The sequence below is a fragment of the Nicotiana tabacum genome, chromosome 9, assembly GCF_000715075.1.
Source record: "Nicotiana tabacum cultivar K326 chromosome 9, ASM71507v2, whole genome shotgun sequence".
Lineage (NCBI taxonomy): Eukaryota > Viridiplantae > Streptophyta > Magnoliopsida > Solanales > Solanaceae > Nicotiana > Nicotiana tabacum.
Window position 1 is genome coordinate 22,374,422 of NC_134088.1, and position 72,089 is coordinate 22,446,510.

At 35.0% G+C, this 72,089-nt stretch overlaps 2 protein-coding genes and 1 long non-coding RNA gene across 10 annotated transcripts; 1 reads left to right on the forward strand and 2 right to left on the reverse strand.

Moving 5' to 3' along the window:
* Positions 1 to 12,763: 12,763 nt before the first annotated feature.
* LOC107831746 (nucleotide pyrophosphatase/phosphodiesterase) lies at positions 12,764 to 23,689 on the reverse strand. Its single transcript, XM_016659542.2, has 12 exons — positions 23,354 to 23,689; positions 21,551 to 21,642; positions 18,997 to 19,072; positions 18,795 to 18,917; positions 17,518 to 17,610; positions 17,007 to 17,136; positions 16,713 to 16,794; positions 16,486 to 16,618; positions 15,765 to 15,970; positions 15,521 to 15,646; positions 14,037 to 14,346; positions 12,764 to 13,249 (listed from the first exon to the last, which is right to left on the reverse strand). Exons 1-12 carry the CDS (start codon positions 23,573 to 23,575, stop codon positions 12,944 to 12,946), a joined length of 1,899 nt encoding a protein of 632 aa, XP_016515028.1. The 5' UTR covers positions 23,576 to 23,689; the 3' UTR covers positions 12,764 to 12,943.
* A 6,317-nt stretch (positions 23,690 to 30,006) lies between these two features.
* Positions 30,007 to 35,079, forward strand: LOC107831745 (uncharacterized). Of its 7 annotated transcripts, none has more exons than XR_001658442.2 (5): positions 30,007 to 30,491; positions 30,571 to 30,701; positions 32,650 to 33,675; positions 33,785 to 33,832; positions 34,798 to 35,079. It is a non-coding gene; the product is annotated as an uncharacterized LOC107831745 (long non-coding RNA). The 7 variants fall into 7 exon arrangements; XR_001658440.2 differs by having other exon boundaries at positions 30,011 to 30,491; positions 30,571 to 32,517; XR_001658438.2 differs by having other exon boundaries at positions 30,020 to 30,491; positions 30,571 to 32,803; positions 33,601 to 33,675.
* Positions 35,080 to 40,408: 5,329 nt separating this feature from the next.
* LOC107831744 (putative inactive purple acid phosphatase 27) lies at positions 40,409 to 56,772 on the reverse strand. 2 transcript variants are annotated; one of them, XM_016659540.2, is made up of 12 exons: positions 56,418 to 56,767; positions 55,314 to 55,405; positions 49,765 to 49,840; positions 49,228 to 49,350; positions 48,415 to 48,507; positions 48,044 to 48,173; positions 47,280 to 47,361; positions 47,055 to 47,187; positions 43,960 to 44,165; positions 43,698 to 43,823; positions 41,869 to 42,178; positions 40,409 to 40,957 (listed from the first exon to the last, which is right to left on the reverse strand). In XM_016659540.2, exons 1-12 carry the CDS (start codon positions 56,637 to 56,639, stop codon positions 40,652 to 40,654), a joined length of 1,899 nt encoding a protein of 632 aa, XP_016515026.1. In that variant the 5' UTR covers positions 56,640 to 56,767; the 3' UTR covers positions 40,409 to 40,651. The 2 variants fall into 2 exon arrangements, with proteins under 2 accessions (XP_016515026.1, XP_016515027.1); XM_016659541.2 differs by lacking the exon at positions 55,314 to 55,405 and having other exon boundaries at positions 56,418 to 56,772.
* Between the last annotated feature and the right edge of the window lie 15,317 nt (positions 56,773 to 72,089).

Sequence of the window (72,089 nt, forward strand, 5' to 3'; positions counted from 1 at the left end):
GTTTAGGCTCATGCATCAAGGAGCGTTGCAACTTCAAGGATAAGACTTCTTCAAAAACTTGCCATTGATAGGGCCGATTCTCATGCCATCTGCATCAACCAGCTTGTAAGCCCCATTTGAGTAAGCTTTTTGTACGACATATGGCCCATCCCATTTTGAAGTGAACTTCCCTACAGTTTTATGGGAAGTAATTATGGGTCTTCGTACGGCAAAGACTTGATCTCCTACTTGAAAGGATCTTGGGCGAACTCTTTTATTGAAGGCATGAGACAATCGAGCTTGATAACATTCAAGACTCTATTGAGCTTCCAACCTCTTCTCATCAAAAGCCTCCAACTCTGCTAATCGAAGTCGAGCATTTTCTTCATCAGTGATCCCTTCTTGGATAGCTAATTGTAATGAAGGTATTTGATGCTCGAGTGGTAAGACGACTTCGACTCCATAAATGAGTACATAAGGGGTCGCTTGTGTTGGCGTGCAGTGAGTTGTCATATATGCCCACAGAGCCTCTTCCATATGGTCATGCCAATCTCGTTTGGATTTAGAGACGACTTTCTTTAACAAGTTGCATAGAGTCTTGTTGAATGCCTCAGCTAGACCATTGGCGGCAATATTGTACATAGAAGAGTTACGTCGCTTGAAGCCAAAGAGATCACAAATCTTGTTCATCAACTTATTGTCGAATGGCTTGCCATTATCCATTATTATGTAACGAGGAATGCCAAAGTGATAAATTATGTTTACTCGAATGAAACTTGTAATATTTTCCTTTTTTACTTCCTTAAGCGCAATAGCTTCGGCCCATTTTGAGAAGTAGTCAGTTGCAGCCAAGATGTATAAGTGTCCACCAGAGGATTTTGGCAATGGTACAACAACATCTAGTCCCCAAGCATTAAATGTCCATGCTGCAACAGTCGGATGTAACACTTTAGGAGCATGATGAATAAAATTTGCATGGAATTGACAAGCCTTGCATCTTCGAGAGTAGACCAAGCAATCTTTTACCATCGTTGGCCAATAATATCCTATCCTTTTTATATGAAAGTGGAGCTTTGGTCCAAACTGGTATGACCCACATACACCAGAATGTGCTTCTTGCAAAGCTTGGAGTGCTTCATCTTCCACTCAGCATCACAAGAGTACTCCCTCAAAGGATCTTATGTATAGAGTATCTTTGTAGTAAAGGAAACGAGGTGTGACGACGGATTTCAGTCCTTCTCCTTGGATTTTCTAGAAGTATCCCATAGCTTAAGTAGTCGATAATGGGTTGTCGCCATTCTTCCTTCTCAGCTTCAGAAACCGCGACTAGATGCTCGAGTTCTTTTTCTCCACTTTCCCCCTCATTTGGTGGTGGTACTACCCATTTTTGGCAGATAGTAACTTGCACTTGATCAGGTAGGATTAACGATGAAGGTGGGGCAGCTAAAGCATCAGCCTTCTTGTTTACTTTCCTATGCACATGTTGAATAGTTGCGTCACCGACCCACCCCATTAATTTTTAGCATAATCATGATATGGGCGTAGTTCAGGTTTCTTGACCTTGTAACTACCTAAAAGCTGGTTGATCACCAACTGGGAGTCACCAAAGACTTGCCACTGCAAATGCTTCATATCAACAACCATTTCAAGCCCAAGTATTAATGCTTGAAACTCAGCAACATTGTTGGAACAAAGTTGTGTCAAGGTGAAGGAGTAGGGTAAGACTTCACCTTGGGAAGTGACAAATACTACGCCAGCAACAGCTCATCCGCGATGCGCAACACCATCAAAGTACATCTTACAAGGAGGTTGAACTTCAACGACAATTACATCCTCATCAGGTAGTTCGTCAGTTAGCTCCCAGTCATCAGGTATCGGATGATCTGCTAAGAAGTCTGCCAATGCTTGTCCTTTTATAGCCTTTTGAGGGATGTACAAAATCTCAAATTGTTGAAATTGGAGATACCATCTAGCTAGTCGATCACTAAGAACATGTTTTGACATCACGAACTTGATGAGATTTGTTTTAGAAACAAGACGAACAACATGAGCTTGAAAGTAGTGCTTCAACTTTTGAATTGAGAAGACTAGCGCCAAACACAACTTTTCAATTGGCGAATAATTTAGCTCATTTGGTTTAATCATCCTGCTCAAGTAGTAAAGAGAGTTTTCTTTCCCCTCACTATTTTCTTGGGCCAACAACGCTCCAACAGACCTTTCTTGTGCTGAAATATATAGTATCAGTGGCTTTTCAGGTATAGGGGCTGCCAAAACTGGAGGCTTCATTAAGTAAGTTTTAATACTTTCAAAGGCATTACTACAAGCTTGGTCCCACTTGAAAGGAACACCTTTTTTCATGAGGCGACTGAATGGTTGGCACCTCCCAGCTAGGTTTGAGATGAATCTCCTAAGGTATGCTAGCTTTCCTTGCAAACTTTTCAATTCATGAATATCGCGAGGCTCAAGCATCTTCAAAATGGCATCCACTTTGTCTTGATCAATTTTGATCCCTCGATATCGGACAATGAAACCAAGGAACTTTCCAGAAGTAACTCCAAAGGCACATTTCAATGGATTCATCCTAAGTTGGTACCTACAGAGCAACTCAAACACCATTCTGAAGTCTTTCAAGTGGTCGCTCTTCTCTCTTGATTTTACCACCAAGTCGTCAACATAGCATTCAACATTCTTGTGGAGAAGATCATCAAAAATATTCTGCATAGCCCTTTGGTAAGTAGAACCAACGTTCTTCAAGCCAAAAGGCATTACATTGTAGCAATAAATACCCTTGGGGGTACAGAATACAGTAAGCTCTTCATCTTTTGGCGCCATGCGAATTTGGTTATAGACCGATGAACCGCCCATAAATGACATTACCTCGTACCTAATAGTAACATCGATCATCAGCTTTGGAATAGGAAGCGGAAATTCATCTTTCGGACATGCATTGTTGAGATCCCTGAAGTCAACGCACACTCGAATCTGGACATTTTTCTTCCTTACAGGGACAATACTTGAAACCCATGTTGGGTATTTTACTTCACGAATAAAGCCAACTTCGATTAGTTTGTTAACTTCGGTTTCAATCAAGGGAACCAAGCCCGGCCTAAAGCGCCTTTGAGCTTGTTTAACAGGACGAGAACCATTCTTGACTGCAAGGTGATGGACTGCTACTTTCGGGTCCAAGCCAAACATCACTTTGTAACTCTAAGCAAAGACATCCTGAACTCCTTGAGTAACTCAATATAAGTGCCTTCTTCATCAACTTCTAGTAAAGCACTTAGGTAGGTTGGTCTTGGTTTTTCATCGGTGCCAAGGTTAACTTCTTTTAAGGTATCAACTATTGTCTTCACCCCTTCTTCAAGTTCAGGTGGAGCATCTTTCGCATCTTCATCATATTGAGGGTCCCCATTGTTGAAGGATATGTGGTAACATGGTGAAACATCCTCCAATTTCTCATCATTCTCCATTAGAGATGAAACACCATTCTCGCCTAGTGCATTAATGTGATACGACGAACCCACACTTTCTCCATCTTCATCACGTTCCTTAGTGTAGACCACAGTATATGGCTTTACCTTCAGTACTTCTTTACATGAAACCACAAGTTTTGTTTGTCGCCTCATTCTAGAAGGAACCAAACTTTGGAAATCCTTAGAGATCTTCTGGATTCTGGGTGAACCGGGTGTTCTTATGCTTTGATAATTTCTCTGGAACTTGTTCCCCTTCTTTAATGGACCCAATCTCTCAAATACAAAAGTCCTCACAGTTGATTTTCCAAGTCAATCAAATACAGAAGGCCTGTTAGAAGCGGTAGATTCATCTTCTACAGTGATATAATTATTGCTTGCCCTTCTTATGGAGATGCGCACTAGTGAGGGTTGTTTATATCTCAAACCTTCACGTGGTTGCCTCGTAGTAGCTTCTGATGAGAGCTTCCCTAACTTTGATGGCTCATTGGGATTGTATCCAGCTTTTGCAAATAGCCTGTAAGCGTTAGGATCAAAACCTTCATCTGTCTGCTTTGTAGGGAGTGCCACATTCTGCAAACGATTTTGGGCCACAAACCCTGTAAGTGGTTTTGAGGACAACTTTACTGCCTCAATTCGTTTTACCGGAAGAGTTAACTCCTTTAGCATGTTAGTTTCGAGATTAGATGATTCACCTTCATCTTTCTTCCTTCTAGGGACATATTAGAGCGCATGAGTTACTTTCTTGCCATAAGACGCAATATCCCCTCTATAAGATTTATTCGAGTTAGGTTGTACCTCCTCAGTAATAGCTTTGGCTCTACCAGTAGTCACCTCAACTCTTTTAGTTGTGGGCTTGTCATTCTTGTTTTTTATGCCATCATCAGCTTTTAGCTCCTTCACAATGCGGTTCTTCAAGTAGAACTTTGCATCGGTGAAGTATGACTCAGCCTCGGTGAATGACTCATCATCAATAACTGTCTTCTTCTCGACTTCACCCTCGTAGTATTTTAAACATTGATGGTAGGTAGATGGAACTACTTTATTCTCATGTATCCAAGGCCTTCCAAGCAAGACATTGTATGAAGTCTTTGCATCGATCATATGAATCCATGCACTTGATTGCATATCTTCAATGGTGATTCCCAGCCTGATCACGTCTATGGCTCTTTGCCCCCTTGGTTGAATCCTTAGATCATCACACGACTTTCTGAGAGTTCATTCATGGGAATACCAAGTTCTTTTACAGTGCGAATTGGCAAGATGTTCACTGAGGATCCTCCATCAACTAAAATTCGATTTACCCTTTCATCACGCATATAGCCAACCAGGTACAATGGGCGGTTATGAAGAGTGTCACCTAGCAGAAGATCGTCATTTGTGAACGTGACTTTTTCCTCACACGCGTTAACTTCTTGAGGAATAGACTCGATGAGATTTTCTGAAGATGGTGCCAACGGTAGGTCATCACTCTTTTCTTCCCCTTTATCAGAATTGCAACAAGAGGCCTCAATACCATCACAAAACATCTTCATGCGGAACCAACATGACAAGAAGTCTTCCAAGGTCACTGGATGTCGTAGATTTTGAGGATGGTGCACCTCAACTTTTACTTTCTTCAAATGCTTAACTGGATTCCATCTCCTTGGTCTTTTCACCATTATTTTTCTTTTTGGTTGTTCTATTGATTCTTTTCGTGGGCTCATTTTGTGGCGCCTACGATGAGTCACCAACGTCCAACCTTCATCACCATCAGGTTGATCGTGTTCAACTTTGTTGTTCTCCAGTAATTCTTCATCTTTTCTTTCTTTAAAACTACATAATTCATCTGGCCTGAATGAGCCAAATGTGATAGAGACTTGGTTTGCGCTTGCTTTTTCATCTTCAAGCACAATCTTCTTTTCACGAGCCAAGTCCATAACTTTGTCCTTGAAGACAAAGAACTTCTCCAAAGGGTGGCTCACAAGTCGATGATATTTGTAGTAATTTAGGTCATCAGTTTTCCCAGCTTCATTTGGCCGCTTCATCTTCGGAAGTTCAATGAGATTTAACTCGAGGAGTTCTTCAAAAATGGCTGGCATATCAGAATCCATAAATGGGTACTCTTTCTCTTGCATTTCTTTTAGAGTCAACTTTCCACTTGGCTTATCTTGAAAAGAAGTGGATTTCATACTCTGCTTCTTGCTCACCTTTGTCGTGAACTTCACAGGTAATGTGTTGACATTCATAGCTTCTTTGCTTTCAGACTTGGGTACGAACTTGCCCCACTTCCTGACTTTTTGCTTATTGTTCCCTTTGTGAGGTTCATAGATGGGCAACCTTTCATTTCCAGCCGAGGCCATGCTCAATTCCATGTCATGGGCACGAGTTGCAAGTTCTTCAAATGTTCTAGGCTTGATACCTTGCAGATGTAGCGCAATCCCCAATGCATGCCTTGGATGCACATCTTTATGCCAGAAGCTTCACTAAACCTGTCTTTACAGTTGAGGCTTGCATTCCTCCAATGATTGATAAAGTCGATAACTGGTTCACCCTTCCGTTGACGAGTATTTGTGAATTCCACCATGCTCACAGTGCGTCTTGTGCTATAAAAGCGATTGAGGAACTCTTGCTCTAATTGATCCCATCTATTAATAGATCCCTCCTCGAGGTCTGTATACCAATCAAAAGCATTTCCTTTTAGCGAGCGGACAAACTGTTTGACGAGGTAATCTCCATAAGCGAGCAGACAAAGTGCGCCATATGTTGCTTTAGATTGCCTTTACCATCAAACTGTTGAAACTTTGGAGGTTGATAGCCAGCAGACATCTTCAATGTATCGATCCTTACAGTGTACGGCTTTGCGTATGTAAGGGAGGACTTGGCAGCAACTTCATATTTATTCTTAATAGTTCCTTCAATGAACTCTTTCAGTTGATCGATGGGAATCATCCCTTCAGATGAGACAGGGATAGCCTTAGTGGATGCTACTCGTCTTGGGGGAGAATCAATCTCTGGAACTTCTGGGAGCTTGCCAGGTGCATGGGTGGATTCTTCTTCCATCAAGATTCCCAGGCTGTATGTTAGCTTGTCAATTCTAGCATCTTAATTTTGCATACACTTGGTCAAGATAGCGATTGCTTCCGTCAAGTTTGCCAACAGCTCTTCCACAGATGAAGTGTTTGTCACTATGGCTTGCATGATTGTTGTAGATGATGGGGAGTAGCATGGATTGTCATACAGATTGATTCTCGAATGGCTCACGCTATGCGGTGTAAGTGGTGAGGGTCCATCACTTGAAACATCATCATCTTCCTTCACAACAGAGTACTTAGATCCGGAGAGGTCAAGCAGAGAAAGAGTTTTCTTGGTCTTTTCAGCAACATCGCTTCCTCCTTCGGGTGCGTTTGTGAAAGATCTTGCTCTTTTTAAGGATGAAGATCCGAAAATAGGGGTTGATGCGGACAACACTTGGGGTGCTTGTTATCCTAAAGAGCTTGCTTTGCTCCTCGTAACTGGTCCGAAGCTTCCAAAGGTAACATCGAGGATGCTTTCCACATCAACATAGAACCTGGAGTTAACAGCCTTGGTGGAAGTTGATCCGGGGCTGATTTTCTTTGAAACCATTTTGATGTTCTTAAACTTTGGCGATTAAAAAGTTGAGATGAGAGGTAGAGATTGTCCCACTGGGCGTGCTAGATTTTGTAGACAAATAAATTGTGTCGAGAAAATAAAATCAAGACCAAAAAATATTGCAACAATCATAGTATTTTATTTCAAATATTTGAGTGTTACAATCTCTATGAATCCTCTAATTCTACTTTTCAACAGTTAATAAAAGAGCCTTCGAGCTTAATCTTGAATTTTATTTTATTTTAATCCAAGTGCTTGAGGCCTGATCTCGATCTTGGCGTATATTTAATCCAAGGGCTTGCAGCTTATTTTTGAATCTTCGCCTTGATCTTTTAATTCTTAGAACACTTGAATGCTTGTAGCTTTTAGAGAAATCTTCGGCGTTTGATCCACGAGCTCTCTCTTGCTTCTTGTTATAACTTCTGGTGTCTTCTCGGAGTTATGAAAACCCCTATTTATAATTGTGGGAGGGAAGAGATATGATAAGAACAAACTCTTTCCGACCAATTAAATTGAAGTGTGACAAGACCGCATTTGATTGGCCAGAACATGTCACTTGCACACGTGACGCGGTTTTATTGGCCCTTTAATTTGACTTGGCATGGCCTTGTCATTTTGACGCATGGCACGATTTCATTGGTCCTTTAATTTGACTTGGGATGGCCTTGTCATTTTGACACGTGGCATGATCCTATTGGCTCTTCCGCTTGACTTGGCGTGCCACATCATTTCACGTGTGACACCAAACTGGGCCTCTAGGAAGATGATATCTTGGGCCTAAAGAAATGGGGTCATCATTTGTAACCCAACTAAATGGGCTAGCCCAATGAATTTGGACCTATTTATTTAATCCATATATATTGAATTATGTAATTAATCCAATTATATTAGCCCATAATACTTATTTGGACTAGCATATTTAAAATATAATCCAAATTATTTATTGAACTTGAATCCAATAAATTTTACATGCCTACAATTATTATTGTCATTTCAGAGATAAAAGTTTAAGGCAATAGTAGTATTTATGACAACATACAATATTTATTTTGGTTTGCCTTTCGGCGAAATAATAAAAATCATTAAGTACTTTACGTCTATATCAATAGATAAAAACATTGTAAAATTTTTATCTGCGAAACAGCCGTTTTTGAACGTAAATCTTATTTTATATCTTGGTAAGATCAATTGGAGTATCAATATATAAATGTGAAATATTACCAAAGTATAAAGTGAACGAGATAGGAAAGTAAAATTGTAGCAACTACGTACAGAGGACTACGCTATAGAGTATTATTATTATTGGTCTTACGATTCACGCTTATTCTTTGTACTTGTATTTATTGGGTGTATACTTGGCGCCTTCACCATTTATATCCATTTTCCAACAAGGAATTGGGTTAAAAAAGTCACCTATACGGAAAATAATTCGATAAAGATGATAACCAAAAAATGCAAATAAATTCAGTCATAAAGCACACACATGCATTATTTAGTTAATGAATTTGATCATATATATTCACGCATAATAATACTCTAATTACTACAACAACAACTCAGTATAATCCCACTAGTGGGGTCTGGGGAGGGTAGTTTGTACGCAAACCTTACCCTTACCCTAGGATAGAGAGGCTGTTTCCGATAGATCTTCGGCTCCCTCCCGCCAAAAACTTTTCACCTTGCTCTTGGGGTGACTCGAACTCACAACCTCCTGGTTGGAAGTGAAGGGTGAAAAAAAAGATCACAGCTAGCTAGTCAAAGATTGTCTAACCTGAGACTCAATATAAAAAAACTATGAAGTAGAATTTTACCATTGATTCTTAAATAACCCGGATAATAAAAAAATATTTAGATGAAAGTGTATACAAAAAGGATAAATTTATTGTATTGGGAGGACACATGTCAGGCAGTAGGTATGTTTTGTGTCTATCGTCCTAATTACTCTACAATTTTTTTGTTGAAGCATTTGATATGAGAATATAAAATTGATAGTCTTCGTCAATATTTTCAAATTACGCTAAAAGATAATAACCAAATCGTGCAAAAATGCATTGTTTAGTTAAGGAAAACGATCTTTGATCATATTGGCAAGAGAGGGTCCAATTCCAACTAGCCCTGAATAGAGAATAACCCAACAAAAAATACATTTGCATTCTTTCACTCTTTTCATTCATGTTTCCTTCTCTCCTCTTTCCCTTCTCTTTCTCTTTCCTTCTTCTCCATCCTCCTCCTTCTGCTCCCTTTTCTTCTGTTATCAATGGAGTTTGATTTTTAATTATAGTTTATTTTTTTAATTTAATATCTTTTGCAGTTTAGTTTCTTTTTAGATCCTATTCTAACCAGGTCAAAAAAAATATACTATCATTGCGCTTCTTTAATGACTGCCATATTATTCAAGGCCGAAATTCCAAGTCAAAAGAATATGTGTGATACCGTGTGGATAGCACGGAGGAGCTTCACGTCGTCATCGAGATGGAGTTGGAAAGGCAAGGAGGGTGGGCCATGATTGGTGATGAAATTTACTAGGCGGGGGAATTGTCAACGAGACCAATGACCTTTCTAGGTCATTGTATAAGTGTAACATCAAAAACCCTAACTAAAGATGGGCTCAAATTTCTTGCTCCAAGAAAATATCCCGATTCGACCCCTTCATGGCTGCGATTGACTGAAAGCTGTTTGTTCTCAGCGGCAATCGAAAACCAACTTTTGAGGAGAGTTCCGAAGATCCATACAGAGACATTGGGGGAAATCAATGATGCTTAGAATTTTCCGGAGGATGATTTTAATGGTTTTAAGGTTGTTGTAGCTACGGTAAAAAGAAAGTAACACTATCATCTTTTATTCATCGAATACAACTTCAATATTGTATTATAACAACGTAATGCGTGAGGAACACAAGGACATAATTTTCAGTGGAAGTAAATCATCAGAAGTGGCATTAGAGTCTCTCAATAATCTTTTTAAAGATATTTAATTTAAATCCAAGAGGTTAACAAAGGATATTGGTGAGCCGTATTCTATATGTTAGGGGTATTTCTTATCTTTTTTGTATGTAAAATTTGACATGTTTGTAAATAAACCTCTTCATATATGATCACCTTACTGTTATCATTTCTATCACTTTCCTAAGAATGAAATATACATCAAAACATTTGATTTAGTTGATTAGAAGAAAACACATTTTCTTAATTTAAAAATGTGAAAAACTTACTTATTAGTCATGTATTTTAATACACTACCTTAGATCTTGTTGTCAAAAGTTCTATTACTAATTTAAAACTTTGATTAGTGTAATTCAAAGTTTTAAAATATTAGGCAAACTTTTATTAATAACTAAGAAAATTGAAATAAAAAATTAAAAATGTGAAAAGTAGATTTATTGCACTGTCAATGTCACCACACAAGAAATAATAAATATAAGGAAATAATAAAGTTTGCAACTATTAATTGTTTTCAATTGCTATCTATCGTTAAGCAGTCCTGACTATGGTACTTCTCTTTCCCCATAAAAAATTTCTTGCAAAGATGCAGTGCTACTATGTAAAAGTTTAGAACTTGAAGATCCTTATTTAATTTATTGATACAGACTTTTTTGGGTAGAATATTACAAACTTGATCACTCATCACATCAACAATTAATGTTTTTTTTTCTTGGAAAGAGTTTTAAGTTTTATGTATTGATGATGTAAAAATTATTTAAATAATTAGGTTACTTAAAAAATAATTATAAATTATTTGATTTAATATCATTAATTTATAACCTAAATAAATGGTTAGTAACCTAGACACTTACGTAGAAGTTTAATAAAAAGAAGTTATATTCCCTAGCCTATATCTTTTTTTAAAGTAAGTGAACGTTATTTGACAATGAAAAAAGAACAGCGGAAATTCAAATTGTAACTATGGAAGTTAGATTAAACTTTGGTAAACAACATGTTGCTTTTTCAATCATATTTGAACCATTGTGTACATGATGTTGTACTGAAAGTGAGCTAATACTTAACATAGATGGGATATTCAAAGCTAAGAAGTTGCGTTGTGGTCTAGGTGGGGTAATTCGCAACAGCTTGGGAGATTGGGTTGTTGGTTTCTATAATTACACGCATGCAGCAACACCTCTTCCGGCAGAACTAATGACTCTGAAACATGGCCTTCCACTCGCATGGGATCTCCAATTGAAACCCTTGGAAATTGAAACAGACTCACGTGCTCAAATACCTTGATCATGGTTATCCAACGTATAATACCATTATTTGTGATTGCAGGTGGTTGATGCTCCGACCAGAGAAGGTGATAGTCAGGCATAACTTCAGGGAAGCAAACCAAGTGTCTCACCTTTTAGCAAAGGAAGCTTCCAAGCAGTCCAACCTAAACCAAGTCAAGAATTTTGCTCTCCAAACTCAGTTTTTGGCGGACAGAGGTAAAATTTCATTTGTCAGACTACTTTCGTATAATATATGTAATAAGCAATGTTTTAAAAGGTGTGGGTGTGGCGTTTTACATATGCCTTGAAGAGGCGTAAGGCACGACGCGTAAGCCCCATAGGTATTTAATTTTTAATATTTTATAAAATAATATAATTACAATAAATATTTATAAACAGGTAAAATTGCATAAAAATTGAAGAAAACTATAAATATGTGAAATATATATATATATATATATATATATATAGATGTACTTCATCCCCACAAAAGACTAGTCAAAAGAATCTATTATATGCTACTTATAAGCAAAAGTAACTTGAGCCGAAAAGAATAAAGTTTTCTACATGGAGGAACAGAAAGAATGACTAACCTGCAATTTGAACTTTGAACTTGCTGCTATGAAGAAAAATGGAGTTCTCTTTGTATTTGTAAAAAAGAAATTGAATATTCGTTGTTTTTGGGAGATATTAGTAGACTAACGGACAAGATAAAAAATTGAAAAAGACCATGAATTAGGGCTTTAATCAATAAAAAAGTTCTTGACTTTTAAATTTAATACATTTTAATTACTTTTTAAAACCTTTGAGTAATTACCAAGCTGAATTTTGAGAATTTGAGTATTATATAAATGACTTATTCAACAAATTTTGTTTTAATTTGAAAAAGTCTCTGGGGCTTACGCCTCATTAAAAAAAAGCGCCTCGAAAGTCCAAGCGTACGCCCCGAACTCCCGAACGTACGCCCTGAATTGCTGGGCGTACGCCTCTTGAGACTTTCGCTCCACACTATCGCCTCGAGATATTTTTGGTATACCTCGCCCCAGGGCTCACTCCGAAAACGCCTTTTAAAACACTGGTACTAAGTAACTTGGCAATCATAATGCCCTAAGTGGCATCTCTATGGCATGTAATGTGACTAGTTCTTAGTATTAATAATATGTATTCCAATTTCTCAAAAAAAGAAAAGTGAGTTAAAACTGTTTAATTGGTTGGTAAATGGAAAATGTATTCCCAAAGATATTAACGAAAGATGGATAACAATGTCTGCAAATTGAATAGTGTTCTAATAAAAAAAATTAAATATTAAAAGTGATGATAATATTTAAGTATTGGCTTAAATAAGTCAGACAGAGTTAGAGTTAAGATATTTGTAAAAGAAATGACTTCCTTCCATAAGGTAGATATATATATATATATTTTTTCGAAATTAAGAAAAAATGGTTGTTTACATAATTACGTCCACTTAACAGGAGGCAATATGAAAGACAAGGAAACATAAGGCAAGATATAGATAGTAATATCTCTAGAACCAACTTAAAGGTACTCATTCCCCCTTTAGTGGACTTACGCAACGGGAATTCGAATTAGCCAGGTTACATACTAGATGGTTAAACAAAAAAGAAAGAAAACTTAAAGGTACTTATTCCTTGCTACATAAACTCTAGACACGACGAGTTTAACTAGCCAAAGTAGTTGGTTCACAGCCATCATGGACACAAGCTAAGACATCCTTATAGTCTCTTGAGATTGTAAAAGAATCATACACTTTACCATCTCTGCTCTTCTTGTACTCAAAGAGAAGGGAAGATTGGTTAAATGCTGTAAGTTTGACAAATCCATAGTCATAATCTTTGAATACACTCCATGTGGTGTTAATAGTGGTGAATTTATTCAAATGGCTTCCTCCTCCGCCAACAACAACATGGATTGTTCCGTTCACTACGCCCGAGTAGTGTGACGTCTCCTTGTTCACACATTGATTCTGTTCATACAACAATTTGACAGCAATAAAATGAGTGATTTTTCAAACATCTAAGTGAAATAACAGTGTCATTTCAAAATTTGCTGCAAATTCTTGTTCTTTTACTTTCAAAGGGTTGAATGGGTTGTGCAATGTTTAGTAGGAAAAGGTTTATGGTTTCAACAAAAAATCCAAGAAAATATTTAACTAGAGGTGCCTATCCAAACTTGTTATTCAGATATCATTAACGTTAAAACTAGCTTATGAAGAAATAATGATGCGTTCTACACATAAAATACTAAAATCATGAAAACAAGTACAAGTACATGAACTGCAGCATCGACAGGTACAATACAACTGCATAGAAATGCAACAAGGAGAGAAGGAGAATGATCAAATTCTAGTATATATAGTATGAAGAGGGGACCAAAAGGAGTAGTGAATTGTCACTAATTGAATTATGTTAAAAATAAGAAAAATGTGTAAGATCAAGTAGAGTCGAAATCAATAAATAAAAGGGCAGCCCGGTGTACAGAGCATTTCACGTTCACGCTAGTTTCGGAGAAGGGCCGGACCCCAAGGGGGTGTGATGTAAGCAGCCTACTGATGCTGATTCCACAGCTTGAACCCCTGACCTATAGGTCACATGGAGACAACTTAATCGTTGCTCCAAGGCTCCCCTTCGGTCAAAATCAGTAAATATTGCGAAAAAGAGCAAAAATTAGGCAAGTTCTACATGTAAGACATTTTCCTGAATAAATCATAGTTCTATAATACCCACTTTATGTGTAGAAATATAATTGAATACCTGGTAAATTGGGCAAACTCTTTCATAGTTATGGACATGTCCAAAGAATGCCATATCAACCTTATATTTCTGCCAGAGTTTTTGTAAGTGCTCCCTTCCCATAGGCTCTTCAAATGAGCCTTCCTTAGCATACCAATCATTGGAAGAATAACCAAGAACACGATGAGCGGAGAAAATCAACCATGGTTGTTTGTGTCTATTCGCTGATGCAAAGCATTCCTCAATGAACTTGTATTGTTCAGATCCCTCTCTCCAGTCATGTTCAGTGTCTCCTATGCAGAAGTGGAACATGCCATAATCGGCTGCATACCTGTCAACGAGATACACACTCCATGTGAAAATCGACACGTTGATTAAATTAAACTGCAACAATAACAACAACAAACCCAGTGTGGTCCCACAGGTGGGGTCTGAGGAGAGTATTGTGTATCCAGGTCTTACCCCTACCTTGTGAAGGAAAAGCATGTAAAGAGAAGAAAAACACAAGGAAAGCAACATGACACACTAGTTAAATGAAGGCAGCCACCTTCTGAAGGACTATACTCTAAGGATCTTAACTTGTTAACAAAATAAGTCAATTCAGCGATGAATCTATAGAATACCCAAAGTGAAACTAAAGTAGTAATGTGCTGGTAAGGTCAGTCCATCTGATATCCTGTTGACCTGTTCTAGTGCTAGCTGATACAATACTGAATCTTCCATTGCAAATATTTATCATTCTCCTCTACCTTCCAATGATGGCATATCGGATTTAATATAGAAGCGAAATCTCTGATAAATAGAGAAGACAATGATGTTTCTTAATTATGCAAAGGATATGTTTCAGACTTCTTAGCAGTGTTGTCAAAGGCGACAAGCATAGGAAAGCACCAAGGTCTATCCGAGCTTTAAGCACAAAATGTAAAAAGTGAGTATTTTATTAAAGAAAGGATTATATCAAGAATATGAATATAGTGAAATTGAACATAACTACAATTAAGTGAAATCACGTCAATCAAGTACAAAAATCATTTAATTTCTAATCCACATGCAAATGATGAGGTTTGAAATTTCTAATTCAAATTTAGAGACTACTTTTCTTATACTCCTATTAATTTTTATTGTCCAATTCTTGATCACTAAAAATTCATCAAATACTTCTTCAACAATTAGTATATAAGTTTGCCAGTCCTATAATCAGTGCAAACCTTTTCAAGACAGAAACCAGGAAATGGATGCCTTGTCGCCTTGGTGACTGCACTAAAGCACCAGTTTTAAGGAAGGCGGAGCGCGCAGCCATACTTAACTTCAGGGACTTAAGGTACCTCAAGCAAAATTTGACAACACTAACATCTAGTTATCTTGAATTATGCACCCTTTAAGACTGTACTAGTATCAATTTATGTTTAAAGTTTCTTTTTTTTCCCCTACTCAATGCCCTTATAATCTTTCCACATATTATCACCACTAGCAATAAGAATGTGTGTTTTACATGAATCGCATACCAGAACTTAGCTCTGTTTTCTGCTGGAACGTAGTATAATGTTTCGGCTGGTACACCACATTCTCCACCTGAGTCCAGACCAGTGTATAATGATCCGCTGTTCTCCCAAGTTCTTTCATGATTACCACTGCAAAACAAATTTTCGTCGTAGACACTTAGAAGAACAAGAACTATATGAAATACAATATCAAATAATTAAAAGCAGACTATCCACGATCACAAAGGAATCTTGATGATGAACACACCTTGCAATCATGAAGGGTACTTTCGATGTTATTGGTTCCACCTGAGCTGTAAATTGGTCCCATTGTGAGATATAGCCATTTGCATAGGGGAGATCTCCAATAAGGAAAACTATATCAATGTTATCAAGGTCCTTAATAAGGGTGTCCGTTGTCATAAGTGAACCGGGCTGATAATTAGCATATTCATTCGAACCATCGCGCTCTTGCTGAAACGACAAAAAGAATTAAAAGAATTGTTATCAATCTAATGTACACGAAGTATTTTTAAAGGTTTAAAGTTGAATGATCATAAGCCAAGTACAAGGAGGCTTGGTAATTTAGACTTGGATGCTAATGCAAGAAGTGAAATAATTAGATGCTAGTGCAAGAATCCTCTCTAAGTAAATGCAAGTCTTTTCAGTTACAATGCTCCGGTCAGTCTTTTCTCTTTTGTTTGATAGGATCAACTTATTTTTCATAGTAAACAAACATTTGAATTTTGGATGGCATATTAATATTAATTGTATGTTTGACGCACACGTCTCATCCTCCCATAAAATCAGACATAGTACAGCTATATGATTTCATTTTCCTTCTTTTTCGTTGATCTGGAAACTGACCATGATGATTTTATGCGTGTATGCTGTTTCATATATCGGAAAACCACATTCTTCAAGATTTGGAAAAGAAGATAAAATAGATTTGCATTGTATTAGAAGAACAGGTAATAATAGTAGATTACCTTCCCCATATCTCCAAATATCACAACACGTTGCAGTGACTCTTGTCCCGGAAATGGAGGAGATTTAAATGAATATTGCTTGCTCCAAACAATCGAACCATTGTTTAACAAGTGAGCCAACTTGTATGTGTACCTGAAATTTCACAAATTAAGAGCTCAAAAAGGGATGTATATCTCAACGATGAAGTAACTTTTCGCTAGAGAAATCGGCCACTAGAAAAACTTACACCATGTTTGGCCACAAATCTTTCAGGAAACTAGTATGTATGAATCCAGGATCACGCCATCCCACACTTCTAGCAGGCGTTCCTACAAACGCGTTCATAACATTATTCAGTATGAAAATGCAAAATGAATGCATCATACTAAATCAATTTCGAATTTCACCCTCTCCTACTCTATCTTCAACTTCAGTCAGAATACATGAATAAGAGAAGGAGAGTAAAATACACATGAAAAGTGAACATCAGGCATGCCTTTTTCAACTGATCAAAACAGTTGTTAAATAAAAGTCCTCATACCACACATGCTGTTCCGATGAAATGTCAGTGTCCCTGCTGGGGAGCGTTGTTGAGCTTGGCCCTTCCAACCCCATTCGACGAATGGAACAGCCTCGTCTATGCTGTAACCACTTGTCCACGTAACGGTCATCTAAAAGGAAAAAAAAAAGGCACAAGTTAATCTCAAGATTTGATGCGACCACTGGATAGGATGCTTAACAACTTAACATGAATCTCCAATTTGCAGGCTGCAGTGAAAAAAAAGGGCAGCCCGGTGCATTAAGTTCCTGCTATACGCAGGGTCCGGGAAAGAGCCAGACCAGTGGCAAAGCAGACATTCTAACAAGGGGATTCAAAATAATGAATCAATTTAACATGTTCTCCAATTTAAGGAGTTGATACATCAATTACCTTGACACACTACTACATTCAATGTTTTTACTGAAGACCCTGTAATAACGGATAAAAATGGACATGCATATCTTAACGAAAACAGAATACGCTGAAAAAATCATAACAAGATAAAACTTACTATATCCCATGACTTCCCAAGAGCAAGACGCGGATAAAGAGGTGCTTTCGGATTGGCAAACGCAATGTGATTTGAGATGGCTATCAACTTAGGCTGTAACATACATATGAATCTATTAGTTCAAATCCAAGTCTCAAGAGAAAGTTTCTATAAGTATAGCAGAAACAGAAACTATAATGATCATTGGCGTGAGGTAAAATGTCCTACAAAGCTCAAATACTTACCCAACTTGGAGAAGCTGAAGTAATTAACTTAGACAACGACAGTTTGAGTTTCATTGCTAATTTCCAATTTATAATCATTCTCAATCAGTCCAAGTTACTTGTCAACTAACACACTTGATTTTAACCAAAACAAGGGAAAATACCTTTCTTAACTATACTTTTGAATTATTTATAAGGTTAAAGTTAATATACAAAAGTTTCAAGTAAAATCAATCACATCTCCAACACATTATACACAACTTGATCTATCATTCTTCTAGGTTGCCTAATTTCAAATCAATTTAAGTTATATATTCTGACAATATGAATAGGGTGTTTTAGCGCTCGCTACCAAGGTGAACTTCATTCTTGGGACTCGAACCGAGACCTCAAGTTAAGAGTGGAGAACCTTTATCGTCCCACCAAGGGCACTCGCTACCAAGGTGAAACTTCAGTATCGGGACTCGAACCGAGGCCTCGAGTTAAGAGTGGAGAACCTTTATCGTCCCACCAAGGGCACTCTCTACCAAGGTGAAACTTCATTCTCGGGACTCCATACAAGACCTCGAGTTAAGAGTGGAGAACCTTTATCGTCCGACCACACTCCGAAGTCGAAATACAACAACAACAACAACAAACCCAGTAGTTTCCCACAAGTGGGGTCTGGGGAGGGTACGCAGTCTTATCCCTACATCTGAAAGGGCATAGAGACTATTTCCGATAGATTCTCGGCTAGAGAAATGAGAGCATAAATACATGAGAAATTCAAATGCCAACACACACAATAACAAAGTCAATATCAGCAAAGAAAATATATACTCCCTCCGTTTCAATTTATGTGAACCTATTTCCTTTTTAGTCTGTGCCAAAAAGAATGACCACTTTCCTTATTTGGAAACAATTTACCTTTATGCAATGATTTATAGGCACACAAAATATATGTGCCTCATTTTATACCACAAGTTCAAAAGTCTTCCATCTTTTCTTAAACTCTTAAACTCTGTGCCCAGTCAAATGGGTTCATATAAATTGAAACGGAGGAGTATAATTTACAGAATATGGAAATACACTTACATTAGACAAACCGCCAGAGAAGAAGGCAAATGAGAAATCCCCACGCTGGTTAATTAACCGGAACTTAAGTGAAGTTTTCCCGGTCTTTGTGTAATTGACATTGTTGTAATTTGCAAATTTGAACTGTAAAAAAGAAGAAAAAAAGTATAAATCAAGATCATTGGAAGTCCATTAATATGGAAATATAAGTTGTTAGACATACCTTTAAGGGGGCAGTACATAAAAATGGAGCACCAAATTTTTGTTCATCAATTGTTACTGGGTCACAAATTGATTCACTGCAGTTGAACCATTTACTAATTGTTAGATTAACAAAAGATAAGCAAGAGTAAATTTTCTAACCGAGCCAATTATGGTTTATTTGGATCTCAATTTGTTTTTTTTTATTACTTTTAGTTTACTCTTTTCGTTATCGACATAAGTGGCTTAGTTTTGAGATTATAATATTTGTTTTTACCTTCAAATAATAAAGAACATGGCACTGAGGGCGGATTTAGAGGGCGGAAAGGTCTTCGCCAGAAATTATATTGTAGCAAAATTCAATTTGTTAGGTAAGGGGTAAGGTGTACGCTTCACCCTATCCAGATCTCACTTGTCAGATTTTACTGGGCTTGTTGTTGTTGAATCTCATTAACATCATCCAAAAACATAGCTCGGTGACTTTAGTGACAGTTCTACTGTTCTAGTGGTAGAACACCCGTAACACTTATTCAATAATTGCATTAAATTAAAAAATATATTTTTTATATTTATTGATATGATATAAATAACCAAATATGGCTAAACTTTTACCTAGAACACCATTACACCAGTAGTCCAGCATGACTAACCCGTAGATTAAATTTTTAAGTCACGTGAAAAGTATGAACAAAAAAGTTTGCGTGATAGATAACTCCCAAAATGTTATAACAAAACAAAAGAAATGATTAACCTAAGAAGTAAAAGAGAAAAATGGAATAAAAGTGGCATCTGCGCTCCTACTTCCATTATTACTTTCTCCACCTTAAATTATTTGTCATATTTTTCTTTTACTTACGTACCCCTTAAAAAATATTAATTAAAATTTTTTTTAGATTATTTTACCCTTATTTATGTATTAAAATATAATCTCTCTTCATTGAATACTTACTCTATTTATGTGTTATCTTTATCTTTAAGAATAATTACTATTAAGAGTAAAATAAAAAATAAATAATTAATTTTATCTTAAACTTCTAAAATAAAAAAAAATTCAGGAAATAACTTGAGATGAATGGAGTATTGTTTTTTTTTGGGTGTTTCCTCTTTTTGTTTGGCTATATAATATATTTTGTCGTAATCTGCAGCTATTTTTGGAGTAACATGCACTTTCACTTTTTATTTTATTATCTATTATTGGGGTTGTAGTGGACCAGATGAAGAAAGAGTACGACAATATGATCTTTAATTTCAACTTTTTCGATTTTTTTAAATTACAATCTAAAGTAGTACTTATAACTTTAATTCTTTGACTCAGTAACTTTTATTTGAATATGAATAAACGACGATAGATGCACGTGTAATGAAACAGAGAGTACATCCAAACAATAATGCTGCAGCAAAAAGTAAAATTCGTATTCCACCAAAATTAATTAAAAAAGGAGAGACACGTATAAGGGATTAAAGATAGAGTTATCAATTAAATGATACTCAACTTACTTATGAAACAATTATAAATAAATTTCTATAAATATTATTTAGTTATCAAATAAATAATAATTAACCTATCATCACATATACTCTATTAATTTGTTTGAAGGCCATCACATAAATTATTAAACTACATTAATAGTGTGAAACTTTTTTACATGTTAGTGTACATCATCAAAATCGAAAAAAATTAGTTCCTTGTAAGATTCAAGAAAGAATATTTTAGGGCTTGGACATAAAATTTGATGGAAGTTTTTTTCAAAAAAATTTTACTTTTTTCCGAAATCAGCATTTGTTTATAAAATTTTTAATTTTAACCTGAAAATGCATTTTAGAAATTTTTAAAAATTTAAAAAATTTCAAAAAGTTATTTATTAAAATTTTCACTCAAATCACTCACAAAACTTCAAAAACAACCCAAACTGAAATTTATGTCCAAACACAACTCTAAATTTCAAATATCATTTTCACTGGAAAATTTTTTTACCATTTTTTCGAATTTTACAATTCTTGTGTCTAAACGTCTACTTACTTTAAAGGTTATGGACCATATTTCTTTTACTTACGGGGATCAAAATAAATTATTTATACATATTCAATGAATTTTTTTAATAGAAATATTAAGTGGGCGTTTGGACATAAGAATTATAAAATTCCAACAAAAAAGTAAATTTTTTTTAACTAAAAATAATATTTGAAAATTAGAGCTGTGTTTGGACATGAATATAATTTTGGGTTGTTTTTTAAATTTTGTGAGTGATTTAAGTAAAAATTTGAAAAATAACTTTTTGAGGATTTAAAATTTTCAAAAAATTTCAAAATTTATCTTCAAGTGAAAATTAAAAATTTTATGGTCGAACACTGATTTCGGAAAAATGAATTTTTGTTTGAAAAAAAGTGAAAAAAAATCTTATGTCCTTACGGATAAGTTTGAGCAAAAACTATTTGATTGTGTGGAACCCGTAACTATAAAGCTCGCTCCGCCCATGATGGTACTTTGTATATTAAAGTTGTGTAATTTTCAGAATTTTATGAATTATCTAACAATTATAAAAGTATTGGAATACCTAAAGGGATTAGAAATTTACTTGAATTTTGCAGGAGAAAATACACCAATCCAGTCATCATTTGTGGGCTTTGCGTTCTTGAGGTTTATTGTAACCCATTCAACATCTTCACCCTATAATCATCAAAAATTTACATATTACTATTCCACTTACAAAAAGGGAAAATATTTAGGAAGAAAATGTTGGATAATAAGAATATTTTCAACATTAATACCTTGTCCAATATCTTTGTAGAAATATCTAGCGTTAAATTTAAAGAAACTTTGTGCAGTTTGATAAGTTTATCTTTCTTAAAAAGGGATAAACAAAAAAAAAATTAGTAAAGTTTCCTCTCTCCTCTGTAATCATGAATCTTGTGAAGAAGAAAGGGAACGAAGAAGGGTTGTGATTCAACAATTGTCATTTTTAATGGGAAAAAGGGAAGCTTAATTAATTTTATCAGTTAGCTTAGTAAAAAGAAAAACAAAAGTTAATAGATTCGAATTCTCCAGATCTAAGAAGCTTGAGTTTCAACTGGCTACACCTCAAATCAGTTGCCAAAACTCCCCAAACATGGAATTCAAGTTCGCAAAACAGTTTTCAACAATTAAAGATAAAGATCCAGTCGATTTTGAGTAATTTTTTTTAGATCTGACACAAAACCCAGAAGCTACCAAGTTAGCAAGGTACCCATTTTTGCTTTACCCAAATATCCTTAACAGCAAATTAACAATGTACACACTAAAAGGGTTCTTTTCACCTGCCATTTCTGATTTCTCTCTCGAGAAGAGAAGGAAACTGATTTTGCTTCACTACAAATTCTTCTCAGATTTCAACCCGTTTTATTTAACGCCCCCTCCCTCCATTTTTTTTAAACTTCAGTTTCTACTTTAAATGGATAGACAAGAGGGGTTGATGGTAAGTCACCCGAAGAGAAAGGTGGGAAGTTCTTGGAGGAAAGGATGTGGAAGGTCTATTAGAAACAACCTCCCTATTTCATGTCAGGGGTAAGATCTGCGTATACAATGCCCTCCCCAAATTCCACTAGTGGGATTTGTCGAGGGTAAACATGCGTAATTTAAAACTCAAATGCGAATTCTAACAAATATGGGTTTGATTTATTTTATAGATTTTCAATATAGTTGTTCTTTGAGTGTCGCATTATGAAAATTTTATTGGTTGAAACCTGTAAGAAAATCAACAATTTAGCAGTGGAAAAAGCTTTGGATTGGAAAAGAAAGTTGAATATGAGAGAGGGTGGAAAATCCAAGTCGTGACAACTGAATGTGGCCTTTAGGGAAAGGACAAAACAGTCCCTCACATTAACACACTGTTTGTTTTCTATAAGGGGTATTTTGGGTAAAGCAAAAATGGATACCTTGCTAACTATATATATATACACACACACACACATATATATATATATATATATATATATATATATATATATATATATATATATACACACACGTTTGAACATAAAATTATAATTTTTGAAAAAAATAGTATTCGGAGTTAAAGTTGAAAAATAGTATTTAAAATTACGTTTAAACTAACTTAAAACATAGTATTTGAAATTATGTTTGGACACGCATTTCACCAAAATGTTGCATTGTCGTGAGTGGGAAAAAAGGTTTCCAGAAAACTTTGAAAAAGTTGGCAAAATCATCTTTGTTTTATGAAAAGCTTATTTTAGAAAAATCTTCAAAAACTTGCAATGGACAAGCACGTTTTGGAAACAAAACTCGAAAAAAGAAAAAAAAAATGTATGGACATTTTTAAGAGGTGGGAAAAAAACAAGAAAATAGTGGTGCTGCAGAATGAAGATGAATATGTGAAAATCACCGTAGAGCCAAGAAGAGTAGATCCAGCAACTTTAATGGAGGCAGATTTACGTAGAGCAAGAACAGTTTTGTGGATTTGAACTCTTGACAATGGCTGTTCCCCTTGGCTGAGGTCATGTTCATGGCGTTTCAAACGAATATAGTCTTCATCAGCTAAAACAATACTATTTAAAGTCAACACAAAACTTAAAACACAAACTAATAAGTAGAATTTGTTCCTCATTTTTCTCCCTTCACTTTCTTTTGTTTGTGGGATATGGGAGTAGGTGAGGCATGAATAGGTAAGTGGAGTATTCAGACTTTATAGTACAAGAAAAAGAGGGAGAGGGAATTAAATCATATGAATAACGTGAATAATTAGAAATGAAATTAACTTATGCACAATCCACGGTGAAATCAGGATTTTCACCTAGGTGATTAAAAAAAATTAAAAAAACAAGTCTATTGTCTTTAAGCTCCCGGGATCCGAGAAAGGGTCGGACCACAAGAGTCTATCGTACGCAGTCTTACCTTGCATTTCTATAAGTGGCTGTTTCTACGGCTCGAACCCGTGAACTCCTAGTCATATGACATCAACTTTACCGATTACGCCAAGATTCCCCTTCACCTAGGTGATTTAAAATAAAAAGAAATAAACATAAAGAAAAGCGAATGAGATTCAACATTTAGTATAATAATTTTGATATTATATATATTGTAATTTTTTTTATAATGTTCCGTGAACCCCTTTGTACCTCTAGCTCCGCCCCTATGCACAGTGACAACAGAATTTGTTATAGTATGTTACCTGTCTTACTCTCTAGAATATTAATCCTAATTTTTGTGAACAATTTCTTATAATCGTTTGACTTGATGATATAACAATTATTAAACACTGTGAGAATATAAAAAATAGATGAATGAATAATTGATGGTATAACCTTTTTTCTTGATTGATGGTATAATTAACTAGAATATTATTGTAGGATGTGACAATATGGAATATATTCGGTAATATCTTAATGGCGGCTGTAGCTAGCAGCCCAACTTGTCCAACGCACATTCAAAAAAGTTCTATGTATACGTTAAACATTTCATAATATAATATAATTTTCTTTGTTCACTAAAAGGCATGTCAATAACATGGTCGTGAACTTGTCGTCCTTATATATGTCAATAACTTACTGATAACGCGAACATGACAAGATGATTGAAGAAGCTAACAGGTGTTGTACCAAAATTTCAAGATAAAAGATCTAGGAGAGTTGAAATGCTTCCTTGGAATTGAATTTGCTGGATCATAACAAGAAATCAGATGTATCAACACATGTATGCTCTATATCATTAATCTCAAAGCTGTGATTAGATTGATGAGGTTACAGATTGAATTTTTGGTATAAGAAAAACAAACAGTTAGTCATTTAGAGCTCAAGTTGAATTCGTTTAGGAACTCTCTGTTTTCTACCTAATTGTTATACTCCGTACGACACATTCGCCTCTTGCATTCTATCCTATACGGAGTTGATATTCTAATTAGAAATTGAGCTTTTTTTAGTTGTTAACTAGAAATTAAGCTCAAGTAATTTATATATAAGGAGCAAATAGTTCTCGAAAAAGCAATATTTGAGTTATATGTCTACTTGAAAGTAGTTTTAAATATACAAACTTGTGCGGAGCATAGTCTTACATATCTTGCTGCAGCTCTTTAAGGAACCAAAGGTGATTTGTAACGACCCGATCGGTCGTTTTGAGCATTTACGCTCCTTTTAACTATTTGAAATCTTGAATAACTTCCTACGAGATATTATGACTTGTGTGAATTGTTAGTTTTGATTTTAAGGTATTTCAGAGTTAGCTTGGAAGAATAAATTTCATGTTGGAAGCTTAAGTTAAAATAATTGATCAGATATTGACTTATGTGTAAATGACCTTGGATTCAAATTCCGATAATTTTAATAGCTCTGTATGATGATTTTGGACTTAGAAGCGTGTCCGAAATTGGAGGTCCGTAGTAGAATCAGGCTTGAAATGGCAAAAGTCAAATTCATCAGAAGTTTGACCGGGGAGTTGACTTTTTGATATCGGGGTCGGAATCCAATTTTAAAAATTTTCATAGCTCCGTTATGTCATTTATGACTTGTGTGCAAAATTTGAGGTCAATCAGAATTGATTTGATAGATTTCGGTATCGAATGTAAAAGTTGGAAATTCTTAAGTTCCTTAAACTTGAATTGGGTATGATTCATAGTTTTAGCGTTGTTTGATATGATTTGAGATTTCGACTAAGTCCGTATGATGTTATAGGACTTGTTGGTATAATTTGACAGGTCCCGGGGGACTTGGGTGTATTTCTTTTTGGATCATTGGTTAAGAGACTAGTAAGGTTAAGAAACTTGGGAGTTTGACCATGGTCAATATAGGGTCAAGACGACCTCTTTTCAGTATTTTGAGTACGCGAGCAGGTCCGTAACGTATTTTATGATTGAAATTCATATATGGTTTGTGTCCGGGAGGTTTGGGATGAGTTTCGGATGGTTAAACGAATCAAAATTTGGACTTAAACAGCTGCTAAAAATTTCTGATGCTGGAAAAATCGAAGCCATGAAAAATCAAGGTCATGAAAAAATCGAGGTCATGAAAAAAATCGAGATCATGGAAATCGAGGTCATAAAAACCGAGGACCGAAGGTCGAGGGCCTGGACAGAACTGTGAGTTATAAAGCAGGGGACTTTGTCCCATTTTCCATTTTTATCAAATTGGAGCTTTGGGAGAGGCGATTTTTGGGAGATTTTCAAAGAAAATATCGGGGTAAGTGTTCTTAACTCAATTATGGTTAGATTATCCGAATCCATCATTTGTTTTCACCATTTAATTAGTGTTTTGAGATTGAAATTTAGGAAAATTTTAAAAATCTCATAGAAACGAATTTTTGAGATTTCGGCGTCGATTCAGAGTCGGATTTGAGTGAAACTGATATGGTTGGACTCGTAATTGAATGGGTTATCGGATTTTATGAGTTTCGTCGGATTCCGATATGTGGGCCCCACGCGCAATATTTGGAGTGTAATTTCAGATTTTTATGAAAAATTAGCATTTTCTTATGAAATTAGTTCCAATAAATTTTATTGACTGAATCGAATTATTTATGGTTAGATTCGAGGCGTTTGGAGGCCAATTCCGGAGACAAAGGCGTACCGGAGTACAAAATTACACGGTTTGATGTAAGTAACACTTCTAAACTTGATTCTGAGGGTATGAATTCCCGAATTTGGTATGATATAAATTGTTTGGAGGTGACACTCACGATAGGTGACGAACATGTGGACGTGCACCATATAAATTGTGTCTTGAATAAATCTTGTGCAGTTGTAAGATTAATGAATCATGTTATTACCTGAACATTCTCTACATGTTTGATAAATTAAGTTGAGACTCCTATTAAAGATCATGTTTAGGCTATGTGCCAATATTTTAGGACCCATGTGGTCGTGTTGCTGTTGAATTAATTGTTCAAAAATATACATTTCATACTCAGTAATAATTGTCCATTATGAGGAAATTTATGGGATTGAGCTGCGTAATGCAGCAGGCCATAATGACTTTATACATCATTATTATATGGATCGGGGCTGTCCGCCTGCAGGAGGCCTTATTGGCTTTACTATTTTGTGGATCGGGGTTGTCCGCCTGCAGCAGGCTTTATAGGCTTTATTATTATGCGGATCGGGACTACCCACCTGCAGTAGGCCATAAAGGCTTTATATCACGCTTGGGCTGAATGAGCTATTCCGGAGTCTGTACACACCCTCAGTGAGCGTAGATAATTATGCATATTCGGGATGGATTTCCCAGGGCATGGACTTGCCTTACTTATTTATATTGTAATGAGTTTACCGGGGCATGGATCTTGTCCGTATCATTTATATTTGGGGATAAATTATTCCAGTGCTGGATTGGCCTTATACGGTACTGGGTGACTGACTGTCAGTCGATGTGTATTTATATACGGGTTGGAACAACCTGGGCTGGATTGGCCATAAATAGTACCGAGTGACCGAATAATTTGTGACCAGTATTTACATGAGGTCTTTCTACCGAGATGTCATATTTCTCATATCATGCAGTATTGATCTATTTCACTTGTACTGAGTTTAACTATTGAACTTGAAAGCATGCCTACATTTTTGTACCATTATTTATACTGGAATGTACCTGCGGAGCTCGTCACTACTTTCAGCCCAGAGGTTAATTTTGTTATTTATTGAGTTGGTTGTACTCATACTACACTCTGCACCTCGTGTGCAGATCCAGGTACTTCCGGATACGGCGGTTGCCAGATTTGAGGATTTATCTGTTGGCGACTATCAAGGTAGCTGCTTGGTGTCCGCAGACCTTGACTCTCTTTCCTTTCAGTTATTGTATTGTTCTATATTTTCAGACAGTGTTCTTATCCGTCAGACTTTGTATTATTTAGATGCTTATGTACTCAGTGACACCGGATTTTGGGAGTGTTTATATCTGTATTGTGAGACTTCTTCCACTGAATTTAAATATTATGTTTTCAAACTTAAAAGAAATTGTGGTTTATTGAGGTTGTCAGCTTGCCTAGTATTGAGATAGGCGCAATCACGACAGGTTAGGATTTTGGGTCGTGCATGATTCTTCAGATATTACCATGATATTGACCTTTCATTACTTGCCTCGCATCCTTTTGAATGTTTAAGTTTTCTTGATATTAACTACATAATTCAATTTTATCATTCAGATCTACTGATTAAGGATTATTATTTCCTGTATTTAGTAGGCGAATACTAGATTAGTCTCACCAGTTATTAGTGGTTCCAGGGAGATCATCTTAGCTTTCCGTGGATGTGTCTAACCAAAAAATGATATTCCTTTTGCTTTTGGTCCTTAACCATCCAAAGTTGTTAAGGTATTTTCAATTGAAACTTTCATTTTTGTATTTCTTCTTTCAAGATACTAAAGACTTCCCTTTTTTAAGTTTCTTCTTAAAAATATTGCGTTCAATGTTGTGGGATCCAGAAGGAAACACGAAGGGTAAAACTTCATGATAAAAGCAAGATTCGCCAAAAATACTAGATCCAAAGAGATGTCTAATTTTACTAATTGAGGAAATTTATCTGTTTATCTTCTCCATACTTATAAAATGTCATGGGATTTTAATTTATCTTTTTTGTTTATTATGTGTATATGTTTTCTCTACTGGAAGATTTGAAAAATATTACAACGACTCAATTTTTTCTTTGTCGAGTCTTCCTAATATTATCATTTGACAGCGACTTTTCTACATGATTGCATTTACTTGCATTTTGATCTTCACATTCAATATGTCTGAGAATTTGAGATTTGTGGAGATAGAGACGCTTCCTAAATGGTTCAAACAAGTCCCACCTTGAGAGACACTCTTGAAACAGTCATAGATAAAACACTAATTGAAAGAAATGATAAACATGGACATGAAAATGCAATTTTTGCTCTATGATGCTGACCTAAAGTATAGTTATATCTTATTCATGAGGACTTTCACAATGAAAAGGTTACATTACTTGATATGTGTTAAATACGGAATAGGTGATCCTTGCAGCCAATACAATATAACTTTTCTTGGTTGTATGTTGTCAAAATAGGATTTTAGCAGTCATGAGTCTCTTTGATTATGTTATTGGCTAATGTAGTATCTAGATATATGTACATGGTGACTGAACATATTGATTCTTTTGATAAATTGTTGACTTAATGATTAGATTCTTGAAGCTCAAATAAGAATTCACTACTTTATTGACTTACCAATTAGAATGTCTTCGACTTAGATCCGATGGACTTGGAAATTTTGCTCTATGTTGCAAGATCTGTCATAAAAACTTGAAGAGGTGCCTTCCACTTATGTAATTTTGTATCTTCTGTCTATTTATTTGGTTATTAATCTTTTTCAGCAGAATCCAATTTATTTGATATATTTTGGAACATATCAGTAGCACAAATGCGCCTCTAATTTGTATTTACACATTCTCAGAAGGATTTTTCTTTCAATACGTGCACCTAATCTTTTTGCGGGAATTGTAAGCCACTTTCTGATGAAGGCTTAAAGGATTTTGCTTCTCTGTGTTGAAAATTTTCAAGATTTTTATGTTAATGCGCTATTGATATGCAAGACTTTGTATGAATATACAGTGATCGGTACAAAATACTAAAGGAGATTGGCTTTTAAGGAAAGTATTTCGACTTGAACGATAACCGTTTCGAAGGACGAATTCCTCCCACGCTTGGCAATTTTTCAAACATTGTGGAAATGTTAAGTGCACTTTGAGTTGTCATTGTCAGTATGTGGGTTTCTTTTTTTTTTTTTTTTTTTATCCAGAGCTAAATATGATTTGTCATCGTTCACTTTAATTCAGATTGATTTCCTAAGTTCAAGTATATGTGATGTAGCTTGAATGATTATTTCTATGATTGATAAATAATTTGCTTCGTTCTGCGTCTTCCCTAAGCATCAGACTTCTTCGGTTTTTGCAAATCAATGTTTGAGACGTTTGATTTACATGGCATGTATTGGACTTTTTAAGTTTTTGTGTTTTCACGTTTGAGAGTTTGAGTTTACATCACCTTGTAAACAAAGAATATTTGTAACATTTGAAGTCATTTTACAGTCCAAGTTCTAAGAATCATGCTTAATTGTTATCTCTTGGTTACAGTTTTATGTTGCTTGAAATTAAGCAATGACCAATCATATTAGAATATGTATCTGCAAAATCATCAATATTCTGATGATATGTATTGGTCCAGACTGAAACCAATTCAAGGATTGAAAAGAAAAAAGAAATCGTCATATGCCTGAAAATGTAAAATGTCGAGCCCGTGCTTTACACGGGCTAAATCTATCTAGTGTATTATATAGATAAGGAGAGATGGTCGACCATGGGGCAAAATTATCATTTTTCTCAAAGGAAAAAGTTCTTGTATCTAACTCCATCTCTTCCGACCTTTTTTTATTCCTCATCCTCCATACACGACATGGGTCTAGAAACATCTTCCGACTTCTATCTCTTCTGTTCCAACACATCAGAGGAGTACTTCAGTTCTCTTTCTTCAAACTTTCAACTATAACTTTTTTCATCTTCTTATTTATCTATTAAATTTCAGGTATCATTCTCTCAATCTTTGCTCTCATCTTTTTCTTTCTTTGTTTCTTTTTGATCTGTTTAACTATTTCTAATTTCAGGGATGAATTTCCTTGAATTTCGTGTTTTTCAACCAGATGATGAGGAATCACCATTTTAAGGGTTATTCTCCGTCCAATTTCATTGTTGTTGCCTTCTTCTCGCTGATTCGCCTCTATCTCTTCTTCTTATGGTATTGACATTTATTATTCTGCTAACTTAAAAACAAAAGGAATATTTAGTTTTACTCCTAATGCATGTTGTTCTTCCGTTTCTTTACCTTTTTTTCTTTCTTTTTGTATATTTTATATTTTCATGAATTGTGAATCGCGAATATGTTTCCAGGTTCTTCATAACTGCCTCTTTGCACACCTCTCACTCTCCATAGCCGAGGGAAAAAAAAACTGGAACTCATGATAACCCAATTTTAATAAAGCACTAAAATTGGTGTATGGGTTGAGATTGACATAAATTGAATAAATTAAGTCGAATAACTATAGAAAAAAAATTTGTGCATGTGAATTTTTATTGACAGATTTTATTCATCATCTCGTATCTTAGGAAGGGTTAATAAGGCTTAAGATGATTTGGGAACTCTTCTTAGAAGTTGTGTTCGAGCAACATCTGTTTGTTTGAATTTAAATTCGTTTATCTGGCTAGGAATTTAAGGAATAAGGAAGGTATTTTAAAGGGCATGTAATGAGATTGCTTTATATGATGACTCATTATTGTTAGAGGGATTTGAAAGTAAAAGAATGGAGGAGTAACAACTTGTTTGGATAATTGTTACCCATTGTATCGTATTGTATTGTTATCCTAAAACAATATTTGTTTTGATTGTCTATTTAAAATTGATTGTATCGTATTGTTAAATTCATTGTTCCGGAATAACCAAAAGTTCCATTTTGTGAAACAACCGATTTGGTGTGGTGCGATCGTTTCCTATTTTCATTTCTAATTATGTCCTTACTTATTACTTCATAATTCTATTTTATCATTTAATTTTTTTTTATTTTAACTCCAAATCTCCAACATATTTACCTACTTTGTCTTCTTCCATCTTTTCTAGAGTTGGTTTGCCTCGTTCTTTTTATTATCCAAGTCTCCGTTCAATTCTTTGTCTCTTTTCACCGTTTTAACTTTTTTTGGTGTTTCTAATATTAGTTAACTTTTTTTTTCCAGGTTTTTGCTCTTGTTTCCAAGCTACGTAATTAATGATAAATTAGTAGAAAGAGGTTTTCTTAAATTATTTTTATGTGTAATTCTTGATAAATTTTATTTAAAATAATTGCGGGTATTTTAGTGAACTTATCGGTTACAGTACTGTACGATACAGCCAAATCAACAACAAAAATATTATTTAACAACAACAAACGGTATAATCTATTCAAACGTTGTATCCATAAAATAATACAATACAATACAATACAGTACAAAATAATACATTATAAAACGATGGGTAACAATGATCCAAACATAGTATAAGTAGTAGAGTACTGAGGATTGATAGAGATTGTATGAACTTGCAACAGTATGCAACAACTTTGAGAAACAGACGAGGGGTGGAGATGTAAGGGCGTGTATAAAAGGAGATCTGAGCCAAGGATGTAACTTAATTTATTTATTTTACTTTTTATTCCCTGTTTGTTGGCATTTGCTAATATAATGTGTATTCAACAATAAAGTATAGTTGTTTGTCTTATTGAGAATTCTGATTATCCCATCTTTAAGCTTAAATGGTCTTATTATCAGTTGATGTGTTCATGTAGCTAGGTACTAAATCAGCATATGCTATCTTCACCTATTCTTTTTTATTGTTTTCCACTTTTATGCAATTTCATTGGAATATTATTTAAGTTTATATTTTGTTTAGATATTTTGACCGAAAGTACAAGTGACATATTGATCTTGCCATCTTGGATACTTGGCTGTCTGATTCACTTGGTTACTTTTTGATAGTTGGTTTGTTCTTTTGTTAGTTCAGCACACGAATGCACATGAGTTATCAGGTTTGTGTATTTATCAAAGGAAAATATTATTGCGTTCCTACATGCACTATGCTTTTACATACATATAGTATGTATAAAAAACATTCTTCCATGATGATTACTTTTAACATTTGTAAATTAAAACTATTATAGAGAACCCCAAAAAGGATTATTTTCAAGGTCATGGAAGCGTACTCAAAGGTCCTCCTCCATCACTTCAAGTGGCAAAGGTTGTGAACTATGTGTCTTGGTACACTTCTTTCTATACCTCAAGGCCTCAACATGTTGTTCTCCACTTCTTTTTTGGGTATAAGTTATTTTCTCCATGTTTATGATTATCATTGTGATTATTGATGGTAAGGCCTAGCAGCTGCATTCAGTTACTTGAATCAACTGCTTACATTTGTGCTTTTAATATATTTCATCGCTTTCATACTGTACTTACAAGTTTAATGATCAGCTATATTCTTTTAATAGTATGGAACATATGGTGACTAAATCTAGCATGCAAAATTTTTTTCTCCTTTTTAGAAAAGATAGTATTCTAATGCATGAAATAACTAGTGATCGAGGAGGTTTTATATTCATATCTGAAAGTTCTAGCTTTGATGTTGCTTATTATTTGTGACTACAAGAGTTTTTTTAATTTTCATTTGGCTAGATAGGTAGGGTGATTTTTGATACAATAGCATGTAGTAGTATTATCTTTCGGAATTAAATACTTCATAAAATTATACTATTGTTAGATATTGAGTTTTATTTGTGAGTTGAAGTACAATAACTCTTTAGCACACTGTATTGTTACCATGAGATATTTTTTGTTCTATGAGTTCATCTACTAAGATTAAGGACAAATAAAACAAGGAATCAAGGATAGTTTTGCATGAGTATTGTAGAGTATATTTGGTAACTGTGACATGGTATAACTTTGTTTGTTTCCTTGATTTATAAGTCTTTGCAAATTACATATAAAAATGCACTTATAAAAAAGTACAGTTTATGCAAAAGCGGTGACAGGAACAAACCAAAAATTTGAGAAAGAAAAATATATATATATATATTACCTAGGCTGAGTGTCATTTCAAATATAAGGTGTTCTTGCAGATAGAGTAACACAAAATCGTCAATGGTACTTGGCTGAGAAGTTCGTTGATTAACTTTTGATTGGGAAGTAATAGAGTAAGTACCATCTTGAGCTAACTATATCTTGAATAAAATTTTATGTTTGTTTATATCTTCTCCAATATTTCGTGAACTCTAAATTATTTTCATTTATTGACTCTGGTAGAAGCTGATCATTCATCAAAGGGAGATTCAAAAGAACTCCATGACCGAGGTATGTATTGGTTCTTGAGCACTACCAGCTCACTGAATATATTTAAATATAAAAAATGTGCTATATTGCAATTGTCCTGAAGAGTTTGTACTTGAATTAACCCATATACTCAGTTCCCTTTGGATATTTGGCTTATGGAACTTCAGTTTGATACTTTATGTGATAAATACAATAAATAAATCATTTTATCAATGTCGTGAAGCAAAGAAGAAACTTTCGAATTAAAGTCTAAAAAAATTGAGAAAAGCAAAGTGGATCACTTTTTTATATTTCCCTTTTCTTGATGAGCAATCAAAAAATTTTATATTGACAAAGCTCCCACTAAGATAATGTTGGAATAACATAAGAGAAATATTAATATCAGTCCATATTTATTTATGCAGTAATGACAAAAAATGTATCGATATATTTACTTCATATCCGTGTATGTTCTTTATAACGAATGGACTTTTTGTGTTATTTGGTAGTCATATGATTTTAATGTATTTTTTTCTTTAATTGAGGGCAAGTAAATGTATTGACCAACTTTTCTGGACATTATTTGCATTTTATATAGTTGTCGGCATTAGCTTATCAAAGAAAACATAAGGCTTCGAATTTATTTTTCGTTAATTCTTAAGTGGTTAATCTCAAGGATAGGAAGATCCTATATTGTTTTAATAAAAGATTAGATTTCCGATGCATCTTTAGATTGTAGTAATAGTGTCTTGACAACTTACTTTGTGCCCTCCACTCTAAAGGGCCATAACTCGATTCTTACTCCGAGTAGTTTGTTTACAGATTGGTTTGTGTATATGCTCTCTCTCTCTCTCTCTCACACACACACACACAAACATACGCGCATGCATATGCACACACACATGTCTTTATGTCATGATATTTTTCAATTCTTGCTATGGGACATTTATCAGTTAATGTTTTCTATCTCAAAAATGTTTGACTTCTTATTTCTCTTTTCGGAACAGGATAAGAAGTTATGTGAAGAGTACCCAATAGTAGATGTTTCCAGTAAACTATGTTATCTCTTTTGTTCATAGTGCAAATACATTTGGTTGATTACGTAGCATAGGATGGTGGGTAGGGAATGGAGAGCAAATACATTTGGTTGATTACGTAGCTTGAGTTTGATTTTGTATATAAAGGGAGTAGAAGAAAAGGAAATATTTGCTCAGTTTCAGTAAGTCTAGGGAGACAATATACATTGTTCTATGTTTGTCACTATTTTCCAAGGTTAGCATTGTGCTTCATCTTTGTGAACTTATGTCTATTCTAAATCATTTATAGTTTTTTAGGATCACCATGTGAATGCAAGATTATACACTAACAAAACGACATTAAAATTCAAAATGTTGGGCCATACCCATCTAGTACAAAGATATAGACTAGTTTGTGACAATTCATTCATGTGTTTCTGGTATGTTCTTGCCATCGAGGAAAACAAAACAATGTGTTTCTCATGATGGTATATACTCATTAATATACCATATGCGGTGGGTCCCGTGTTGTGCACGAGCCAATGTTTTCATTTGAAAATCCAAAATTTTATTTGAGTAAAAGTTGAAACTCTAGTATAGTGGCTATTTTCAAAGACGACAGAAAAATTGGACGTTATTTTCGGAGATTTTGCATCTATAGCTCACAATTTAACTTATACTCACTTTAGAAAAAAATTTATAAGTCTATCCACTTTACGATTAATTTCAGACTTATCGGGTCTGAAGTTAAAAAAAATAGTTTGAAGTGAAAAAATTGCACTTCAAATGCACTTAAAGGCCAAATAGGTCAGAACTACAACCAATGATTTATGCACTTGAGGCCAATAAGTTTGAAGTAAAAAAATTGCACTCCAGATGCACTTAAGGACAAATAGGTCTGAAGTACAACCAATGGTTTCATGCATTTAAGACCAATAAGTTTGAAGTGACAAAATTGTACTTCAGATGCATTTAAAGGCCAAATAGGTCTGAAGTGCAACCAACGTTTAAACATAATCTGGTTCTTCGAATTTTTATAATCCAGCATATGATCTAATACCTAAATCTAATCCAAATGAGCTCAAATTTGAAAAATAACCTCTAAATATCATCAAGAACAAACTCCAATCATCAATTTGTCAAAACAACAATAAATCTAACGAACCCATTTTTGCAATTAAGAAAATGAAGCAGAAGAAACACTAAGCAATAGTAAAAATAAAGCGCCACAATAGCTCACCATTGTAAAACATCATAAACTACCTTAAAGTATGTTCATAAACATCACATAAAATTACGGTCACCCGAATAAAAAGGAGGAGGAGAAAAAGGTCTGAAGTTGTTTAAATTTTGGGTAGTAGATAAAAAAAAAAAAATTAAAAATGGGTATAGGTTAAATGGGGGCGACCAAATAGGGTGCCCCTACAATTTTTACTATTTCTACTTTCTTATTTTGATTTGTGCTTATATAAACCATTAGTATTCTGGACCCTCTAACACAACTAATCTAAATTCTCAGTCGGGCAAGACCCATTTAAGGGGAAGCACCCCCTACTAGGGTGTACAAACCGAACCGGAAAATCGGATCAAATCGATAAGTCAAACCAAACCGATTAAAAAACCAGACTAGATTTGGTTTGATTTGGTTTGGTATTGAGTAAAAAAATCTGAACCAAGCCGACATATATATATATATATATAAGATTTTATATAGCATTTTCTTTAAAGATATCTAGAAATATTTGGAATTCTCTTACATGATATAATATTTAATAGAATATGAAGTGCTCCATATTTATTAACCTTAAATAATGGGTTGTATGACCACTTTCTTATCAGCATCAATCTTTTTGTTCTTGCATATTCATATGTCAAGATCTATTAAATTTTTATATCTTTTTCGAATTTGAAGTGATTATTACTATTATTTAGGTATCGTATTGATTTTTATGTTTAATTACTAAATTCGATTAACCTTAAAAGTGTACATCAACAAAAAAATTATTGTCACACGACTAAAAAGATAACTATCATGTGTTACTAAGTAAATTCTCCTATAAGAATATTTTAATAGATAATATATTTGTCAATTTTTTTAAATTTTTACTAAATATATATTTACTTATCAAAAGTTTAACAAAGTAAGATTGAAATAATATTTAAGTAACAAAAACCCGACAAAATCGAATCAATCCAAACCGATATAATTGGTTTGGTTTGATTTTGATAAAAATCGAACCAACCCGGTCCATTCCCTACCCCCTACTAAGAGTTTTTCCAATTTAGATCTCGAACTCGAAATTTACGGTTAAGAGTAAAAAAGATATTATCCATCCCCGCACAACCCTTGATAGTCTATAGAAAAATTTTAAGGAAAGCAGAAGATATAGAGATTACACTATTTTTTATGTTCTGATGTGTGTTTGCTTGTATTCCTTAACATAATACTACTAGTATCAAGTATTTTTTGGGTACTGTTCCTACATGATCTCTCCATTTCCTGGTGAGCAAAAGATCACAGTTTTAATTTTAAGTGTTACAAGAATCAAGATTATATCAAGAAGAACTAGGACCACAGCTTTATATGGAGTAGTTGGTTTCTTTCCATTATTTACTTTGTGAAAGAAAATCTATTAGTTACTCAATATGCCCTTCTTTTTATTTTATTTTAAATCGTATCATACTAAAAGTAAGAAGCTCCTACGTTCAAAGTCTAATTTCGATAATATTTTTTAAAATTTAAGTTACAATTTTGTCCCTAATAAAACAACTGATCTTTCACAAAATAATTACTCCCTCCGGTCCACAATAAGTGATCAATTTGTCTTTTTATTTTGGTCCAAAATAAGTGTTTATTTATATAATCAAGAAAAAATTCAATTTGTTTTTCCAAAATTATCCTTATGTATGTATCCCTAAAAAGTCTTTTACTCCTCACATTAACTATGCTGCAACATTTAATTAAGAATAATTTAATTACACTAACTATTTTTATCTAAAATTTTATATTTTCTTAATGGGCGTGCCCAAGACAAATTGGTAAGTTAAAAGTTCCTTTTTTCCCTAAAAATCTATTGCGGCTATCCTTGGCAAAAGCACTTCACGTTTTCCACAAGTAAGTTTTTGCTATATTATTATGCTTTGCCTAGATGATCTGGACAATTGAAGATTAGTAGAATAATGTATAAGCTATTTAACGTTTTCGCTTCCTTTTATTTATTTCTTCATTATTTTTTGTTTTTCTTAAAATAATCCCCCCCCCCCCACACACCCCTAGCTCCTTTCTTCAGTTGCATGTTTCACTTGAAAGTTTAGAAGCATTATTTTTCTTGTCTTTTTCCTTGTCAAAAATCCATGTACAAAATAGTTAATAATTTATCTGGATTAATAATTTAATTAACCCGTTTAAAAAGTGTATCATTTCACTTATTATTTGGTTAATTTTAATCCCTCTTTTGTTACTACGCGAGTTTAATAGATAAGCCGAAAGTTCCAATTTCTTGAAATATTAGCCTATATAGTGTGTAATGGATGTTAGATTTGCCACATGTTATACTTACACAATTATATAATTTATACTATTCAACTAATATTCTTTTGTCAAATTTATAGATGAAAGGAGTCATAATCTTGAATCAGACAAAGTGTTCTTGTACGTGCAACAATGATATCAATAAAACCCTTTTGATGTTAGTAACTATTAAATATCTCTATCACAAAAGATTACTATTCTTTTTGCAGCTTTACACTATAAAATTGATTATGATATACTAGCCACCCTAAAGAAGACCTATGTTGATCGAATTTCTATACAACTTTTACAAATTACTGCTTTCATTCGTCAACGGCTTCTTGATATGTATGCGGCTGTAAAAATAAAAAGGCTACAATTTCTTAAAGACAAAGGAGAAACTTCTAGACATGAAGTATTTGCAACCATAGCCGATGTTGTTCATATTCAAATGTAATCTACATGTTGAAATATATCAGTAAAAAAATTGTCACGTTGAATATTTGGTAAGACAATCCTACGTAACTAATATTAGTTGTTCATATGATAACTTGGGCCTGCAACAATTAACTTGGAGCTTGTATTTTCATCCCTTAAATTTAGTATAAATCATCTCACACATTCTAATATTATTCATACCATTTTAAAAGGTCTATACTTATTAGGCGGAAATCAAATAGGAAGATCCTACCCTCAAGATAGATTTATAATAATATCTTTTAAACTCTCAGTGAAGATCAATTTGTCCCTGAAGAAAAAAACTTTACATTACAAAATTTTGAATAATTTATTACATTTAGAAGTGAGCTGGGTAAATTATAAGTGAAGTAATAGTACTTTTATGCTTCAGACACTCAACTTAAACATTGTAATAATTAAAATTATTTATGAGCAAATGAAGAGACTATCATTACAATCGCGTCATTATATTGAATTAAAAGAAAAACTGAATTAAGTTTCTCAAGTTTATAACTCAAGTTGAAGTATTATAATCGTCCATAAAAGTTTGTCTTTTCCTTTACGGTGTCCATATGCCCATTTTGACAATAGTGGATTGCTCTAGTGGTAAGCACCCTTCACTTCCAACCAAGAGGTTGTGAGTTCGAGTCACCCCAAGAACAAGGTGGGGAGTTCTTGGAGGGAAGGAGCCAAGGGTCTATTGGAAACAACCTCTCTACCCCAGGGTAGGAGTAAGGTCTGCGTAAACACTACCCTCCCCAGACCCCACTAGTAAAATCATACTGGGTTGTTATTGTTGTGTTGTTCACATAAACATGAGAAGGTTGTCTTTGATAATGCATAAAAAAGTTTCAATTTCCTTTTTTTCTTCGTATGATCTCACCATTGTCAAACAATTATAATGCTAATCTTAGTGGCAATAGGACCTGTTGAAGTCAAATACAAGATCAGTCTTAAAAGGTGGTTGTTTGACACTTTGAAGTACTTTCACTTTTAATAATTGAAGCATCACTAATGTCATAGAAGAAATAGTTTTGATGGATTGATGGAGTTATCTATGTACTTCTAAGGGAGTAGTAATTATTGATCCAACAACTTATTTGAGCAGGTAACATTTCAATCTCACTACTGAGGATGGATTATATTTTTGCTCCTTTCTTTTTTCTTTTAAAAAAGTTCCCTATAAATTCTTTTAGAAATTTGTTTGTTGATTTATTTTATTAAAATTTTTAAAGATGCTTGGAGTGTCCCCTTTATTAAAGGTTACCTATGGGCTATGAGTTATGATATTTCTGGTGGATGACACAATACACAAAATACATACAATTAGGGAATTCATTAGGTTGTGTTCTTCCTTGTATAGTTCTATTGATTTTTAGAAGCTTGCTTCTAAAAAAATAAGGAAAAATCACAAAATGAACAAAGCTCTAAAAATATAATATAATTATGAACTTGTGTTATTTTTCTAACTTTTTAAATCAAAATTAAGGATACACGTGTGGCGCACGTGTCCAAAAACTAGTTATAAGAAAATGCTGGTGGTTACATGATTACATCCACTTAAGAGAAGGCTACGAAAGCCACGAGACACAGCAAGGAAAAAAAAAAGTACAAGATTTAAATATTTGGTCGTTTGGCTTGAAAACAAGTTATCTCATGATTAATTGTTCCAGAATTAGTTATTTCGGGTTTGTTATCCCACCCTCCTATAGGGACAAAAATAACACTACAATCCCAGAATCCCGGAATGAATTATACCGCGATTTTATCCCAACCAAGCGTGGAATAAACGCATCTCAAATTTAATCCCGTATTAATTATCTCTCATCCCTAACAAACCCCCTTTACCAACATACACTTGTAGACACGACGAGTTTAATTAGCCAAAGTAGTTGGTTCACAGCCATCATGGACACAAGCTAAGACATCCTTATAGTCTCTTGAGATTGTAAAAGAATCATACACCTTACCATCTCTGCTCTTCTTGTACTCAAAGAGAAGGGAAGATTGGTTAAATGCTGTAAGTTTGACAAACCCCCAATCATAATCTTTGAACACGCTCCATGTAGTGTTAATGGCGGTAAATTTATTCAAATGGCTTCCTCCTCCCCCAACAACAACATGAATTGTTCCTTTCACTACGCCCGAGTAGTGTGATGTCTCCTTGTTCACACATTGATTCTGTTCATACAACAATTTGAAATGAATGATTGTTCAAGCATCTAAGTGAAATAACAGTATCATTTCATTACAACAAGTGCGACGCAATCCCAAGCAAGTTGGGTTGGCTATAAGAATCCTCATTGTACATGTTGCTCTATAATTCAAGCCCCCCTCCTTCAAATATCATTTCACCAAGTAAAATAACAACACCATATCACAATGGCTGCAGAATTTACTACTTCTTAAGGTTGAAGGGTTGCCCATGTTTAGTAGGAATAGGTTTATGATTTCAACCAAAAGGCCAACCAAAACCTAGATGTGGTTATACAAACTCATTATTTCAAATATCTCAAGTTAAAACAAGCAATTTGGATAAAAGAGAAGTTCTAGTGACAGCATAACCACTTTTATTATCACTTCCGGTACTGGTAGGGGCAATTGCCATGTTATTAACGGATCGAAAGTTTAATACAACCTTTTCTGATCCCGCTGGAGGGGGAGACCCCATATTATACTAGCATCTCTTCGGTCATCCAGAGGTATATATTTCCATTCTGCCTGGACCCAGTATCATAAGTCGTATCATTTCAAATTTTTCGGGAAAACTGGTTTTCGGGGTATGAGGGTATCTAGGCATGGTTTATGCCCATACTTACTACACATGAAATACTAAGAATCATGAAAACAATTACAACTACGTGAACTTTAGCATCAACTATACACTAACGACAATCACCGAGGAATGCCAAAAGGAGAAAAGAGAAAGATGAAACTCTAGTATATCTAGTGAACAGAAGAGACCAAAATGAGTAGTGAATTTCAGTGACTACTTGAATTAAGTTAGCAATAACAAAAATGTGTAAAATCAAGTAGAGTAAGAAATTGTGGAGAAGGGTGAAATTACATATGTTTAGAAATATAGAGCATACCTGGTAAATTTGGCAAACTCTTTCATAGTTATGGACGTGCCCATAAAATGCCATATCAACCTTATATTTTTGCCAGAGTTTCTGCAAGTGCTCCCTTCCCATGGGCTCTTCAAATGAGCCTTCCTTAGCATACCAATCATTAGAAGAGTAACCAAGAACACGATGAGCAGCAAAAATCAACCAAGGCTGTTTATGTCTATTGGCTGATGCAAAGCATTTCTCAATGAACTTATATTGTTCAGATCCCTCTCTCCAGTCATGCTCAGTGTCTGCTACACAGAAGTGAAACATGCCATAATCTGCTGCATACCTGTCAAAAAGATCACCATGTTAAAAACGACATGTTCATTAAGTTAAACAGCAGTTCACAAAGAGGGGGGGAGGAAGCACTGTGACAGAAACACACGAACACTATAATATTGGAATGAGATGAGCTTAAACGGAGTGACATGGATAGTGAGGATTCATATAGCCGATCTCAACTTGCTGAGGCATGCTAGTTATTGTAGTGTGACAGAAACACTGAAAAGTAGCATGACACACAAGTTCAAATGAAGGCAGCATACTTCCCAAGGACGAGCGCAGAAATATAGTAGGATTTTAACTTGTAAACTAAAAAGATCAATTCGGCAAGATAACCCTCTACAGATTTAATATTCAAAGTTAAAGTAGTAATAATGCTGGTGAGGGCAGTCCATATGGTATGGTGTTCTGGTGCCTGTTGATACGATCTGCCGTTACAAACTTTAGGTGATTTTGAAGCCTAAAAAAGAACCTCCATGAAGATTCTACACTGCCTTTCGATGATGGCATGTCAGATTTAATTTAGAAACAAAGTCTCTAACAAATGGAGAAGATAATGATGTTTCTCAACTATACAATGGTATCTTATGGACCTCTTGCGGTTGCTGTCAAAGATGACAAGCAAAGACAAGTGCCAAGATCTATCGGAGCTTTAAGGACAAGTGTAATTAAAGTGCACAAAGGAGCAAATCAAGAAAATGAATACAGAGAAATTCTCAAAGAACTACAATTAAGTGAATCATGTCAATCAAGTTCAAAAACCATATTAATTTCCAATCCACATGCAAAAGATGTGAGTTTAAATTTCTATGTTCAATTATTAATCACAATATTCATTTAAAATGTTTCTTTAACAATTAATACATGAATTTTCCAGTCTTTATTCACTATAGAGTGCCACCAATTTCAAGACAGAACCCATGGGGATGGGGTGTATCCTTTATCGCAATGACTACTGAAGCATCATTTAAGTATGGCGAAGTGCTTAGCCTGCATTTTACTTAACTTCAGGACTTAAGTGTACCTCAAGCGAAATTTTAACAACATTGACATCTGGTTATCTCGCATTATGCACCCAAGAAGTTCTCCCAAGGGTCCCCTTATACATATGATAAACATGAAGTTCAAAACTGTATTACTCCTGCCGTCCCAATTTATATGAAGGTGTTTGACTGGACACGGAGTTTAAGAAATAATAGAAGATTATTGAAACTTGTGTCTAAAAAAACCATAGAAATTTGTATAACTAAAAATCATCTAATTAAGGATAAAAAAGAAAATTTAAAGTTGACTTGTTACAAAATATAGAAAGGTGTCATTCTTTTTGGGACCGACTAAAAAGGAAAGAGTGTCAAATAAATTGGGATGAAGGTAGTAGTATCTATCTGTTGATTTTTAAAGTTGCTTTTTTCCCCTTACCCAATGCTCTTATAATCATTACACATATTATCATCACTTGCAATGTGTGTTTTCAGAAGATCTTATGTTGTCATACTTTGCTGCATTGAAGTACATGAATCACATACCAGAACTTAGCTCTATTTTCTGCTGGAACATAGTATAATGTTTCAGCTGGTACACCACATTCTCCACCTGAGTCACGACCATTGTATATTGATCCACTGTTCTCCCAAGTTCTTTCATGATTACCACTGCAAAACAAATTCTCTTTGCAGACAGTTAGAAGAACAATAACTATATCTTCCAAAAGAGGCACGAAAACGAAAAACATGAAATATGTGAAATACAATATCAAAAACATGATTGCATTCTTGATGATGAACAGACCTGGCAATCATGAAGGGCACTTTCGATGTTATTGGTTCCACCTGAGCTGTAAATTGGTCCCACTGTGAAAGATAGCCATTCGCATAGGGGAGATCTCCAATAAGGAAAACTATGTCAATGTTATCAAGGTCATTAATAAGGGTGTCAGTTGTCATAAGTGAGCCAGGCTGATAATTAGCATATTCGTTTGAACCATCGCACTCTTGCTGAAACAACAAAAAGAATTAAACGAAATGTTATGAATTCAGTGGAGACAAAGCATTTTAAAGGTTTACACTAAGTTGAATTATCATAAGGTAAGAACAAGGAAGCTTGGCAAATAGACTTAGATGCTATTATGCTAATGCAAGAATTGAAATATAAATTTAGATGCTAGTGGATGAATCCTGTCTAAGAAAATGAGAGTTTTTCAGTTACGATGGTCCATTCACTCCAAGGTGCTATCTTAGCTAGAGCTCATGCACGTCCAAATGATAACTTGCACGTATCTTCTGTCCTCACTTTTTAAGTTTACTCGTGCTGCTACAGTTGTATCGAATATCAATTTTGCACCTTAGTTTGTTCCTCTTCATTTTTGCGTTCAACGACCTAAATCTTTCTTACCTCTTTTGTTTGATAAGACCAATTAATTTCTCACAGTAGCCAAACTTCTCAAATTTTGGATAAACAACAACAAACCAGTATAATCCCACAAGTGAGGTAAATTTTGGATGATAAATTTAATTTTAATTGTATGATTTATCTACATGTCTCACCTTCCCATAAAATCAAACATGGTACGGCTATATACTTTTTTTTCTTTTCCATTACTGAAACTCATAGTGACGAATTTTTATGCATCATGTTTGCTGTTTCTTATATGGGAAAATGTAATAACCCGACCTTTCAGTTTTAGTAAATGCGTCCCATCGAGTGTTTTTACACTTTATATAAGTTGAAATTGAGTTTTCAGACTTTCTGGAATGGTTTGGTTGGGACTCGAGGGGACTCGGGTGTTTTGGTATCATGGGAGCAAGATTGGAACCGTTTACGGAAAGAAGACGACCGTAGTCGCAGATATCCTATCTTCAAACAATAATATCTCCCAAATGTAGAATGAGTTGTGCGCGGTACAATATATCAAATTAAAGCCATTGATGTCTAGCTTCCAGAACTTCAAACCATTCGTCATTCTGATATTCCTGCAAAACCTTATGAGCATTTTACTGAAGGCTGTCAAGTCTGAGCACAGCGACACACCTGCAACCGCACAAGGATCCAGGTGCGTTTTTTAGTGTGGCGCTCGGGTTATTCTAAGGTCCTATAGCTATATAAACTCAAGGGGTTTCGGAAGAAAGAAATTTTATTGTTTTGGCACAATTTTAGGAGTGTTTTTGAGAGCTAAGGACAACCCCAAGCCCTAAGACCACCAAGGTAAGTATTCCATGACATTTTCGAGTCAATTCCATTGAATTAGGAAGAGATGATAACGCTGTAAACCTTGAATCATGACAGATTCTCCTTGAGAAAGTCTCAAGAATTTCAAGCTTTGAGCTCTTGGATTAAAGCCACGGAAGAGGTAATCTTTATACTCCAAATCTGTTATGGGACATTGTTAAACACTGTAGTAAGGTTTACAACAGATTATACCTATCAATTAACGGGTAGAACACAAATTAAAGAGAGGAATTGTTACTAAAATTTGATTTTGATTAGCATTTTGGAATCCTCTCGCAGCCATGGGCAGGGAATTCTTACCCGTTGACCAGAGTCGATTTTTTAGGTCAACCTTTGACCATGAGTTTAACTTGTGCTAAAAATTAACTGGATGTTCACCTAAGGGGTTTAGACCATTTTAAACCCATTTTTGTGGACCTCGTAGAATAATTCTGGTTCATTGGAAAGCGTGCTAAAATTGAGAATTTGAAGTAACTAAGACTTTAAGCTTTGATGTTTGCTTTTCAAAGCCCGTTTTGAAATATATTTTGTCCACCTGGTCCATGCATTCGAACAAGCGTGTGATTGGCAGAATCGGTGGCCAGCTGCGTATACTTTATTTTTTCAAGTGTACTCAAATTCTTATGATAAAATATTTTGTAGTGTGGCATGGTTGTGTCCAGGGCGTTGGGGCGTTTGATATCATTCCTTTGTTGCCGTGATATATATATTAGGGGCATGCATACGCTGTCGTAATATGTTAGGGGACTATATATGCTGATGCAGTACGCTTTTGGGGCGTTGTGTATGCTGATGTGGACTCGTCAGGATGTTTAGTTAATTTACTTCACTGCTGTTTATGACAAGTCCTTTGTGTGGATTGTGTTGATATGCGGTGTACTCTTGTTGGTTAATTCTCATTAACTCTGTTGGTATATATATTGTGTTGTGATATAATTGTTGTGCTTATTATATCATGCTTGATGTTGTTGTGTTTGTATTTTCTAATACTTGTTCCAGGGTATTCACAGTCGCGGATCTTACTGGGTTATATTTGCATATAACTCACTCCTTATCTGCATGTTCATGCAAATATTATTGCTGGTTATGAAGCTAGTGCTCACGAGTTTGCTAGAGTTGATCTTGTTGCTGAGGTGAGCCGCCACTTTGTCCATGGAGGCTACCGTTCTAAATAATTGTTTTTATATATTTGTGTTTTTCTTGGGTCTATCGGAAACAGTCTCTCTGCTCTTCCAGGATAGGGCTAAGGCTACGTACATCCTACCCTCCCCAAACCCCACTTGTGGGTGGGTGGTTGTTGTTGTATTTATGTTCTTTTTGCACATCTATCATAAACATGACTAACTCTATATAGATGCTCCATGGTCTAGTGTGGGATATGGGCTACAATGTTATTCGCTTTAGATTCGCTATTTAATTTTCATAATTAATTAATGGATTTATTTGGAATATTTATTTGCCTTGTAAAACGTTGTGAATGAATGGTTAAGTAAATGGAAACCTGGTTCGCTTGGCGGGTCGTGTTAGCAAGGTGCTAGTCACGGCTAGGGGGTAGTTAGGAACGTGACATAAGCCACATTCTTCAAATTTTAGAAACTAAGATAAAGGAAAAAAAGATATGTATTGTGTTAGAAAAACAAATAATATTACTAGATTACCTTGCCCATGTCTCCAAATATCACAACGCGTTGCAGTGACTCTTGTCCTGGAAATGGAGGAGATTTAAATGAATATTTCTTGCTCCAAACAATTGAACCATCGGTTAACAAGTGACCCAACTTGTATGTGTACCTGAAATTTCACAAAAAAGAGCTCAAAAGGGATGTACATGTCAATGATGAAGTAACTTGCTGCTAGAAAAATGAACCACTAGAATAACTTACACCACATTTGGCCACAAATCCTTCAGGAAACTAGTATGTATGAATCCAGGATCACGCCATCCCACAGTTCTAGCAGGTGGTCCTACAAACGCATTCATAAAAATATTCAGTATGTAATGCAAAATAAATACATAATACTAAGACAAGCACTCTTGAATCAATTCAAAAAATTTCTCTATTATGCCCCTATACTTTATATGAGTGAAAGGACCCTGATTCCATTTGACCCCTTGAATGAGGAATGAAAACAATTAATCGTACAGAACCATAACATGTTTTTGTCAAAAAGTGTCAAAACAAACTTGATCGCCTAGGATTTGAAGATAGGTGCAGACTGAGTTCTAATAGTAGTGCAAGCAAAGAACAGAGGAGTTCAACTTTCGTTTGTGGCAATGAGAGCATAACAGAGGTAAAGGAATAAGCTAGAAGTATGAGAGAAAATATAGGGAGGTCTATTTTGCAGATGTGCCCGATAGAGTGGCTAAGGTTTGTGAAAACCTTTGACCATCTATTAACATGTAAAAAATGACATCATCTTTTGTAAAAGGAGACCTTCAACAACCAGACTAGGATCCAAGATACCACGGCACTGTCTACTCCTTTGTGACAATGGGTCTGAACTTAGTATAACATATATACATAAAAATATGCACCGCCTATGATCCCCACCCCCACCAAGAAAGAGCATGGTGTGCATGCGCATGACAGTTTGCATATAATAGTTATCATTGATCAAAACAGTTGTTAAATAAAAGTCCTCATACCACACATGCTGTTCCGATGAAATGTCAGTGTCCCTGCTGGGGAGCGTTGTTGAGCTTGGCCCTTCCAACCCCATTCGACGAATGGAACAGCCTCATCTATATTGTAACCACTTGTCCAAGTAACAGTCATCTAGAGAAAGCCATAAGTTAATTGCATGGTTTGATACGACCGCTGGATAGGATGCTTAACAATTTAGCATGAATTCTCCAATTTAAGGAACCAATGAATCAACCCCCTTGACACGCTACTACATTTAATCTTGGTACTGAGGTCGTTATAACATAGGCTAATAAAGCACAGGCAGGCATATCTTAAGGAAAAAAGAACAAGCTGAAAATAATCATAGATGCATAACAAAAGAAAAACTTACTATATCCCATGATTTCCCAAGAGCAAGACGCGGATAAAGGGGTGCTTTCGGATTGGCAAATGCAATGTAATTTGAGATGGCTATCAACTTGGGCTGTAACATACATGAATCTATTAGTGCATATCCAAGTCTCATAAAAAATTCGTTTTTAAAACATAGGACAAAGAGACACCATAATGATCATTGGCATGAAGTAAAATATCTTAAAATATAGTACTTGCACCAATTTGGAGAAGCTGAAGTAATTAATTTAGACAAATACAGTTTGAGTTTCACTGCAATGTCCAATTTATAGTCATTCTAGATTTGTTCAAGCTACTTCGGAATTGAAAGATTTGGTTTTCTAAAAGGAAAAACCCAGTTTAACTTCTATATCCTGACAGTGAAAATTTTTAAACACTATCGGGTCATTTAAAAGATAATTTCAGGTAACTACCCCTAAAAAAATGGAATTAATAACCTGAAAAATAAGACAACTAACTTTCAATAGCAGGTTAAATTGTACTGATAGTGTACCACTTCATTCTATTTGTCAGTTGATATAAGTTAAATCCGAAAACTAATAAGGGAAAATACCTTGCTCAACTACAACTTTCGGTTATTTATAAAGGTTAAAGTTAATATACAAAAGCTTCAAGTAAAGTCAACATATTTCCATCACATTCAGTAGCGTTTTCCTGTTTTGAAACAAATAGCAAGAGAGCACTATTACATTATTCAGAAATTCAAATGACAACACATACAATAACAAAATCAATTTCAGTAAATAAAATATTACTCATCATAATTTGCAGAATATGGAAATATAATTACATTTGACAAACCCCCAGAGAATAAGGCAAATGAGAAATCCCCACGCTGGTTAATTATCCGGAAATTCAGTGAAGTTTTCCCTGTCTTTGTGTACTTGTCATTGCTGTAATTTGCAAATTTGAACTGAAAAAGAACAAAGAAAATCAAATAGACCTACATAAAAACTTTCTTTTTGTTGCTGAGACAGAAAATATTTCAAGTAACCTATCCATTAATAGAATGCCCTTGTCGCATAATTTATCATTTTATAAAATATTTGACAGGACACATAATTTATGATGTATACATATTAATGTTATTAAAAGAAAAAAAAGTGAAGTTGATAAGTCATGTGAAAGTATAAACTTTGGTGTTGTGAAAATTGTATAAATATAAAATAGTATCAAACATTTTGGAATGTAATAAAATGATAAGTGTTGTATAAATTGTAAGAGATTGGCTAATATAGAATCTACGTTAATTTGAGACCAGGGAATAAAAATGTATCCAGACTCTTGGGAAGTCCATCAACATGGAACTCCAAGTTGTTAGACATACCTTTAAGGGGGCAGTACAGATAAATGGAGCTCCAGATTGTTGTTCTTTGATGGTTTGTGGGGGACAAATGGATTCACTGCAATTGAATCATTTACATGTTAGATTAACCCAAAAAAACAATGAGCTAGAGTAAACCTTCCCACCAAAGCAAATCGGTAGAACACCTTTATGACTAACCGGTAGATTAGATATTTAAGTTACATGAAAAGTAAATATGAACACTGTTAATTATTTTGGATGGGATGGAAAAGAAAGTGCGTGATAGATAACTCCCAAAAGGCTAGCAGAACCCAAAAAAAAGTAAATTGATTAAGCTAAGAAGTAAAAGACAAGGATGGAACAACTATGGCCAACTACGCTACTTCCCGCAATCTGCATGGAGCCAACAGCTGGAGAGGACAATGACAAATTCTCCATTTCATCTTGTCAAAGATGCTCCATTATATGGAAAAAAAATACTCCATTGTATCATGAACTGCAAGTTAAGCTAAGCTCTATCCCATTTAAATGGTGGTGGACAAAGTTCATTGTTATATATGGTGGATAAGTCAAGATAATAGATTCATCTCAGATGGCAAAACATTTCAAAATCAAGAATTCTTGTCTTCTTCTTTTTTCAGTTCAGAATTCGTTAGAATTGACACTTTAGATCCAGATAAATTGATTTTGTTCGAATCCCACCTTTCTTCCAAAAAAGGGAAGAGAAAGATAAGGATCTTCTTCGGGTATCTCTCATGTTTCTGTTTGGTCCCTTTCAATTCAAAGCAGTTTCTAAGGCCTGGTGGGATCTATACTCATCCAAGGCAGCTCGGGTTATATCTTCGAGACAAACTTCAGCACCTCAAGGTTAAGTTGAAAGATTGGAATTTGAACACCTTTGGAGGGTTTGAGAAAAAGAGATCGGAGATTCTAAGGACAATGCAAACCCTAGACACAAATGCCGAGAACAGAGACCTAAGATAGATGAGATGATTTTGAAAATTGGTCTTCATTTGGAAATGGAAGAAATAGCCAAATTTGGATACACTACGAAGATTAAAAATACTAACTTTTTTCACAAGATGGCTAATGCACACAAGTGATACAATCACATTGAAAAGTTGGAGGCAAATGGCACTATCTTAGAAGAGGAGGAACAAATCTGCAACGAGATTCTGAGGCTTATCAAGGACTCTGCTGATGATGCACGATGGAGACCTTCCAGGAATGTGGATGCAATGGGGATAAAGCACCCAGCCCAGATGGACTTACCATGGAATTCTACAAAAGATGTTGGGCCATTATCAAAAAGGATCTTACCAATGCAATAAACCGCTTACGTTCTCATGTAGTTTTGTGCAAAGTCTAAATGCATCATATATTGCTCTTATTCCATGGAAAGATGGTGCTAAGGAGTTGAAGGATTACAGGCTGATTAGTTAAATCGGAAGCTTTACAAGGTGCTGTCCAAACTTCTTGCAAATAGGCTCAAGACTGTAATGACAAAGTTGGTTTCATTGGCTTTCGCAAGTGGAAGAAAGATTGTAGAAGCATCACTCATTGCAAATAAGTGCCTTGACTCCAGACTAAGACAAAGGAAAGCAGGAATTATGTGCAAATTGGTTATAGAGAAGGCTTTAGATAATGTGCATTGGACATTCCTTACTGATATGTTGAAATCCATGGGCTTTGGCGATAAATGGATAAAGTGGATCTCTTTTTGCATGTCAACAATGAAGTTTATTATTTATTATAAATGGTTTCCGGAAAGGTTTCTTTGCAACACTAGAAGGGTTTAATTGGGTCTTCCCTTTCCGTTTTAAACTGGTTATGGAGGGCTTGAGTACAACGATGGCAACAACAGAGGCTCATGGCCGCATTAAGGGTTTTAACCTAGTGTGAGAAATTAAGGGAACTTGCGTCTGACACATCTTCTCTATGCGGATGACTCTTTATTCAAGAAAACAAATACTTTATCTCCAAATGATTCTCTTGTTCTTTGAACTTGTGTCTAGCCTCCATATAAAGAGTGTTCTGTATCCTGTGAATGAGGTGCCCAACATAGAGGAGATTGCTGAAATTTTCGGATGCCGACAGACCCAGTATTTTGGCCTTCCATTAGGAGCTAAATCTAAGCTACTGCAATCTGGGATGATATCTTGGCAAAATGTGAAAAGAAGTTATGTTGGAAAAGGACATACCTCTCTTTTGGTGGAAGACTAATGTTATTAACAATTTGTGAACTTTGCCTGCTTCAATGGCTCACAAATTGGACAAAATGCAAAAGGAATTCTTGTGGCAAGGAAATAGGGAGAACAAGACCTTTGACTTGGTTAATTGGGGAGTGGTTACAACAGAGAAAAGGCAGGGAAATAGGGATGGCAATGGGGCAGGGCAAGGCAGAGCCTTAACACGGCATGGCAGGGGAATACCTAAATGGGGCAGGGTAGGACAGCGCGGGTCAAAACACATTTTAAGAAAATTTTAAATGGGGCAGGGCAGTTTTAGCTGCAAAACTCAAAAACAAACTGAAAGAACCTCTTGTTTCTATAAATACGAACTTCGAACCAGGGTCTGTACTATGCAAAATGAATTGCGTAATGGGCGAAGTATCATTAACTTCTTAGTTTGCTATCATTTTTTCTTTTTCTTTTTTTAATTATTTATTTGCATTTTAGTTTAATACAGGCTTACATGTTTTACTAATGCTTCAAATTAAAGTTCCAAGAACGGATAATTATCTGGTAAGGTAAGAGTCTCTCTTTACTAAAGTATCTTTTCTTCTCCATGCAGGTCTTTGAAATGATATACTACAATATTTTAGACCAAAAAAGAAGATAATATTGCAATATCTTCTTTTCCAATTTATATTTTGGCATTTATCACAGTAAACTTCCCTGAACATTTATTAAGTCAACCTAATATTTTCTTCGGAGGGAGCAAGAACAGTTCTTTTGACCAACGTACTCTATTTTTATATTTAATTTTTTTTTAAAATGGTAAGGTATTATACATATCAAAAAATCAGCACTAAGAGAGTGTTATGGTTACATCCCAGAAAATAACTAAAAAAAAAGAAAAAGAAAACCCTCTGTGTCTATACAAAAGAGACTATGAATTCTAGTAGGGTTTCACTATCATCTATCCAATCCTGTTTACACCAGAAAGATATCAACAAATGCAGTCTGATTTGATCTTCAAGAATGAATTCTCATGTCCTTCAAAGCATCTCCTATTCCTTTCTTTCCATATGCACCACCAAATAGCTGCTGGTATTGTATTCCAATCCTTTTTCATTTGCTTTGACATTCCTTTTCTATTCCAGCATGACAGTAACTCAGCAGTCATGCTTGGCATCACCCATTTAATTCCCAAAATGTTCAAAAATAATTGCCACAATTGTGTGGCAGCTCTGCAGTGTAAGAATAGATGATTGATAGTTTTTGTCTCCTCTTTACATATGTAGCACCTGTTAACTAATTGGAATCCCCTTCTTTGTAAGTTGTCCTGAGCTAAACAGGACTTCTTAGCCACCAACCATTCAAAACAACTAACTTTCATAGGAGCTTTAGACTTTCAGATTTGCTTCCAGGGACCAATAAAAAACTGATTTACTTCTTTCATTAAGATGTTGTAAAATGTCTTGGATTTTTATATTTAATTATTTGTATAATCCCGAGTAAATATAAATCTTATGAGGTACAAGCTTTATTTTTCCTTTAGTAAAATTTATAATTTGTTTGTTTATTAAAGTTCTCTTCTGTTAAATAGTTATCAGATAAATTTTATTGGCATTGTTTTCTTTCACTTTTCCCACCGTAAAATTGATATTTATATTTTGGACTAATAGACAGTCTATGCTCACTTCTACTGCAACTGCATAACTCCCCATCCTTAATGCCAAGACCTATTCTCTATCCTGGAAATGGGATGCCAGAGCAAGCTATCATCTACATTTTTTACAGCATTTTGTTGCAGCTAATCTTCAATATACTACTTTTAACAATTAAAAAGGACATAAAAGCACATATACTGAATCGCGAAGTAGAGACTTAGAGCATTACACCTTTTCTTCGCTCAATTCCATGCCGCAAAACGTAATATTCAGAAATTAAATATAGAAAATGGAGAAATGAACCTTTGAGAAACTGGGCTTTTGATTTCCTTGAAGGACCACCACCATTAAACGACATCACTGGACGGCCAGCATCAACAAAATAACCAATCGCGGAGTTCACTCCAAATAGTATCACCCAATTCCATTAACGCCGCCGACCCGAGCAACTCCGACGACATATTTTCGGATTTTGGAGTGTGTTTGTCTAGGTTGTTTGGCCAAGCTTCGAGAACCGTTTTTTTTTTTTTTGTTCAAAAGTGATTTTATAAAAAGTGTTTTTTTAACTTATAATTTAAGCTTGATTAATTAATTTGAATTGTATTTATGAGCAGTAATTATTATTTGATCATACTTTTAAAAATTATATTTTTTTCAAAAGTACTTCTAAAAAAGCGTTCCTCTCATTTCCTAGCTCTATGTATAATTAAAGAAAATTAAATATATAAAATAATAACAATAATAATAAACTCACTAAATTTCGATAGTATGTATGCATATCTTACCCCGAACTTAGGAGTGCAGAGAGTTTGTTTCCGAACCCTCGGCTAAAGTGGCAACATGTGGTAACAACAACAATAGGATATTAAGAAAATTGAAGCGAAAGAATGCGGTCAAACAGTACTTAGTACCAGCAATCCAAGAGTAGAGAGATACTATGCTAACACTAATCGTGCCGATCTCAAAAAGAAAAAGAAAAACGTTCAAATGCCTTCTAACCTTCTACCTTAATTCTCGACATCTACACCCTTTTATCAAAGGTCACGTCCTTGGTAAGTTCCAGCTGCGTTATGTCCTGCCTAATCACCTCCCCCAATACTTATTTGGCCTACCTCTACCTTTACTCATACCCACCTAGGCCAACCCCTCACACCTCCTCCGAATCGGGTCATCTGTACTTCTCCTCTTCACATGTCCCGAACCATCTTAGTCTCGCCACCCGCATCTTATCCTCCACGGGAGTCACTCTCACCTTTTCTCGAATAACTTAATTCCTAATCTTATCTAACCTGATCTGCTCGCATATCCATCTCAACATTCTCATTTTAGTTACTTTCATCTTCTGAACATGAGAGTTCTTGACCGACCAATATTTCGCCCGATACAATATAGTCGGTCTAACCACCACTTTGTAAAACTTACTTTTAAGTGGCACATTCTTATTATAAAAGACACCGAAAGTCAGCCTCCATTTTATTTACCCTGCTCTAATACTATGTGTGATATCCTCATCAATCTCCCAATTTCCCTTTATTACTGACCCAAGGTATTTAAACTATCTCTTGAAAATAACCCTATGCATCAAGCCTCACGTCCATGTTCGCTTCCTAGGTTACGTCGCTAAACTTACACTCAAACAAAATTAAATATATTTAAGTATGAATTATATGGATTTTATGAAATTATCTATAAGTTTTAAAAGTATTGGAGTTTCTAAAGGGCTTAAGACATTTACTTGAACTTTGCAGGAGAAAATACTCCAACCCAATCATCATTTGTAGGCTCTTCATTCTGAAGGTTTACTATGACCCATTCAACATCTTCACCCTATCATACCAAAATTTACAAATTATAATTCCAATGACAAAAAAGGAAAAATAAGAGGCAGAGAAAGAGACAAACCTATAGAATATATTTGGTTGGTACAAGTTAGAGGAAAAGAGCATAAATCAACGAAATTTATTTATTTTTCCTTGAAGAAACAAAGGGAAATAATGATTTTATTTCATTCCTTTCTCCATTCTCCACCTTTTATTTTTTCCCTTCCCTTCTCTCTTTTGTTCCCCTTTTTAAAAACAATTATAGCGTAAAGTAATTTTGCTTTTAAAAGATATTACTAATATTTGTGTATATATGGGTAAGAACATTATCAAGAGTCGAGAGTCACACACACACGGTTATATAGCAGTGACATCTTGTCCAATATTTTTTGCCGAATATCTAGTGCCATTATTGAAAGAAATTTTTATGCAGTTTGAAAAGCTTATCTTACTTAGAAAAAAAAAAATTTACAATTATAATAATGAAATACAGATTTATAATTCTCAGCATAAACTAACACTGTGTAAATCCTTCGAAAACTTGGAAGGTATTAACTTTTAAGAAACAAAAGGCAGATTTAGCTCTACACCCAATCAAAATGGAAGTCAAACACCATTAAAAAATTCCTAGTTGCTCGTTGACAATGAAATGTACAAAGCATCATATTCACGCAGTATTTACCCTAATTCTAATTGCTAGTATTAGTGGCTGGTTTCACGTCTCGAACATGTGATCTATAAGTCACACAAAAATAACTTTATAATTGCTCTAATACTTCCGTTCCTTGTTGAATAAGACTAAAAATTAAAATTGGATTTTTTTTCTCACATCTGGAATAGTTTCTCCATCTTATTATATATACATTTTATTTCTTTTGGTATAAATATTTCAAGGCAGAAATAACTTGTTCAATTGAATACATAGAATCGTCCTAAATCCGTCTCTGACTGGACAGAAAAGTAGAAAAGAAGAAAACAAGAAGATGTTGAGATGCAGAATATCAGTGTATAAATGTTACCTTAGAGCCAAGAAGAGTAGGTCCATCAACTCTAATGGAGGCAGATTGACGAAGAGCAACAACAGTTTTGTGGATTTGAATTCTTGATAATGGCTGTTCCCCTTGGATGTGATTATGTTCATGTTGTCCCAAACGAATATATTCTTGAACAGAAACAGCACTATTTATCAAAGTCAACACAACACCTAAAACACAAAATAACAAGTATAATTGGTTCCTCATTATTTTTCTCTCCCTCCTCTTTCTTTTGTTAGAGAAGGCGAGTCTGGATTTAGTGTGTGAAATATTTGGATCTTATACATAAATAATAAGAGATTAGCTTATATATCTCTATATTTACACTATCTTATCTACTACATATCTATAAGAAGGGTTTAATATATATGTATACTCAGATCATGTAGAAAGATAGCAAGATTAGTGATACTTATATCACTATAGATAGATATATTATAAGAAAAAAAATGTAGAAAGATAGTTTAATAATTATTTATGTTGTCAGCGTATTTAACTTAAACTTAAGAAAGGGAGCGGGAATATTAGATCACATCAATATTTAATCAATATTTAAACAGATTTAAGTTATATAAATTAATTATGTAAAAAAAAATTACAACCATCAGTTTAATTTAATCAGCTGTAATATATTATACTCTATGTTTTAAGTTATTATATACAAAAATACATGTTGTTATAAATAAAGTCAACCCTATAATATAAATATCAATGCACAAAACATAAGGCCCCGATTTAAACACCTAACCAGACACGAGGTCACATGCTAAGCTGCAAGTGACGGCCCCAAATACCTAAGCATGAATAAAAGTGAAAAATACCTTTTCAACAGAGAATCAAATCCAATCCTAAAATGTCAATATTTTCTTCAAAGCGAGCACATCCTACGGACCTACCTCTCATCCACCTTATAAACATAAATAATAAGAGATTAACTTATATATCTCTATATTTACACTATCTTATTTACTACATATGTATAAGAAGGGTTTAATTTATACACTCAGATTACTGTGTGGGCCAAAAATTATCTTAGTTATATTTAGACCGTATCAGCATTAAGTGGGCCTTCGAGGGCTGCCACATGTCATCAGTACGACTTCAACAAAAGGCATATTCAAGGTTGAAGTGATCTAACAAGAGGTGAAGGGCTAGGTCGAGAAGTCAACAAAGATCAAGGTTGAGGACGAGCACTTTTCTTAAACTGTCACGACCCGAAATTCCCACCTTCATGACCGTGATGACGCCTAACATTTCACTTGCTAGGCAAGCCAACGTTAAAATAATCTTAACCATTTTAAAGCAAATTAAATTAAACAGAAGTAAATAAAGTGCGGAAGACCATAACTACCGAATCATCACAATACATCCCCGAATCTGGTGTCACAAGTGCACGAGCTACTAGAATAATACAAATAAAGGTCTGAATAAAATTCAAGCTGTTTGAAAGATAATACACAGCTAAGATAAGATAGAAGGGGACTTCAGAACTGCGAACGTTGTGCAGTTATACCTCAAGTCTCCTATGAGTAGCTGAATCCGAGCACGTCTATGATACGCCGTTGGGACCAACTCCAAAATCTGCACAAGAAGTGCAGAGTGTAGTATGAGTACAACCGACCCCATGTACTCCGTAAGTGTCGATCTTAACGTCGGCGAAGTAGTGACGAGGCTATGAAAAGACACGTACATAAATAACATGTACAAGTATATACAAATACGAAGCAACAATAACACAATAAATAACAATTTATAAATTTGTGAGGGAACATGTGAAGGGGAATGATATAGAAATTTCAGCAGGAGGAGTGTCACGTAACAACCAATTAATTCATCAACAATAAAATGAGCAACTGATAATATGAAAATGGCACAACACCACCCTTCGTGCTTTTACTCTCATTCCTCCCATAAACTGATAAATAAATAATAATAATTGGCACGGCATCACCCTTCGTGCTTTAACTCTCTTTTGGAGCGGCATCACCCTTCGTGCTTTTACACTCTCTGAAAATGACACGGCATCACCCTTCGTGCTTTTACACTCACAAATGGCACAGCAACACCCTTCGTGCTTTTACACTCTTTTTCACTATGACAATGATAGTATAAATAATAAAAATGGCACGACATCACCTTTCGTACTTTTATACTCTTCCTTACCATGAAAATAATAATATAAATTCGGAAGAGTATTTAAATGCGGGGATATACACTCATCAATCAATTTAGTACCAGAAAACTGATTTCACCTTCCAAAATATTCAATAATAATTAAATGAATAATAATTTCATGAATAATGATCAAATAATCAATAATAAATTCAAGCAGGAATATCTTAATTAAATAGGCAATTATTCTTGATAAAAAAATTCTACCCGCATGCTTTGACTCAACCACAACACATAAGTACTCGTCACCTCACATATACGTTGTACCTGCACATTAAATCACGTAGCAAATAGACAAATAAGTCTTACTCTCTCAAGTCAAGGTTAACCACAACACTTACCTCGCTTGCAACCAAATTCAAGAATTCAATAAACCTTTGCCTCGCGAATTCGTGTCCAAAATCCTCAAATCTAGTTATAAACAATTCAATATACTCAATACAAATCGTAGGAATTAATTTCATATGAATTTACTAATTTTTCGGATTAAAATCCGAAATTCATCTAAAAATTCATCAATGGGGCCCACGTCTCGAATCTCGAAAAAACTTACGAAATCCGAACACCCATTCCGAAACGAGTCCAACCATACAAAAATTATCAAATTCCGATGTCAAATGAACCTTCAAATCTTAAATTTTCGTTTTTTGAAAGTTTTACAAAAATTCCAATTTCTTCCATCTAAATCCGAAATAAAGGATGAATATGGACATGGATTTATGAGATATAATCACTTTTGGTTATAGAACACTTACCCAATTCAAAGTCGTGAAAAACTCCTTCAAATCTCCCAAAAACCGAGGTTTTAAAACCCAAATGAAATGAAGAAAAATGGCCATTTTCGACCACTTAAGGTTCTGCCCAGTCTCGCATCTGCGAGCAAAACATGTCGCATCTGCGGCCTCGCATTTGCGAGACAAGGGCCGCATTTGCGAAGCCAAGATGCCAGGCGAGTGGCCGCACTTGCGCAAGGAGTGTCGCACATGCGACATTGCAGAAGCGACGAAATGACCGCAGAAGCGGTCCTCCCTTCGCAGAAGCGAATGCGCATTTGCGCAACAATACTCTGCAGAAGCGGAGTTTAATTCCGGTGCTCAAGTCGCAGAAGCGACGAATTCCACGAAGAAGCGGGTTCGCACCTGTGCTCCAAGCTTCGCAAGTGCGATGCACCAGAACCAGAACTGGCAATTTTTGCAAAAATGATCTAAAACATGTCCGAAACTTACCCGAGCCACTCGGGACCTCGTCCAATTATAACAACCGGTCCCGTAACATAACAAGGACTTACTCGAGGTCTCAAATCACATAAAACAACATCGAAATTACAATTCACACCTCGATTCGAACATTTGAGTTTCAAACTTTTCAATTTACAAAACTTGTGCCGAAACATGTTAAATGAATCCGGAATGACTTCAAATTTGGCACACAAGTCATAATTGACATAACAGAGTTATTTCAATTTTCAGAATCGGATTCTGACCCCGATATCAAAAGTCAAATTCGAGGTCAAACTTTGAAAATCTTTAGCCTTTAAATTAGTAGTTTCCATTAAATGACCATAACTTGAGTTAGGGACCTCCAAATTAAATTTCGGGCATACGCCCAACTCCAAATCACGATACGGACCTACCAAAGCTATCAAAATACTGATCCGAGTCTATTTGCTCAAAATGTTGAACAAAGCCAACTCAATTGTGTTTTAAGGCTCTATTTCATATTTTAATCAAATTTTCATTTAAATACTTTCCGAAAAATTATTCGGACTGCGCACGCAAGTCAAGGAACGATGAATAGTGCTATTTGAGGTTTCAAAATACAGAAATAATTATTAAATTTAAAGATGACCTTTTGGGTCATCACATAAATAGAGTAATAACGACTAGTTTTAGGATAAGACTTTAAAGAGAATATTCCAATGAATATTCTCTGGATCTGTACTATTAGAGTTTTGTGTTACATGTACCCTTATAAATAGAAAAAGACATAGTTATATGGGATATTGGATACTCATTTGTAAAAGGACATCACTTTGACACTCTTTGAGATTCTTTCTTTATTACGTACATACAAAAAATACCTTTTTTCTTGAGATCCCTATCTAACTTTTCTCCCACGATCCAAGGAGAATCTGAATATTCAAGATTTATCAATCATTTATCATTGTCAGGAGGAATATTACACGGTTTCATCTTCTTTTTCGGTCATCTCTATTACATATATTTACATAAATACCATTATACATCATCTATTGCTATTAAATGCCATTCACTTCATCCATGGAGTGTTGTTCATTGCTATATATTCACCAATGTTACCATAGATCGTGTAATATTTTGTCACAGCACTAGTCAAATAATTTAGTGGATATTATTGTTGGCTAAGATTAACCCTATCTTGTTAAGAAAATCTAATTATTTAAACCTAGATCTAAATTTAGGTCAAATAATCACCTTTTGTGGTAAGATTTCTATTGAATGATTTGATAGTTTAATAAATATTTATGTTGTTGGTGTATTTAAATTAAACTCATATAAAACTTAAGAAAGGGAGCGGGAATATTGGGTCATATCAATATTTAAACCAGCTTAATTTAATCAGCTATAATATATTAACACTAGGATAGATAAGATTAGGAATGATAATATCCGGGAGAAGGTGGGCGTGGTCTCATTTGACGTTAAGATTATACCTGTTAATCGGGCCGGGCTGACCCGTTTACAACCCGGTTCAGCCCGGTACTGTAGCGTGGGGGGCGGGCTGGGACGGGTTGGGCGGGGAACGGGTTTCAAACGAACAGTTTTTTTGATACCGGTGCACTGGAACCCGCTAAGCCCGTTAACAGATTTTTAACAGGCTACAACCCGATTTTTAATGGTTTTTTTTTTTTTTTTACCGTTGCCAACGGTCAAATTCATATATGACCGTTGGCCAACGGCCCTTTTTGCAGAAATGGCTATTTCGGCCTACCCCCTTAAGAAAATAGCCCCCACACCCCTAATATTCGATATATTATAATTTTAACCTTTTAAAAACTATAAATAGCCCCCCTTCTTCTTTAGTTTTTCTCACAATTCATTCTCTTACTACTCTAATTCTCTCTCAATTGTCTCTTGATATTATTGATTATTGTTCTTAAATTTTCAATTACTTATTATTTCAAGTTTCATCAAATATTTAGTTTAGCCATTACAAAATTATTATTATCAAATATCAAGTATTCAAGTAAAGTGTGGTATCAACTATCAAATATCAATCTATCAATTAAAGTTTGATTTTTGATATCAAATTTAGTGCGGCATCCGGAATCCCGGTACACTCGTTCCATATCTTTCTCTTCTTTGGGTTACACTTATTTTATTATTTAAAATTATTAATTTAATTTACATAATGGATATATTTAGAGCAGCCAAAAAAGCGTGCACTAGTAGAGGTGGTAGTAAGAAAACTTCCAAAAGATCAAGAGGTGGTGCTTGTTCTTCTAGTAGCTTTACACATATTTCTGAAAGTTCACCTGAAAATTTAAATGTAGATTATGAGCGACTTCAAGAAAATTATGGTATTGATGATGATTTAGATGATAATTTAGATGATATTCCATCACCTGATAATCTTGAAACATCACCAGCTATACCTGATAATGCTAGTCAAACTTAAAATATTAGGGCTAGATGTCGTGGTAATACAAGTAGGCCTCCCCTCCCTATTAAGAAGAATCGAAGATTAAGAAGTAGGTGTTGGAATATTTTTGACAAACTCGAAGAAGATAAAAATTATGTAAGATATAGAATTTATAAGGATATTTATAAACATGAGACCGATAAGGGAGGGGGAACGGGCCAACTTCGTAGGCACATAGTAGACAACTACCCTCTTTATTGGGGAGTAGATGAGGAAGATGGGAAATAAAAACTTAACCCGGGTACTGGAGGGTTAATGGGTAAATACGATATTAAGAAAGATCGGGAAGAATTAGCTAAAATGATTGTTTTAGGTTGTTTACCTTTTAGTTTTGCTGCTTCACCATATCTTGTTACTTATGTTCAAAGAATTTATAACCATTTGTTTAAAGGTATTCCTAGAAGTACTTGTAGAGCTGATATCTTTAGGCTTTTTGGATAATATCAGACATATATTTGTTCGCCAGTCTTTCTTGTAGAATTTCTCTTACTTCTGATATTGGTCGTGCTGTAAATGGTAATGATTATTTGACTGTTACATGCCATTGGATAAATGATAATTTTTGTATGCAAAAACGTATTATTGTTTTTAAATATGATGAAGATCAAAGTCATACTGGTGCATTTATAAGTAATACTACCCATGAAGTTGCTATATTTTATAATCTTATAGAAAAAGTTTTGTGTGTGTCATTTGATATGCTTCTAACAACAATGCTTCTATTACAATATTAAAATTGCATCTACACCCACCACTTCCTGAAATATTTCATGTTAGATGTGCATGTCATATTTATAATTTGATTGTGAAGAGTGGTCTTGAATTATTTAGAGATGATATCACTTTAGTTAGAAGACCTGTTGGTGTAATTCAAGGAAATAATAGAAGTGCTAGATTAAATACATTTAAAGAAAAATATGTACACTGTGGACTAAAACCAAGACTCATGCCTGAAGAAATAGTTACTAGGTGGAATTATACTTATTTATTCTTAAAATATTGTTATAAATATAGAATGCCTATAATTAAAGTTGCTAATTCTCATTGTACCGATCTTAGCCGTTTGTTAACATCTAGAACTTGGGATGTCATTGAAGATATTGTAAAGTTTTTACAAAAATTTTATGTGGCTACACTTGAGTTTTCTGGAGCTTATTATCCTACTATTGCAAATGGTTTAGTTCATATTGCTGAAATTTCTCTTTTACTACATAATTTGAAGAAGAAAGAAGGATATACTTCTATTGTTGAATCTATGCTAGATAAGTTTAAAAAATATTTTTACTCAATTCCCCCTATTTACCTAATTGGTGCTATTTTAAACCTTTCTATCAAAATGGCCACTTGTCGCCAATTAATCACTGCTTTATATTTTTATATGGATATTGGACCAACTGAAACTCCTGATATTGACACTTGTATTTCTGATCTACACAAATATTTAGAAATATTATATAATTATTATGCTAACATTGTTGATGCTTCTTCTGCTGTAGATGCAAATATTCCTTCAAGTTCAGTTTCAACATCTGGGACCAGTGCTTTGGATGATAATGATGGTGTTGAAGATTAATTGATTTGGTCTACACTAGGGGAGCATCAACAAACCAGTAGCAGGAATATTGATGAACTTCAATTCTACTTGCAAAAGTCAGCAGAGCCCCGCATAAAAGAATTTCTACCACTAGGTTGGTGGAGGAGCAGCTCAAATCAATTTCTTGTTCTTTTGGCCATGGCTCGAGACGTGCTAAATGTGCCGATTTCAACAGTCGCATCAGAGAGCGCATTTAGCCAAGCAAGGCAGCAACTAGGAGATACCCGTCATTCATTGGGCAACAATGCTTTGGAAATTCAAGTGTGCTTCAGAGATTGGATAAGATCAGAATGGCGAAATCAAGGGCGTGACGAGGTAGATGAAGCGTATGACCAAGAAATTGGAGATATAATGGTTTATGGTTCTGATTCAACCTATGCCGGAAACCAAGAACCTCATGTTGACATGGATGAACTTACAAAAATGATGCAAAACATGTGATGTACTATTTTTTTTTTATAATTGTTGTAAACTTTTAATTTGCAAGTTCAAAAATAACAAAATCAAAAAAGAACTTGCAACTTAATTTGAAGTATTATATATTATTCAATAAAAATATCAAATGAAAGTTTTCGGAGCTTGATCCTTACATATTGCCTATTGGTCTTATTACATAATTTTTTGTAGCCACTTACTTTCAAATTTTAATTTTAAAATTATAAAATTCAAATTTCAAATTTAAAATTTTAAACTTCAAAGTTTAATTCTAAGCCCTAAAAGTTTGCAAACACTTAAGTATCAATAACATTGAATAAGAAAAATAAAATTTACTTAAAAAAATAAAATTGCACGGTCCGGTCCAGCCCGCTAAGCCCGAACCCGGACGGACAAAAAAACTCCCGAAAAAGTACAGCCCGCTAGCCCGTAACGTTAAACATACGGGCTGATTTTTTTGTGTCCAGCCTGTCCCAATCCGCCCGTTAAACATCCATAGTATTAATGCACAAAACATAAGGCCCCGATTTAAACACCTAACCACACACGAGGTCACATACTAAGCTGCAAGTGACGGCCCAAAATTTTATTGGTGTTCCCATCATTTTTAAGTGTTTTTTTGGTTTCTCGTGTTGCATTTAGTATTTGTATTGAAGCTGATTATATTTGGATTTGTTTGGAAAAATCTTATATTAAAGGATATAACGCTCCTTAAAAAAGATAATTCTATATCCAGAACTCAAATATAAAGCTTCTAAATATTATTATATAGAACAAAATGAAAATGGTAACCTGATATTGTAACGATAATGTGGAAGTAGAATTTGATGGTGAGAACTTTTGACAGTATATAATTTTATTTCGCGACTATTTCTTCGCCCTAGGGTTAAGTTTATGAAATATGAACATCAATGCAAAATTATGCTTTGAACCAAAACTGTGAATAATGATTTGAATAGATAATGCTTAGCTAAACAGGCTGGGTGGTGTGGCTACTCGTTTAACACAAACATAGAGAACTACACGTACACGTATATAGTGTATTTCTTGTTAATTATTACAAAATTAAAGAAAATAAGTATTAATACAACACAACTTTTGCAATCTTTTTGTAATATTGAAGTTGAGGTATAAAAGAAGATAAATTATTGGACAAAGATCATTTTTAGCCCATGACTGAAACTATTTATATCCGGTAGAAAAGTGTATAAAATTTTGTTGAAAATTGGTAAATTTTGATTTTAATGATTAACGAACATGGCAGACATATTGGGTAGGTCGGAGGACCTGGTGAAGGACATGGTCCTGCCGGGTTAGTCTAGCAGAGTGCTGGCACTTAATCCTAGTGGGAGTAGGATTCACTTTTGAGAGATTATCTTATTTCGTGATTTATGACCTACTAGCCACCTAGATAATAGAGAATCTTGATAAATCTCTATTGTTAACTTGGAGACCAAGTTTTTAAAGAAGTAGAGTTAAAAGTGAATTTATTTTAGAAATAAATCATATTTTTCCTATACTTCCTTAATCTCTAGGGTTAGGAGGAATATCTTTAAGGGATATATTTTACACGAAATTGATGAAAATTAAATAGGTTTCTTGCTGGAAAAAACTTAGAATTGGAGTAGGAAACAAATAAGGAAAATCATGTGATCATATATGGTAAGTTCTTTATGAAGTAGGACTCTTATTATTTGTTTCTTTTTATGATTTAGACTCTTTATGCTACTAACGTGTTACCTATATGTAGTCCAAGTTTACTTTATTGCATGCATGCACTTCCATTATTTCTTCAGAGGAAATTGAGAGAAAAGTAAGAAAAAACGAGTTTAAAATTCTGAAGTAGATGTTGAAGGCTGGAATGTGTAGAAGAACCAGACTAAAGAATCTATTCCTTGATGCATTGTCAAATCCATTGTATCTAGTCTAGTTCATTGTATTAGACTTATTGAGTTATAATCTTATTTGCCTATACAAGAAGTATTTTGAGAGATTTTCTCTGTGAGAGAATTCAAGTCTTAGGCTAGAGCTAGCTTCAGCATTTTACTACAATCAGAGTGGTTGTAGGCAGTCAAGTGGCTAGGATTTAGTCTCTTAGGTTATAAGAGTTTTGTAACATGAAACTACTCGTTGTTTAAGTAAAAGTTTTGTGAGAAATCCCAGAGGTGGGTCGTGATTTTTATTCTCTTTAGCAAGGAGGTTTTTCAAGTAAAAATCTCTCGTCTCTTTAATTTCGCACTTTACTATTTCAGTTGCTTAACAAAGGAGTAACAATTGGTATCAGAATAGGTCATTATATAGGTGACTAAGGGTGCAATAAGCTAACAATTGGTATCAAAGCAGGTTCTTAGTAATAAAGGCTAACACCTTAAGAGATCCTAAATATGAGTGCACCACCTGAAATGAATGAGGGACAATCTACCACTCGTTAATCGTTGTTTAATGGCCAAAACTATAGGTCACTTCCCAACTTGGGGAGGCGTGGATGGACCCGGTGCTGTACTGACCTGAGCGAATCACTCTGTAACTCATGATCGTTTGACGAAAACTAGAACATACATAGGCCGACTTGGCTGAACGCATTATTTCTGTAACTATCATGGGCCAACATGCCCACAACTCATAATGTATAAATGTAAGTGGGCAGACGCTGTATTAGTAATCCATCGTACTCAAAACATGAATACACATGGGCCGTCAAGGACTCTGACAAACTGTACATAATGAACCTACATCTATAAAGCCTCTAAGAGTATTTGACATCAAAACGTGATAGGGACAGGGGCCCAGCCTACCCATAAGTCTGTAGCAAAATTCTTACTCGATGACTTATTGACTCAGTTTCACTCCAAATGAAGTGGAGTTATACCGATCTTTTGCTGAATGCCAACCTCATCTACTATGAGGACTCGTCAAACTGATTACCTACACCTGCAGGCATGAATGCAACGTCCACAACATGTACGAAGTATGTAAGGCAGAACCGAAACATAACAATAAGTCAACATCAATAAGAGATGTATAAGAATCAACCTGAACCTCTGAAGTGCCACTGAGGGATATGGTATGCATACTAATTATACTTATATATTTAATGCCTTTCTTTTGGACTATAATCCATATCGTAATATGACTGCCTAACTGATCAGTGGTAATTGCTCGACTGGCCGTAGTTCGATGGTAAATGAATAACTGTCCAATTAGTGGTAAATAACAATATATAATTGATCAACCGGTGGTAACTGCCCGACCGGTCGTAGCCCAGCGGTAAATGTGTAACTACCCAACCGGCCGTACCTCGGTGGTAAATGTGTAATTATCCAACCAGCTATAGCTCGGTGGTAAATGCATGACTTCCCAACCAGCCGTAGCTCGGTGGTAAAAGCGTAACTGTCCAACTTGTCGTAACTCGATGGTAATTGCGTAACTGCCCAACCAGCCATAACTCAGTGGTAAATGAAGATGCATATAACATTACATTATGAACATTAACCTCTTTATCATACGCCTCAAAAGAGACTTAGAAACATACTTTCACAGGAATAAATAACGTAGACATCCTTAACTACTAAGAGTAGAACTATTTATGGAATAACTTTACGCTATGTTTCATTACCTGGATCATGCCAAATGAAGAAAGGATTAGCCTTAACATACCTCATAATATCCCATCCAATCCTCAAGCTATCTTAACCTACAGTTCCTTTGTCTACAAGCAATGAACAATACTATCGTCATAATACGAATGCCATAACTTATCTCATTTGAGCGACACACTTTATTCTACGATAAAAAGGGCAGCACCTCCCCTGTTTATATGATTTCCCGAAAGTTAAAACAGCCAACAACAACCCAAATAACATCAACAATACTCGTAATAAGCTTCTCAAAACAGTTTAACAATCCCAACAAGCGGCAAACTCGGTTTACGGTCAACAAAATAGAGTTTGAATCCAAATTCTTCTTCATGAATCTTCTTACTATATAAGTAATATTTTACTTATGTTTACCACATCATTTTCAGTCCAAAACATCATAAGAATAATATTCAAAAATAGTCAGCACGCCTAACACCTTAACCTTTATCGTCAATCTCGTGTTCTTCATGTTTTCTTCTTCAATAAACTTAATTAACACATAGATAATCTTAACAATAATAGCCATAACGTAATCAAATTATTTCTCACAATTTTCAGCCACAACAAATCATGTATATAGCCTCAACACAGTCCACAAAAAAGATAACAATTCTTTATGCCATGTCAATTACCATCTTTTAGATTTTCATTCAACCAACACTAGATTAACCTTAAGCACAACTAAGAACATGGTTTACTTACTTTAGGAAGTAGAAATAACCTGAAACCTCTAGCTGGTGTATCTCACAACAATCCTCAATCACATCACAATACTTTATGAGTATTATTTTCTTCTTGAATCAACTTTTGGTTCTGAAATATGGTGTAATCACTTTGAAACCACCCTTGAGCCTTGGGAATATGTTTAGGAGGGTTAGGAGGAGTGTAGGGACAAAGTTAGATCGAATGAGAAATAAAGGTCGTCCAAATTATTTTTAAAGTGAAGCAGGTCGACCACTGCCTAAGTGGGTCCCATTGGGAGCTGCTTGCGCAGTCTCTTAAAAATACTATATCTCTCCACTCCGACGTCGTATCAATGAACGGTTTGATGAGTTAGGAAGTAGACTCGTAGGTCTTCAATTTTATTGGTGGGTCATTCCGTAATTCTAAGTATATTGGAAGAAAAGCTCAGTGACATTAAACCAAAGTTTTTGTACAATTTATGAACGTAACTTGTGATGACTTTCATCGACTTCTGTTCCACAACTAGCTTGACTTCAAAACATTACACACGGCTATTATACAAATAAAATACCTCATAACATCACCCTTTTATCATGTTAATCACCCTAGTCTCACCCCAAAAGTAAGGTTTATAACATTTTCAACTTGCCGACTTTCGACAAAACTTATTTTCTTCGATCGTTTAGCTTCTAAACCTTCCATACCACTTAGTACTTGTAGTTCATGATCTTGAATATTTGTAACCTCCAAGATAACATGACTAGCTTACTTTATGTACTTTCAAAGTTGATCTAATTTCTGAGCGTACTTCAATTGACTTAGACGTACGTTTATGTACGAAAATATGGGGTGTAACTATAGTTGGTGGAAAAATCGCATGGAAAGTTTCTTGTAAGCTGAAGACTATGAATTTTGGGAAATAGTTACTGATGGACATTTAATCTCTAACAAAAAAAGTAGGGACGAACAAAAAATGCCTAAGATTAAGAGGGAATTCACTGATAAACATTACAAGATGTTGGAGAAGAACGCTAAGGCCATCAAGATACTGACTTGTGGACTTGGTCCACACAAATATAACATGATTTATGCATGTTCCTCAACAAAAGAAATTTAGGATTCCTTACAAATTTCTTATGAAGGTATTAACCAGGTAAAAAAGGGCAAGAATTGAATGCCTTATGAGACAATATGAATTATTTTCTATGGATGATAGGGAGACAACAAAGGACATGGATGCTCGACTTATTCTTATTACTAATGAACTCAAATCTCTTGGAAAAGTATTTTGTTCTGAAGAAATTCTCAGAAAAATCTTGAGGATAATGGCATCTTCATGGGAGAATAAGGTTACATGCATTCAAGAAACAAAGGAGTTAGACAAATTGACAATGGATGAACTTATTGAAAACCTGCTGATCTATGAGCTTCTTAAGAATGATCAAAGCAAGGATGAGCCAAAGAAAAAATAATGTCTAGCCTTGACAGCAGATGCGAGTGATAATTCAGACCTTGATGAGAAAGAACTTGATGCACTAACTTGCAAGCTAAAAGAGTTTTTCAGAAAGAAAAGAGCAGAAGCAGAAAAGGAATAGTCAAAGGACCGGGTCCTTAAGTGTTTCAGGTCCCCAAAGAGTTCATTTGACAACAACACAAGAAGATTCATGCTAACATCCTTTCAAGATAGTTCCGATGAAGAATCAGAAGGCGAAAATAATGAAGATGGAGTTCTTTCTATGATGGTTATTTATAACGATCCGACCTGTCATTTTGAGCTCTACCGTATCGTTCGGTGGTTTGAGGTCTTGAGTAGATTCACTTCAGGTATTATGACTTGTGCCTGTGGTCGAAATTGAATTTCGGGAAGCTCAGAGTTGATTCAGATGAAAAATTCTAATTTCGTAAGCTTTAAGTTGGAAGAGTTGACCAAGGTTTGACTTTTGAGTAGACGACATCAAATCGAAATTTGAAGGTTTCAATAGGTTCGTATGATGATTTTGGACTTGGGCGTGTGTTCAGGTTGAGTATCGGGTGGTCCGGGAGCATTTCGGCGCATATTATGGGAAGTTGGCATTTTGGAAGTTCTAGAATTTCATAAGTTTGGTTTGAAGTGGATTTTGATGTTATCAATGTCCGTTGGAGTTATGAGCCTTGAGATAGGTTTGTATCGTGATTTGGGACTTGCACGTAATGTTTGACGTCATTCCGGAACGTTTAAGTGTAATTCAAAGGCGTTTGGCAAAGTTTGAAGGTTGGAAAGTTGAAAGAAAGGTTTTGGCCGTCGATTCATAATTTTGATATTGCTTGACGTGAATCAAGGCTTCGACTAAGTCCGTATCATGTTTAGGGATGTGTTGGTATGTTTGGACGGGGTCCTGGGGGCCTCAGGTGAGAATCAGATTGAAAATGGATCGTGTTTGGACTTGGAGGAACCACTGAAGCTAAAGGCTTCTAGTGCGATCGCACCCGCGAGGTTATGGCCGCAGGTGCAAGACCGCAGAAGCGGCCCAGGGGTCGTAGAAGCGGTAGGTATTGAGGCTGGCTGGATTCGCAGGTGCGAGGAGTTTACCGCACCTGTGGGCTCGCAAATGCAGGCGCAGAAGTGCAAAAGTGGAAGTGGTCTGGGGCTGGATGATCACAGGTGTGACTGTTGTAGCGCACTTGCAGAGCCATATGTGCGCGCATGTGCGAAGTGCTGCTCGAGCTGGGGAGTCCGCATCTGCGGGTGATTTCCGCAGAAGCGGATGCGCATCTGTGAGTGAATGTCCACAGAAGCGAAAAATCTGGCACCTAGGGGGAAACCACATATGCGAGGTAGCTTCCGCAGAAGTGGAGCCACAGAAGCGCAAGGTGTTCCACAGCGGAAAATTGCTGGGCAGAAGGGTTCTTTAAATCGAGACTTAGCTCTCATTTCTCTCATTTTCCACTTGGATGGCCAAATTTGGGGAGCTATTTTGAGGAGGTTTTCATCATGCGACATAAGGTAAGTAATTTCTCACACATTGTAAGTTAATTACACGGATTCTTTAAGGATTTAACATGGAAATTTATGGTATTTTGAAGAAAACCTAGAATTTGTTAAATTTTGGATTTTGACCATGAAATTGGACATGGAATCGATATTACATCATATATTTGAGTTCGTAGTGTTATGGGTAAAGTTTATCTTCGAACATTTTCGTAACCCTGGCACGTGGGTCCGAGGGTTGATTTTATTAACTTTTCGAGCGGAGTTGAGAATTGTTATGAATTAATTTAGTATGAGTATTAGAGTATAATTTTTATTGGTTTGCATAATGTTTGATTAGTTATGGAGCGACGAGCATCGGTTTGAGGTGTTAGAATGGCGTTGGAGCGAGTTATGGAACTTCAGAGCGAGGTAAGTCTCCTGTTTAACTATGTGAGGGGAAAAATACCCATAGGTGATGTATTTGATATGCAATACTTATAGCA

What these genes read in the sequence shown, in the direction of transcription:
- LOC107831744 (XM_016659540.2), bottom strand. Translation starts at nt 56,639, where the DNA reads ATGAGGAACCAATTATACTTGTTATTTTGTGTTTTAGGTGTTGTGTTG. An exon ending in TCTCTGGGGGTTTGTCAAAT is followed by an intron (nt 48,508 to 49,227) that starts GTAATTATATTT and finishes TGTATGTTACAG; the next exon opens with CCCAAGTTGATAGCCATCTC. An exon ending in TCATCGGAACAGCATGTGTG is followed by an intron (nt 47,362 to 48,043) that starts GTATGAGGACTT and finishes ATGCGTTTGTAG; the next exon opens with GACCACCTGCTAGAACTGTG.
- LOC107831746 (XM_016659542.2), bottom strand. Translation starts at nt 23,575, where the DNA reads ATGAGGAACAAATTCTACTTATTAGTTTGTGTTTTAAGTTTTGTGTTG. An exon ending in TTGGGAAGTCATGGGATATA is followed by an intron (nt 17,137 to 17,517) that starts GTAAGTTTTATC and finishes TTTTCCTTTTAG; the next exon opens with ATGACCGTTACGTGGACAAG. An exon ending in GAGTTTGCCCAATTTACCAG is followed by an intron (nt 13,250 to 14,036) that starts GTATTCAATTAT and finishes TTGTATGAACAG; the next exon opens with AATCAATGTGTGAACAAGGA.